The following is a 72089-nucleotide window of genomic DNA, read 5'->3' on the forward strand; positions in this document are numbered from 1 at the left end:
CTTTCATGCCCACTATATACAGACCTTAGGAGAAATCTGATGGCACTGGTAGAAATAGGCGACCCTTCCCAGACCGATAAAACCAGCCTCTTAAAACACTTTATGAATCCACCAAAAGAAAGGTCAAGTCTTGTTGCCCGGACTATATACCACATGTTCAAGCTGAGGCCATAAGAAAATTCTATTATATTCAATCCAATTAAGTGTACGCTGCCAGCAATAACCTAATATACATAAATGTTTAGATGATGTAAATGAAATAATGCCTCTATACAAAATGTACATCATATACATATACCTGTCATATCTATAATTATATACATGTTCATATGTAGATAGTCTGTACCCTGCCCTATGAGGGTGTTCAGTACAATAAAATTCTATTCTATTCTATTCTATTCCTGCATCATCCACATTTTTAGTTCTTCTCAAATAATTAGACTGTATCGTTTATGATGTGTTATACACACACTAAGAACTTATTGCCCAGATTGAAACAGGAAACGCCAAAATATGCTTCTTCGCAGGAGCGTGGCATGCAGCACAGACAGCCTGATGTAGTGTTTATTCAATATTACCGCATTCTTATTTACTGGATGCGTTTGTTAAGACATCAGCAGCAGGGTGGTGAACAACGTAACTGTACCTGGCAGGTACAGCAACATTTCACTTCAAGCCGCTGGCAAGAGAATATTATGTTCATGTTATTGATCTCTTCACAAAGGGGACAGTAAACGAGTGAAGCGTAATATATATAGTCCTCGCCACTTGAAATATAATTACGAAATATTGCGACTATTAATTAACACAGATAACTGCACCTGCTCTAATACTTATAATATGGAACCAAGCCATTTCGGCGATAAGAAATATTACTTACCATTTTTTAAAAAAACCTTGAAAAGTGCGCTTTTCAAGAACTTTCCATTTTATTAGCGATAAACATCATCATTGAGTTTTGACCACGTGGTTACAATCGGGGTATTCCATATCATATGGATATTTCTAGCCTTGGTCCAAGGCTGTAGTGAATGGAAAGTTCACGGGTGTGCGCCAGTCTCTTATAGGGACAACTTAATATTTAGATAATCTAGAAATTATGATTTAAACTAATTGCCTTATATAAAATCAGTTTCTCAATACCTGGTCCAAAATCAAGTCTAGACTTACATCTTGTCTCTGAAATGAACATGTTTAACAGATAAAAACAGTTGTTAAATTAGACTTATGCTGACAACATGGCCGTCGCCTAAAAATAATTTATTCCGAAAAGATCGCCACAGTAACCAGTTATAATACACTTGACACAAAGCACATATTGCTGTTTATATGTTACTGTTGCATATTTACGAGACATTTCGATTTATCAGAATATGCAAAAACTGTCGGAGATAATAAAATAATAGCCCACTCGGAAACACAGTTATCTGTTTCTTCTTGTTAAAAACCCCTTTACGTCTCATGTTGTGTTTGACATCCTTTTTTTATAACCGAGAAAAAACTAAAAAGAAAACCTATCTCGGGCCAATTCATTATACTTGTGATGGCGTCACTTGCGGGCGTTAGCTATTCTGTCATTGAAGATTGAAATGTACAAGAAGCGACCAAAGACAGTACTGCAGAACACGTTTATTAATTGTCTTTGCAAAGCACGTGACACTGATGTGACATAGCCTCCCCCGCTGCCTGTATCTAAACCAGAGTGATTTACAACGTGCCTGTCAAACAGAAATCAGAAATATGACGGAACTCGTTGTTGGGAGTGTTTTCAACAGACTACCGAAAGTTTTAAATGATCATGACTGGCAATTACAGACAATAAGCGTGTGTGTAACAAGAATAATTATTGACAAATGTAGATACTGTCACGCTCGACTGGTGGCTGATGTCGCCTATTGCTCCGTTAGTCTCGTGGCTTGAGACATTTCCTCGTGTCGGTGATCGATTGCTGACACTGACATCCGATTGGTCGCTGTTTAACTCCATACAAACCAATGTTTTTTTTAGTAAAGCTATTGTCATCACTTATAGTCTATACAACTTCCGCATTAAATGTTGGAGAACGTTCATGTGTCATACCACAACTATATTTAGTGCAACCAATCAACGATCCTAACAGAGCATAATTAGTTACTGACTTTCTGAAATGTCCGTTTTTGTCTAACGTTAAATGATGAATGGTGCCGCGTGTTGGCAATAAGGAAGTGTCCCTCGTCATAATGAGCGGTATCTTCAACTATTGATGAATTTGCGCCGTTCTGCAGCCACTGTGTCTGTGGTCTACACGGTTGGTGAGATACTGCCACCTAATCGGCTCACAAAGCTGCTAACTTAATCAGCTTGTAGACGCACTTAAATATGATACTCCGTTCAACTGTCACCTATAATTGTCTCACAAGTTGCCATGCCCGTGATGGTCGAATTAAAGAGGAGTCGATTATACACAATGTCAGTGACTACATTGACGCGTCTCCTTTTTACTTATTTCCGTGGGTAAGTTTGGGAAAGACAGATATATGAATACTGCATGTGATCGTAGGACAGATAATTATAGATTCAAGCTGCTAGATATAAATATATTTAAGGTATCACATATCGCTCAAAATATACATGTATAACCAACTTACAGATGTTCGAACTAAATGTATTGTTGTAATAAGTTATAACATCACACGAAAGTATATTACAGTTTTAAAAAAACAAAACTGCAATGTCTACTTAAACCTGTCGGTCAACAAGTTTACATTGGTGCGCAAGTACTTCCTGAGAAGAAAAGCGTAACTAATGCTGGATTGTTTTTAAACACACTAAAGAAAACCTCAGAACGTACTAATTTAATACGTGAATGTTGAAACTCAGAATGTTAGTCAATGTAAATAATAATCATATTCTATATTTTGGGGGTTTAAATCCCATCCCAGCTGTTCTTATACTCAACAACAAAAGTTCCTGTGACACCAATATTTTAGTGTATTTTTCAAACAAGTAAAGTTTTGTGTTCAATATTGTAGTACATGTATGGAATCAAGTAACAAAAACGCAACTGCTACAGAAAAGCATGCATTTCATGCAAAAGTTGACTTTTATGCAAGCCCCATGCATTTCACTACCCAAGAATGGGTATAAAAACATGTGCGTTAATGGGATTCCATATGCTTTGTTTAGCATCGTGCTGACAACAACCACTCTGAAAAACAACAAAATTACGCAATTATTCAACATTACGAAATGCCACGCCTGTCCGAAAATGAGCGTCTGCGAGCCATTGGTATGCTTGAAGCAGGATCGAGTCAACGTGATGTTGCAAGACAATTTAACGTCCACAGAAAAACCATTTGGTGTTTATGGCAACTTTTGCAACAGACGATTGCAGTCAGAGACCATCCTCGGAGTGGCAGGCCACGCGTAACCAATAATCTGCAAGAGAACTGGATTCGAACAACACACCTACGAAATCGATTCCAGCCAGCAACAGTGACTGCAAGAAGCATCCCTTGCCTTCGACGAATATCTTCACAAACCTTACGTCGTCGCCTCAGATGTGCAGGGATTGTCGCCAGAAGACCCGCAAGACGTCCAATTTTGACAGGAAACCACCGTCAAGCACGTCTACAGTGGTGCAGACAGCGTCTACGCTGGACGGCCATGCAGTGGGGGCAAGTTCTATTCACTGACGAGTCTCGTTTTCACCTCAGTCACAGCGATGGACGGATTCGAGTGTACCGACGTCGAGGTGAACGTTACGTCAATCATTGTGTCATGGAAAAAGATCGGTTCGGGGGCGGCAGCGTTATGGTATGGGGTGGGATTACAGCAAGACAGAGGACCCGTTTGATAGCGGTAGAGAGAAATCTCAATGGACGGCGCTACCGCGACGAGATCATCGACCCTGTTGTTCTACCGTTTTTGCGTCTTCATGGCCCAGGCATTACCTTTCAACATGACTACGCCCGGCCTCATATTGCTCGACTTGTTCAGGATTCTCTTCAACAAAACAACGTGAATGTCAACCACGTGTTCCACAGACACTCCAGGAACTGCTCCAGCAGATATGGACAGATATCCCAAGGGACTTTGTGCGACGCCTGGTCCATTCCATGGGACAAAGATGTGTTGCTTGCATCGCAACCAGAGGTGGACACACACGCTATTGATTTGTAAATTGACATTTTGGCATGTTCATGGGTTTTTTTATGAAATGATTCATTTTCTGAAGTCAGTATGGCAAATTAAACCATTTGAACACTTACAGGAGTCTTTTATCTGTTGCAAACCGAAATTGTTTCAGATTTGGTAAAAAACATAACTTTGCATTAAATCTTATTCAATCTTACATGAACTTTTGTTGTTAAGTATATGGGAAAGGGTAACATTACCATGTGGATTATTTGCTTATGAATTATGGTGTAAACTGCCATCAAAGGATAAGAAATGATTCAAATTAGTCAACGTTATTTTTGTGATAAGATTCAAGGATTGTCCAGACGCACTCCTTCCGCCGTTACCAGAGACTGTCTTGGTTTAATTTCTCTTCAGGCATACATTGGAAGACTATGCTATAGGGACATTAACTTTGTATTTAAAAGACTATGACAGCACAGACTTGTTCAGTATCAACTCGATACAATTAGAAAAAGACGATGAATGTAAAATGTCACCCGTGTTCCACATTCTGTAACAAGTAAACAAGTATGAACTTATGAATGATATAAACACCCATACCACCTCTTCTCATTTCCCCACCAAACATGCATGTGCATGTCTTATCTCCACTGTCACGAAGGAGAGACGGTCACATACTCGTGTATTAGCGCCATGTTTTCACATTCCAGTAACCACGATCAGATCCATTTTCCCCTATGGTTGTTAATGAAACCAGTTAAAATGTCGCATTTTAGAAAAAGAGATTAACGGATCATGTAGTTTCTGTTTCTCACGTTAAACCCAGTTTCACCCCACCTCTCAAAACAACACAATGCGTCAGGATAGGTTTGTGTTTCTGATACTAAATCTTAATGTGAATGTAATAAACAGCTCTTTTGCGTGATAGATGGCGCTGTCAGCCATGTTGACATCGGAAATAACGACGAACACACACCTGTGTAGGCCTACACCAGCCACCGTGTTACTGGGTCAACGGACATACACAAATAGCTTGATATGCCACATGAGTGGAGACCGCTTCTAGATGTGTATGACCGTGTAAATGACAAACAATGAAATAGACAAGGCTGGTCAGCATCTTATCTCAGACAGGACAAATAAAAACTGTTGAACTTTATCCTGGATGCTATTTACCCGGTGTTGATGTTATATTATGTTTTAGAATCAATCACTAGACTCCTTAGCTCACGCTGGACTGATAACCCACACAGCACAGAAGAACTGAAATACTCCGTCTCAACTTAACGTATCTGCCATGCTAAAACAGTCTTTCATTTCGTTGTATATTGTGTACATGGCTGGTTGGAGTGGTTGACGGTTACGTGTTGATGCTGCTGCTGCTGCTGCAAAGTTCTAATGTAGTTAGTAGATAGACAGATAAGTTAAATACGTATATTAACCGTAACAATATAATGTAGACCCTGCCACAAAACTAAGCACACCATTGCATGAACTTCAAATCTCCGAATTGTTAAACAAAATGTTCAGGCATTGCTCTGTACAGCCTCGGGGGTCCGAGGGTCAATTATCCAGTTAACCCTAAACGCCAAATACACGTGTCGCTGTGTTAAGGGCTTAGTTAGCATGAAAGCAACGACTAGTTACTGTGGCCTCTGATTAACCAGCTTAATTCCCTGTAATAAACGTTTTGCACCTCTGATTTGCCCCCACGGTACTGCACGATGTTATCACGTTGTCTGACGAAAGAAGATAATTAACATGGCTAGTTTAACTTTGATCTGAGCGACACAATATGGATACGGGGATGATTTCACCTGATAGTAGGCGCCCCCTGGTGGTGAGGTCCGCCCTGATCACCAGCGGCTGTAATCAGCGCCTCATTAAACTCGGAGATGAACCTTCCTTGCTTCATACTGGAGTTGCCACCAGCTGATGAATATGATAACCAGACATGTCCAACCACTGATGTATTCTTGTTGTACAACACACACAAACTCATCTTCACATCAGGGTCTACTAGCACAAAACGATCTTAGCTCTGTGACTATCGCAAGCCTATGTAACGATAATCTAAGCGCTAAGATCGTTTTGTTCAAGTGGACCCTGGTGTACAACGCCATATACTTCTTGTACACGTTCCTTCAATCCCAGCAGTCTGGTGTCGTGTAGCGCAGTGTATATGTGGGAGCGCACCCCGGCAGGGACGCCCGTCCGGGGGACACCAGGTCCGGGGGACACGGTGATCAAACAATATTCTAGGGGGACAGACTGTACCCATCACCAGATACCATACAATAGACTATTATATGGTCTCTGACATCACAAAACAAAGTGTAAACTGTTGTGGTTGATGAAAGGCGTTTGACTTGCCAGTGTTGATAGATATGTAACGTTTTCAGTACACAACTGGTGTGGAACCGTTCTATGGTCTTCGACACAGGTTACTGTGACTATTCAGTGTATGTTCTCAAACTAGAGACTATATACCAGACTAAAACATTTTGGACAGCAAGCTATTGTTTGTAACTTTGATATATTGGTGGCATGTTCTATATATACATACTCTATAGAGCTGCAGACATGGCAATACAACGTTATGCACATCAAGTAGTGGTTTACAACAAAGGTTTTCAGAGGAGCGACCGAGGAGTGACGTAAAAGAGGAACCCAGGAATGTTGAAAGAACACTGATTAAAATCAGTTTTCCCCATCTGAAAGATGTGATTATTAACTCGTTAGAAGTATATGCCACAAGTTGAAAAAGATATTTAACTCCCTCTGAAATCATTTGAAAAGTCTAGATTGCCCCAGCTCAAGGACAGTCGTCATACTCCTTGGCTCCATTTAGATTTTACATTTGAGTTTTTACAAATATATTTTTAAGTAAAATAACTCGAATGTTTACTAAAGGCGTGATTTTCTACAACGTCATGAGTCCCAGAGAAGGCATATTCCTGAAGTGGGTTCACATATATCGGAGTGTCTCTGGAGTACGACTTGACCTGTTGAAGATGTGAACCCATGCCTCAGCTGTCTCGTGCACGTGCGTCCCCTGGGGCTCACACTTTGATGTTGTCGTCCTATTGTGTCGTCTCTACGGGCAACATTAAATTGTGAGTAACCAACCACCAAAAGGTCTGCTTTATTGAGAAAGTATTTACGCTGTATACTGGGAGATAGTATCATCATTATTTGCTCGGCTGTCACAAGGAGGCACAGAAGTGCTGGCTAAGTGGCTAGTCCAGGACCTAACCTGTAATCTCGGACACTAGGAAGTGGGCGTGGCCCTTGCTCCAAATACCCGACACCCCTTTCCCCCTGACCAAGCAGCGACGACAAGGGGAGATAATACCAGGGTTCAGGTGTGGGGCGGGGCGGATGCTCAGATTTTGTGAAATACGCCGACACATGAATGAGTTGATTCTGAAGCTGATGAAGCTCCTAACAGTAACGGGTATGTTACGCCCATTTGAAGGCACACTTACATTAATCCAGATATGTCAGTCATCAGGCAGAACAAAATGTACTGGAGGACATATTCTCCACTGATTCTGTCCGTCTGTAACTGCACCGTCAAGCACTTCACGTGTTGACTGATGCTGTCCGTCTGTAACTGCACCAGCAAGTTCTATACGAGTTGACTGATTCTGTCCGTCTGTAACTGCACCGTCAAGCACTTCACGTGTTGACTGATTCTGTCCGTCTGTAACTGCACCAGCAAGTTCTATACGAGTTGACTGATTCTGTCCGTCTGTAACTGCACCAGCAAGCTCTATACGCGTTGACTGATTCTCCCCGTCTGTAACTGCACCAGCAGGCTCTAAACGAGTTGACTGATTCTGTCTGTCTGTAACTGCACCAGCAAGCTCTATACGTGTTGACTGATTCTCTCCGTCTGTAACTGCACCAGCAAGCTATATACGTATTGACTGATTCTCCCCGTCTGTAACTGCACCAGCAGGCTCTATACGAGTCGACTGATTCTGTCCGTCTGTAACTACACCAGCAAGCTCTATACGAGTTGACTGATTCTGTCCGTCTGTAACTGTAGCAGCAAGCTCTATACGTGTTGACTGATTCTGTCCGTCTGTAACTGCACCAGCAAGCTCTATACGTGTTGACTGATTCTCTCCGTCTGTAACTGCACCAGCAAGCTATATACGTATTGACTGATTCTCCCCGTCTGTAACTGCACCAGCAGGCTCTATACGAGTTGACTGATTCTGTCCGTCTGTAACTGCACCAGCAAGCTATATACGTATTGACTGATTCTGTCCGTCTGTAACTGCACCAGCAGGCTCTATACGAGTTGACTGATTCTGTCTGTCTGTAACTGCACCAGCAAGCTCTATACGTGTTGACTGATTCTGTCCGTCTGTAACTGCACCAGCAAGCTCTATACGTGTTGACTGATTCTCTCCGTCTGTAACTGCACCAGCAAGCTATATACGTATTGACTGATTCTCCCCGTCTGTAACTGCACCAGCAGGCTCTATACGAGTTGACTGATTCTGTCCGTCCGTAACTGCACCAGCAAGCTCTATACGTGTTGACTGATTCTGTCCGTCTGTAACTGCACCAGCAAGCTCTATACGTGTTGACTGATTCTGTCCGACTGTAACTGCACCAGCAAGCTCTATACGTGTTGACTGATTCTATCCGTCTGTAACTGCACCAGCAAGCAATACTTTACTTGTCACTCGCAGTGGCTTTGGGCATTAACAATGTCAAACCGCGACATGACGAAATACGTTACAATTCCTCTCTGTCTTCTTGAAGAAGTATACGTGCCTACGTTCATACCGCCCTTTAGAATAAAGTAAAAGTCATCATGTCGTCATTTAGCACGTGCCTCTGAACGGGGAATGACATGAATCTCGCGAGAACTTAGTGTGAGAGAATGCGGACTGTACGGATGTTGTACTACCAACATATCTGACATTTGTTTTAGAACACGATTAAGGATTCATCTGCCCATTGTTTTGCATTAAGGTTATTTAATCCTCACATGTGAAACCCGAAACAGCATGTGTGACAGAGATGTGTTGGTATACCAGTTAGAATAAGGACAACCCCAGATGAAACAAGGACAAGCCTTGCGCTGCGAAAGCATGACGTCCACACAGTTCCCACCCAAGGAACACATGGTGTTGACATGACACACGTGGCTGTATGCAGTCTCTACTCTGGAGTGAGTTCACCCACACAACGTGTTTTCACAGACAGACATACACCTTACATACGTTCATTGGTGATGTCTGGATGTGGTGAAATGATTAATTTCAAGATGCATGTTATCTGCAATATGTCTGGTTATTGTTGGAAGAACGGCAACTGCTGCACACTACAGTGTTCCCGGCCTTCTTCAAATCATGCACTTACAACACCACATCCATGGGGCCAGCTCAAGAGTTGTATTGACACAATGCTGATGATGATGATGATGTATGTAGTATGATAAGGCACGACCTACACGTGATTGTACTGATCCAGCTCGTGACCAGGCAGGTTGGAGCCAAGACGGGGATGTTCAACATTCGGACAAACCATCATAAATCATTTATTTACAACATTTTCCATAATTCTGAGAAATTATAGGTAACATCGTCCTAATTATAAAGTAATGACCTGGCATCCCCCAACATTCACGCACGACGGAACACAGTCAGAGGATGCCACCGCCCATGTCAGCTCCCTAACAAAAGAGAGAAGACAGGATTACCAGCGCATGCGCAACACTGCGGCTCGTAATAACAGTGTTGGGGGTCAAGGGTCGCGACACTGTCAAAGACGTGGAACTCGTTAGTGTTTCCTTCAAGAAATCATTATCATTTCTCTTGAGACGTCAGCTTCAAGTGATCCATTGCAAATGGTTGCGCAAGCATGACAAGCGACACGTAAGACGTTGTGTAGTTTGAGAACCACATCAGGGAGAGAAAGAACACACTTATTGAACTATATCCCCGTCACGCGTGTAATGACGGCCCGGCAGTCGGTGACGGCACGAGCTGGGCTGGGATCAGACTCCCACAATAGATGCGTGGCACACTCAGTCACACAGCATTTGTTGCTATGATCTGGAATGCGAGAACAACGCATATTACTATTTGAAACTGACATGAAATGAACTCAAGGAATTGACATCTCGTATTCACGACAAAGGGTGATGGTAATCGGTGAAAATGTATAAATATATTGGAAACCGAAATTGGCCAAAATGTGTACAGGCCTATATGTCATGTGGTGGTAAACAGGGTTTCTGTTTGGTTAAATATATGATGTACTCAGTGACGGTATGTAAAATATATATCATGAAATGTAGGAAGAAACAAACGTTCATTCACAGATATTACTATTTATCTGCGATGTACATTTATCAACCTGCAAGTATGTAATACAATCGATCAGCTCGATTAATAAGAAGAAGACCACCAGTCATATACGGACAGCAAGGTCCAACAATCAAATAGCGAAATACGTGTTTGAAGAAACGTTTACTGTTATCTAGTAAAAACAGGTTGAAACAGACATAATTGTGTGTTTTTTGTTCAGCAAATTAGTTTATATGTAGTCAAGGTTTAGTAAACAGCTTTTAGTAAATGAAACAAAACATAATTGTGTGGTATTTCTCCAGCAAATTAGTATATGTAGTCACGGTATAGTAAAAAGCGTTCAGCATATGAAACAAAACATAATTGCGTGGTTCTTGTTCAGAAAATTAGTATATATGTAGTCAAGGTTTAGTAAAAAGCGTTCAGCACATGAAACCAAACATAAATGCGTGGTTCTTGTTCAGAAAATTAGTATATATGTAGTCAAGGTTTAGTAAACAGCGTTTAGCATATGAAACAAAACAACTGCGTGGTTCTTGTTCAGCAAATTAGTATATGTAGAGTCACGGTAAAGTAAAAAGCGTTCAGCATATGAAACAAAACATACTTGTGTGGTTTTTGTTCAGCAAATTAGTATATGTATTCACGGTATAGTAAAAAGCGTTCAGCATATGAAACAAAACTCATCATAAACAGTTGCCTTCAGTAAGATTTCATTTTTGGGGTTAAAATGAATCTAAATCTTGAAGTACCTGAACGAACCCTGGCTTACATTCTGTAATTTATCATCTCGCTGTCCAAAGTTTGGTTCATAAGACCTGTGGTGAATAACTTGGTTTTACCAATAACTGTCGCAAATACTCGCCACTGTTTTAATCTGACCGTGTAGCATGGAGCACGTGACATCTCTACAAGACGTGTCAACTCTTGATCACAAAACGGAAATATTCATCAAATAACTTAACTATTGAAAACGTTTCAAGAACACCCAGCATTCAAGTAGCATAACTCTTCCGGAACCGTACACACATTTGGCTACTGTTACCGTCATGTGACACCATCGTCCTTGTGTAACGCTCATGCGCGTCTTTTGTCACCATGTCATATTATCCCCACAACTAGTCAAAAGGCAGGTGTGGCAAAGATCATTTGCCAAAGATAACAGGCGTACAAATTGCGTTAAAGGTCCGGACTAAACCGCCATGGGAGGTAGTCATTACGTAACTAGCTCTTCAACTGGTCGTGGGAAAGGTGTGTGGCTTGAGCAATGCCTGCCCCGCTCCATACAGCACCACTGTAGCGAGTCCGACACTGGTTTGTTTGTGTACCTGAGCAAATGATCGCACTCGGGTCTCTACAAATTGAAACCAGTGTGGGTCAGTGCAACACAATGCCGCGCGAGATTGATAATCACGCCTTTGTGTTTGCACGTGGTCGATTGCATTTGGCGCTGTAAACGGATTTCCTCGATTTCAGTTTGAGAAGTACACTCGTGGGAGGGGCAATATTCGTCATGGGTGGGGGAGAAAGGGGTAGGAGGTGCAGGGGTGGGTTGTTGAGTGGGGGTAGTGGTCTGTATCGGTACCCAAGAGGTTGAAAGGAGATGCACATTTGGATGGGGAGTAAAGATGATGTTAGGGGGATAACGCGGCATGTGGTATATGCAGACAGGGAACATATACATCGTTATCGGGTCTCGCTATTAAGGGACATGGACGTGCTTTAGAGTTTGGTAATATAGTAATATGTCAAGGAATACGAGAATATGTTCACTGTGCCGCCTTAATAGAGCTGAAGATTGATATCATTTTCTGCTTTAAGGTCCATTCTTTTCTCAGTTTAGAATTAAGTATACACCATATGAATACCTTGTACATCCAAATATATATATATATATATATATATATATATATATATATATATATATATATATATATATATACAATTTATAGAATATAAACAAATACATGACCATGTATTTGTACCCTACGCTTACTGTACAGAATGCATGTAACATTAATGTATTTCTCCACATCGTATATACACACATCTGGTGTCTCCTTGGGCAAGTCACTTTGTTGGAAATGTACCTCTGTTTATCAGCAGTGAATGGGTACCCGGTAGGATGAGAAGGCAACGTGGTTGTTAACCTTCTAGCGCCTGGCGGACAGCTTTGGATGTATATTCCCCGGGGAGCTGAAAATGATCCTTTGACAGGGTAATAATGTCTGAGCACTTAGAGCATGCTTATGCATGGAGTACAGCGCCATATTATTGGACTAATATTATTTTTTTATGCATTGTTCTATAAGTCCGCCTCCTCCTAAGTACAGAAATAAAACAGTTGATATTGGATAATGGGGTGTGGCATGGTGTTATGGATGCAGGGGAAGCTTCCTCGGCTACAAGATACCCTTCACTTACAACTGAAATATATCATCATTTACATAACGCATTGTTTTGGCTGGTCGTAGAAAGAGAGACAGATCGATGCAGTAGATCGCATTATGAACTCAGTGCGAGGTCTCGTCTTATGCTTCCAAGATGGACAAACAACATGTTTCATCGCATACGTTTCTTAATTATTACGTTCTCAAATTCAGAACTTGTTAAAACGTTTTGCGATTAAGACAGTCTGATAGTATGCATAAACTGTACTAGCAATGACGTATTGTCAGATAGATCAGGATATACACACACTTTGAATAAGTTTTGACGTATTGCCATTAAAGCCGTGATATACACACTCCCCAGCCAGTCATGATGCACTACCAGAGAGACCAAGATATACACACCCTGTAACTCTCCGACCAGGCATGACGTACTACCAGAGAGACCAAGATATACACACCCTGTAACTCTCCGTCCAGGCATGACGTACCACCAGAGAGACCAAGATACACACACCCTGTAACTCTCCATCCAGTCATGACGTACCACCAGAGAGACCAAGATATACACACCAAGGAACTCTCCGTCCAGGCATGACGTACTACCAGAGAGACCAAGATATGCACTCTCTGTAACTCTCCATCCAGTCATGACGTACTACCAGAGAGACCAAGATATACACACCCTGTAACTCTCCGACCAGGCATGACGTACCACCAGTGAGACCAAGATATACACACCCTGTAACACTCCGACCAATCATGACGTACTACCAGAGAGACCAAGATATACACGCCCTGTAACTCTCCATCCAGTCATGACGTACTACCAGAGAGACCAAGATATACACACCCTGTAACTCTCCGACCAGTCATGACGTACTACCAGAGAGACCAAGATATACACACCCTGTAACTCTCCATCCAGTCATGACGTACTACCAGAGAGACCAAGATATACACACCCTGTAACTCTCCGTCCAGTCATGACGTACTACCAGAGAGACCAAGATATACACACCCTCTAACTCTCCATCCAGTCATGACGTACTACCAGAGAGACCAAGATATACACACACTGTAACTCTCGACCAATCATGACGTACTACCAGAGAGGCCAAGATATACACACCCTCTAACTCCCCGGCCAGTCATGACGCACACCCAGAAAGACCAAGATATGCACACCCTGTAACTCTCCGTCCAGTCATGACGCACGAAAACTAGGTTGTTAAGTCAAGTGTAAATTGTTAGCAGGTATATGACATACATTTTATGTGAAAGGCCGTATACTGGTGACATACTCTCTGTGAATGATTAGTGACTGATTCCTACATAGCAACCTTCCCACACCATATGATGCATAACAACTGCCACAATTAATATATGTTGCGCCGGCCATGACTCTGTAAACCAGACATCCAATTCAATTCCAATCTCCCCCCTTCCCCCCTCCCCCCCCCCCCCCCACACACACACACCATTTTTAATCCGTGGAAAAATACGTCCTGCCACGTCTCATCAAACTTGTGCAATTTGGAGCAAATGGTCACACAATTAGCCTGCACGTTATAGCAACAGTTCAGCCTGACCGGACATGCACAACAGACTGACCATTCACTAGGCAGTGACGTAAGGTGTGTCGGGAAACATGTCCTCCGGCTACTGTGCCCGGAACTGCAGTTTACCAACTGGATGAAACCCAACATGGTCACTCAATGAGACTACTGCCGGACATTGTTCATAATATTGATTGGATGTCATCACACAACGTTTAATGAGTTCAGTAACCTTGTTCCACGTGTGTGAATGGGAAAGTGGGCACTCAAAGAAAATTGGATTTGTCATAGGCTTTTCTTAGATTGCAGCTAAAGATAACAGGCCTCGCGGGCCACACTACGCGTGTTTTCAGAGGGAAGTTTGAATGGATACACAGGCAGCCATTCCGTGATAGGCCAAGTTCCGCATAAGCAACATTTACCATGAACACATGAATCTCTGTTGTTCTCGCAGATTTACCGCCAAATACGCCAAACCTTCCAAATACGACCATATCCATACTTACGTAAGCGACGCATCAGTTTTATAGTGTGTTTTTTCACCTTGCACATGCATGCGCAGTTAATATTGCATTGTCCTCTTTTAGTCCCTCAGTGCACACGAAACCTATCTGAGAAGGAATCGTGGGTTTCGTTGTAATTAAACACACCTCAGAAGTGAAATTCCAGGTTAGAATTGGTCTTCATAACTTCTAACGGGATCGAATGGACTGGCTCGCTTATTTGGTTGAAGCATATCATCCTATCATCCTATCCCAATTGCGTAGATCAATGTTCATGAAGTGAATCACTAGATCGTCTGGATCAGATTCAATTATTTACAGTCCGCCGTGAATATTGTACTATTGCAGAGTATGGAGTTAAACAACAAACAAACAACTCAAAAGTCATGAAGCGAAATGCGGACACATAGTAAACGCTGGTTGTAACGGTGTAGAAGGAACGCTAGAGGTGAAGATGTAGATGGAGTGTTGTTTGTGACGGTGTAGACGGAACGCTGGAAGGGACGATGTAGACGGAGTGTTGGTGTGACGGTGTAGAAGGTGCGCTGGAGGTGACGGCGTAGAAGGAACGCTGGAGGTGACGTTGTAGAAGGCTAGAGGTGGCGGCGTAGACGGAGTGTTGGTTGTGACGATGTAGACGGAACGCTGGAGGTGACGGTGTAGAAGGAACGCTGGATGTGACGGCGTAGACGGAGTGTTTGCTGTGACGATGTAGAAGGAACGCTGGAGGTGACGGCGTAGACGGAGTGTTGGTTGTGACGGCGTAGACGGAACGCTAGAGGTGACGGCGTAGACGGAACGCTAGAGGTGACGATGTAGACGGTGTGTTGGTTGTGACGGCGTAGAAGGAACGCTAAAGGTGACGGCGTAGACGGAACGCTAGAGGTAGACGGAATGCTGGTTGTGATGGTGTAGAAGGAACGCTAGGGGTGACGATGTAGACGGTGTGTTTGTTGTGACGGTGTAGAAGGAACGCTAGAGGTGACGGCCTAGAAGGAATGCAAGAGGTGACGTCGTAGAAGGCTAGAGGTGACGATGTAGAGGGAGTGTTGGTTGTGACGGTGTAGAAGGAACGCTAGAGGTGACGACGTAGAAGGAACGCAAGAGGTGACGGCGTAGAAGGAACGCTAGGGCTGACGATGTAGACCGAGTGTTGGTTGTGACGGTGTAGAAGGAACACTAGAGGCGAAGGCGTAGACGGAAAGATGGCACAGTCGTTGAGAAGATAGATGACAGAGTTTCACAAGTCATCAGTCGTGTGTTTGTTTGTTATGCATGACAGACAGTGAAGTATGGCCGCGATAAACGCACCGCGTCGCGTCACCCTTTCCAAACGAAGGACAAACTCAGCACCACTAAAAAAGACCTGGTTTTGTATTTTACATTGGTGATTATTACTAATCACCTAAGTCGTACTTGTCGTTGATAACAGTTTCATACAACATTCAGACAACTATTCTTACAACTATATTCATACAACTATGTCCAAACCCGTCAAGATCAGGATAGAGAAAAGGTCTTCAACAACCCGTGCTTATCGTAAGAGGCGACTAACGGGATCGGGTGGTCCGGCTCGCTGACTTGGTTGATGCATGTCATCGTATCCCAATTATTCATGACGAATCACTTCAATCAGGAGCGAGACGTAGGTTACCTATTGATAACTAACGCCGAATTTCAGGTGCATAGCTGCATACTTTAGCTACCAAGATTCGTTGGTTGTTGGTTTGAAGGGGGCGCGGGTGGCTCAGTCGTCTGAGGCACCGACAGTCGCTGTCAGAGTTGCATCCCTTAATTGAGCACGCCAGAAACCTATGATTGAGGGATCGAATCCCGATTCGCCCCGACTATGTTTCTAGGTTTGTCAGCACCATGTCCGTACTCGTGGGTTTCACCAAAATGGTAAGCGTCTGAGACCTGCATCACTCATTAAGCTGACACTCGTGACTTAACTGGAATACTGTTCAAAGAATACTCACTCACTCGTTGGTTTGAATCCCAGTAAACTTAGATATGGAACTATCAGCACTACAGCGCTGCCATAGGTTTGGGTGGGATATTGATATACTAGCTGTCCATAGTGACTCCAAACCCAGCCGGCACAAAATGGAGGCGACAAAACTTACAAAAATTGTAATCAAAGTAAAACTCGTTGTTGAGGGGATATATTCAATTTGTGAGAGTCTTATGATGGTGTTTGTGTGTGTGTTAGATTGTGTTTCAGTGGTACGGCGACCGAGTCTAAATGGCAAATGACAGTTGATCATGACGGGAATAATTGACGTCAGGAAGGAAATGCGGTGTAGAATGACAGTCGCTTTTCACGCAACCCGGGCTCACCAGAAGGCAACAATGATATCCGAGACACGATCAAAGAGACAAGGGCCACGCGCCATCTTGTTCCAGTAACGTCAATGTTGGGATGTAAGTATGGTCACAAACCACGCTCCCTCGACCTGGGTTTACAGCACGGGAATAATGGATCTGTTTATTTAAGCCGTGGTCAAGCCGGTGATTTTCTTTTATTTTGTTCATCAAAGTCTCCAAGAACGTGACATCGCATCCGTGATGGCGGATATTCACGTGACCTTGGGCAGTGTTGTCTGAGAGAGAGATCGGCGACTGTCATTATCGTATGGCCATTGTTTGATTCACTGTGGTCAGCCTACGAGCAGAAACATTGTATGAGATGTGAATTATGGTGCGACTGTTGACTGTGAATCTGGTCTGGAGGACGGATATTGAGTGAGTGTTGTGAGAGTGTTGGATGTTTGCTTTTCTCATCTATGGCAACACGTGCAAGGTCAACCTACTGACCTAAGGCCGTGACAGCGAACTACAAAAGTGATGAAGATTTTTAAATTGTGTACCATTCAAAAGTAATATTCTACCAAATTAGTTTCATAGGCACAGTAATTTCGCCTTTTCTCAGCATGAATCACAGAATATGCAACAGATCACTATAGTGAAGGAGAGTGGTGTTCATAGCCATCACCGATTTGTAAGCAGAAGGAAAGCAACTTTTTTAAAATTCGCGAAACTTTTTATGGAAGAGCACTTCATAAGGCGAGGCGTTGTTAATGCTGCCAACTTTCACCAAGTCTTTTCATTTAGTCTCCGTGACAGAATGGCCGTTGTGGCGAATGTGAACGACATACTCGCCATGACGGAGCTATTGATGTGAAGGAGGTGTGTGCTCCACAACACGTAGCGATGTTCACGTTCCCCCAGCAGTAATGCTGAATCTTTTAGAAAACGTCCCATTAACACCTAATAATGTATGTATGTACACTGTCGATGGAATTCATGAAACAAGGAATCCTTCTGGTGTCCACAGTACCTGCGTGTCAGAACGCGGGTCTGAATGTAGACGCCAGAGCTCAAACCGAGCATGATAAAACCGTTTGGAAAAGGATGAATGCAGTGTGTGATCACGAGATATACGTCAGATGCACGCAAGTAATAATTAAATTACTCCTGAAACATCCTCCAAAAATAGGATACAGCCCTATAGCATACTGGTAACGTGTGACACTGACCAGCCCTATAGAACACCGATAACGTTACACTGACCAGCCCTATAGATAACTGATAACGTGTTACGCTGACCAGTCCTATAGATAACTGATAACGTGTTACACAGACAAGCCCTATAGAACACCGTTAACGTGATACACAGACCAGCGCTACAACACACCGATAACATGTTACACAGTCCAGCCCTATAGCACACCAATAACGTGTGACACAGTCCAGCCCTATAGCACACCAATAACATGTTACACAGCCCAGCCCTATAGCACACCGATAACGTGTTACACAGTCCAGCCCTATAGCACACCAATAACATGTTACCATGCCCAGCCCTATAGCACACCGATAACGTGTGACACAGTCCAGCCCTATAGCACACCGATAACATGTTACACAGCCCAGCCCTTTAGCACACCAATAACGTGTGACACAGTCCAGCCCTATAGCACACCAATAACATGTTACACAGCCCAGCCCTATAGCACACCGATAACGTGTTACACAGTCCAGCCCTATAGCACACCAATAACATGTTACCATGCCCAGCCCTATAGCACACCGATAACGTGTGACACAGTCCAGCCCTATAGCACACCGATAACATGTTACACAGCCCAGCCCTATAGCACACCAATAACGTGTTACACAGTCCAGCCCTATAGCACACCAATAACATGTTACACAGTCCAGCCCTATACAACACCGATAACGTGTTACACAGTCCAGCCCTATAGCACACCGATAACATGTTACACAGTCCAGCCCTATAGCACACCGATAACATGTTACACAGTCCAGCCCTACAGCCCTACAGCACTCCGATAACATGTTACACAGTCCAGCCCTATAGCACTCCGATAACATGTTACACAGCCCAGCCCTATAGCACACCGATAACATGTTACACAGTCCAGCCCTATAGCACACCGGTAACATGTTACACAGTCCAGCCCTATAGAACACTGATAACGTGTGACACAGACCAGGCCTATAGAACACTGATAACGTGTTACACAGACCAGCCCTATAAAACAATGATAACGTGTTACACAGACTAGCCCTATAGAACACCGATAACGTGGACACAGTCCAGCCCTATAGAACACCGATAAGGTGTGACACACACCAGGCATATAGAACACCGATAACGTGTTACACAGACCAGCCCTATAGAACACTGATAACGTGTTACACTGACCAGCCCTATAGAACACTGATAATGTGTGACACAGACCAGGCCTATAGAACACCGATAACATGTGACACAGACCAGCCCTATAGAACACTGATAACGTGTTACACAGACCAGCCCTATAGAACACTGATAACGTGTTACACTGACCAGGCCTATAGAACACTGATAATGTGTGACACAGGCCAGGCCTATAGAACACCGATAACGTGTGACACAGACCAGCCCTATAGAACACTGATAACGTGTGACACAGTCCAGCCCTGTAAAACACCGATAACGTGTTACACAGACCAGCCCTATAGAACACTGATAACGTGTGACACAGTCCAGCCCTATAGAACACCGATAACGTGTGACACAGACCAGGCCTATAAAACAATGATAACGTGTTACACAGACCAGCCCTATAAAACAATGATAACGTGTTACACAGACCAGCCCTATAAAACAATGATAACGTGTTACACTGACCAGCCACATAGAACCGTACTACGTTGGACATAGATCTCCTGCTGCAAGCGACAAACGTGTATTACGTGAGGCCGTACCCCGTGACCTCCTACACCACAGCCCGTCGCCTACATGCGCGTGCACTGCGTTAGGCCCGTCGAGCACTTGAGCAAAGCGTGCGGTTTACCCTCCACTTCAAAGCTCCTGGGGAGGTCACATGGCCCCCGTGGTTCTCACGCCACAACACACAGCAGGGTCACGTTGGGATCTTTAATAACTCATAACTGAGTGTTACATCTCAGTAGGTCAAGTGTGGACATACATAGGGCAGCAATACCATAGGCAACACCGACATGGGGAGTACAGATATGGGCAACACCGACATGGGGAGTACAGATATAGGCAACACCGACATGGGGAGTACAGATATAGGCAACACCGACATGGGGAGTACAGATATGGGCAACACCAACATGGGGAGTACAGATATAGGCAACACCGACATGGGGAGTACAGATATGGGCAACACCGACATGGGGAGTACAGATATAGGCAACACCGACATGGGGAGTACAGATATGGGCAACACCGACATGGCGAGTACAGATATAGGCAACACCGACATGGGGAGTACAGATATGGGCAACACCGTCATGGGGAGTACAGATATGGGCAACACCGACATGGGGAGTACAGATATGGGCAACAACGACATGGGGAGTACAGATATGGGCAACAACGACATTGGGAGTACAGATATGGGCAACACCGTCATGGCGAGTACAGATATGGGCAACACCAACATGGGGAATACAGATATGGGCAACACCGTCGTGGCGAGTACAGATATGGGCAACACCGTCATGGGGAGTACAGATATGGGCAACACCAACATGGGGAGTACATATATGGGCAACACCGTCATGGGGAGTACAGATATGGGCAACACCGTCATGGGGAGTACAGATATGGGCAACACCAACATGGGGAGTACAGATATGGGCAACACCAAAATGGGGAGTACAGATATGGGCAACACCGTCATGGGGAGTACAGACATGGGCAACACCGATATGGGGAGTACAGATATGGGCAACACCAACATGGGGAGTACAGATATGGGCAACACCGACATGGGGAGTACAGACATGGAAAACACGGACATGGGGAGTACAGATATGGGCAACACCGACATAGGGAACATCTACATTGGGAGTACAGACATGGGGAACAGCGACTTAAGGAACACCGACATGGGGAAGCAGATATGGGGAACACCGACAAGGGGAGTACAGACATGGGGAAAACCGACATGGGGTGTACAGACATGGGGAACACCGACATGGGGAACATCGACATTGGGAGTACAGACATCAGGAACACCGGCATTGGGAGTACAGTCATGAGGAACACCGGCATTGGGAGTACAGACATGGGGAACACTGGCATTGGGAGTACAGTCGTGGGGAACACCGACATTGGGAGTATAGTCATGAGGAACACCGGTATTGGGAGTACAGACATGGGGAACACCGGCATTGGGAGTACAGACATGAGGAACACCGGCATTGGGAGTACAGTCATGGGGAACACCGGCATTGGGAGTACAGACATGGGGAACACCGGCATTGGGAGTACAGACATGGGGAACACCGGCATGGAGAGTACAGACACGGGGAACGCCGACATTGGGAGTACAGACATGAGGAACACCGACATCGGGAGCATCGCTCAGTGCAAAGTGTTCGTCACAGAAGGACACCTTCAGATCGGCACGAGTTTTCTGGAGCTAAATCGTCTTTGCCTTCTGGGTTGGTCGTGAAATAGTTAATTAATTGGCTCAAGATTTGGCGAAGTGTTTCTTTCACCACTTAACACGTTCCTTGAATCGCGTTCGTGAATCCTGTGTTTATGTCAAAACATATTTCGGCACAATCGCCTACATCGCCTGCAGTATGTGATGTATATAGCACCTCACAGATACACACTGCAATATGTGATGTATATAACACCAAACAGATACAGACTGCAATATGTGATATATATAGCACCTCACAGATACACAATGCAATATGTGATGTATATAACACCAAACAGATACAGACTGCAATATGTGATATATATAGCACCTCACAGATACACAATGCAATATGTAATGTATATAACACCTCACAGATACACTGCAATAAGTGATTATTAAGCACCTCACAGACACACTACAATATGTGATGTATATAGCACCTCACAGACACACTGCAATATGTGATGTATATAGCAGCTCACAGTCACACTGCAATATGTTATGTATATAGCACCTCACAGACACACTGCAATATGTGATCTATATAACACCCCACAGATACACTGCAATTAGTGATGTATTAAGCACCTCACAGACGGTGTCTTCCCATTCTGCCTACAGTATAATAATGAAATGATACGGTCTAATGCTCAGAAAGTGATGGATGAGTGAACATGACTGTTACCTGTTTCACCTGTGATAGGCGATAAACTGGTCCATACTGTGACAACGAAACAGTGTAGGCGCAATGGGAAACACTTGTGTGATAAATAAAACCTTAACACGTAATGAAAGTCACGGATACATTATATCTATAATATAACACAGAAGAAACATACATAACAATAGTTTTGGCAATACTTTCACATTGAATCAATTAACCACAAGTTATTGTCCAAATTTGATAAGGTGACCAGTGGCATGTGGGAACTGCATGGGTGTCTTTCTTCCGGAGTCGTGATGTTTCTTCAGTTTTATCAACCTGCTGTCCAATTCCCGGTACACACGTTTTCGGATTTGGGGAAGGGCTCCGATATCCACGTATCCATGCTTTTAAAAGCGATACGATTAAAATAAAGGAAGTGATAAACATTGCCACATTTTACTCAGTCTAATGTCAGTTGCATTGATCTGTAGTTCATACAGTCCTATGTATTAACATCTCTGCTCAGCTTAAAGAACTGGCTTTTTGAACAGTAATACGTCTACTCAGTTTTATCCCTTACTAACATTTTATATAACAGTACAAGCCTGACTTGATTTGTCAACACATATTAAAAAAATAAGTCAAACAATATTGGTTCAGTCCATTCAGATACAATAGGGGGATGAACCTGGGTTCCCATTGTGCCTACATTATTTTCTAAGGCAAATTGGGATGCTGTCAAAATGGAATGTAGGCACAATGGGATTGTCGTAAACGAGTTGCGTAGGCAGTACTTGTGTTACGTTTACTACGACGTTTTACATCAGATTTTCACATGAATCGCTTACTAGTAAATTGAGTAAAATAAATCCCTGAACGTAAAACTGAACATCTATTTGTGTTGTGGTACAGGACTGACGTAGGTCTTAAACGAGTACAGCAGTCGCGTGTGCGTTTTTAGTACATGCTTATATTATGGGAATAACAAGACGCATAGAGCCCCGAACAAGGACACACATGCCTCTCCAGATTTCAGTTTTTCTCACCAAAAGGTTATCTCATTACTTCAATTTGAACATCGTCATACGTAACGTAATAAAACACAACATATAGATTATTTCCAAGCTTTTAGGGACCATGCGAATATTTGAAAATGTTAAAATGGTTTCGATTATTTTTTTCTTCGTTACCACATGATTTGTACAACGTAATGGCGCATGACAAGGATACCAACGTTTACATATTGTAGCATCTACGAGCTCACCGAGGACTCCACTATAGACAGTGGTGGCGTGGTGAACGACCTTCACACGCTGGAGATCAGTGTCGTTACGGCGCGCTCGGAGTACGAGTTGTTGATAACAAGTATATAAATGACCGTTTTAATTTTTAAGATGAAGTTTTTGAGTTTAACGTTACGCTTCCAGTATGACGTTCAAAACATGTGACTTCAACCACTGCTTGAACTATGAGCATTGCAGGAGGAAACATCTGACTTCAGCCACTGCTTGAACTATGAGCATTGCAGGAGGAAACATGTGACTTCAACCACTGCTTGAACTATGAGCATTGCAGGAGGAAACATCTGACTTCAGCCACTGCTTGAACTATGAGCATTGCAGGAGGAAACATGTGACTTCAACCACTGCTTGAACTATGAGCATTGCAGGATGAAACATGTGACTTCAACCACTGCTTGAACTATGAGCATTGCAGGAGGAAACATGTGACTTCAGCCACTGCTTGAACTATGAGCATTGCAGGAGGAAACATGTGACTTCAACCACTGCTTGAACTATGAGCATTGCAGGAGGAAACATGTGACTTCAACCACTGCTTGAACTATGAACATTGCAGGAGGAAACATGTGACTTCAACCACTGCTTGAACTATGAGCATTGCAGGATGAAACATCTGACTTCAACCATTGCTTGAACTATGAGCATTGCAGGAGGAAACATGTGACTTCAGCCACTGCTTGAACTATGAGCATTGCAGGAGGAAACATGTGACTTCAACCACTGCTTGAACTATGAGCATTGCAGGAGGAAACATGTGACTTCAACCACTGCTTGAACTATGAACATTGCAGGAGGAAACATGTGACTTCAGCCACTGCTTGAACTATGAGCATTGCAGGAGGAAACATGTGACTTCAACCATTGCTTGAACTATGAGCATTGCAGGATGAAACATGAAAACCTTGAGTGAGATTGGTTTAACGCCGCTTTTAGCGATATTACGGCTTCACACATTGTACCCATGTGTTGGGTCCAGCCCAGCCTGGCTGCCCTACCGACCCTGAAAAAACGTGAACATTTTGCCGAATAACTGTAATATTTATGAAACATTTCATTCGTAGTAACATGACAGTTGACAAAGTTAAATGTCAATATATGTATGATCGATACAACTGCGATTTAACACATTTTCTATGAAATTAAACACACACGTTACTGGGATCTCGAAGTGTGCTTTCAGGGAACTGTGGGAAGTAAGATAAATTTTCTTCCATAGGCAGGCAATCTACCATTGCTGGAGTAGTGGGGCGGAACTAATTTATGTAATGGATATTGATATATATATATATTGTTGTGTGCATGTGCATTTGAACCGCCATCGTCGTTTAAGTATATCAGCTGTATCGCGGTGACTCGTATGTTTGCTAGTAAGGACATAGCGTGTCATCTTCATCTCTGTACTGCATAACGGATGTGTATAGTTGTCGATCGGGTGGTTTTGCTCGGTGACTTTGTTGATTGGGTGTCATCGCACATTGACGGCGCTGGGTGTTGTTCACATTATCATCCACTGGTTGGCCTCGATTATGTTCAGGCAGCCGTGATAGAGCTGGGATTATTGCTGACTGCGCCGCAAAACAAGCAGAACAAAAATAGATATTTTATTGACACTGACTTTAGACACAGTGCCATCAACAGGGGGCACACGTATATTGATTGTAGAATCTGCTCCCCGCTGGACAGGGCGTGCCCCCTGCTGCGGTCGGCGGCTGTATTGGTGAGGGTTGAAGGCTGCATCATGGAGCCGCATGAGAATCTGCATTGCCGTCTCTGACCAAGTGTTCAAGTATATTGCGAGGGGAGTGATCAATAAAATATCGTCAACATATCCAGCATTGCCTTATGCTGTTGATATATTACAGACATATTTATTTCGTATGTGTGGCCATGAGGCCAATAGTACAACGACATTTTGGTGTAGGACAATTAGTCGTGTATATTGTAAGTGAATAGATGTGCACATTTGAGTTGTATTAATATTCAATGTATCATCTTTCTTTAAAAGAAATCTTGCAAATAAAAACTGCAAGTCAGAGAAGAATGTGGCTATTTTTGCTGTTCATTAACCTACTCATTTCCTTTGTGTTGGATACGTGTAATAATAGTGGATATATTACATTCATATTTAAAACTTGTGTTGTATCTTGTACAGGAAAACACAGCTAACGGTCACTGAGTAATATTTTGCACTGCAACTTCTATCCTATTCCAATATATCAATCAGAAATGCAAAGAATATATTGTCATAGTCAACACATACGATTTAGTTCGAGGTATTTTGGTGGGACCTCCTCACAGCAGCATGTCTACAATAATTCAGAAAGCGCTGGTGTTGTGAGACTGAGAATGTAGAAAGGGGGGTAACTCTGTCAGCTCTACTTACTTCATCTGGTCGGCGGAACCACTGAACACGAACTGCATTAGGACGTGGTGGCGAGGGTGCCTGTTTCTCCGCGTGGTGCTTATCTAGACAACAACAGCTATCACAGAAGTAGGCGTAAAAGTTATATGGACGCCCTGCACCATGTGAACCACTTCCAATAAACCCGTCCCAAGACCATCGCCCGTAGGAGACTCCAGAAGCCCTGGAAACTCTCAGGCACCAAGCTGCCGAACACGGTCGCCATTCAAGGACTCTCCGAGACCCGTGAGGATTCGTGTTAGTATAGGTCTTCAGCAAGCCGTGCGTGTTATAAGAGGCGACTATGCTTGCCGTAAGAGGCGACTAACGGGATCGGGTGGTCAGGCTCGGTGACTTGTTGATGCATGTCGATTATTTACAGACCGCCGTAGATGGACATTTGCTGAGTGCGGCGTTAAACAACAAACCAACCAATCTAACAGCGGACATCGATACTCATCATGCTCACGATTCCAGCCATATGACGGCGGTTTGTAATTAATCGAGTCTGGACCAGACAATGTAGTGATTGATATCCTGAGCATCGATCCACGCAATTCGGACACGATGACATGCATCAATCAAGTCATCGAGTCTGACCACCCGATCCCGTTAGCCCCCCTAACGACAAGCATAGTCGCCTTTTTACGGTAAGCATCGGTTGCTGAAGACCTATTCCACCCCGGAACTTCACGGGTACCCATGAACTAATGCGACGAACGCTGTCACCAACCACGGAGTAGCGCATACTTGTCATGATGTTGCTGTCAGCTTCTTCAGCAAACCTGTCCGTAACCACCCGAGACTGTCGTCAGCGCCATTGCCGCTTCCTACAATAGAAATGTACTGTGTTTAGAAAGTATCATAGCATTATAAAAATTCGATAGAAGTACAAACAATCATTTATGTAAGGTTTGGGTTAGGTTGCGCTAGCCCAGGCTAATTTTTTTAAAAAGCAGGGATGAAGGGCGGAAATGTTTCCAAGAAATTTATTAACACGTTCGACGTATCTCTCCCCGTGTCTGGAGACCTAGCCTTGTTCCAAAGTTATACTGAAAGAAACGTCCATGGATGTGTATTAATTCTATCCTCCTAATAGGCAAGTCTAGGTATTGGGACTCCAGTCTCTTATAGGACTATTTGTTCTTATTAAAATATACATTATCTAGAACTTATGATTTAAACCAATAATTATTGCGTTAGAGACTTGTGCAAGTAAGTGGAGACCCCCTACATCAGGCAGGGAATCGGGTCGACAAGGCTCGGTGGTGCCCCGAATCTCAGGGAAATGCCTTTGATTAACACCACGTGTTCCCCTCATAAAGACAGGCTGTTTTTTCAACATATGAGAGGGGCAGAGATCAAAGATAATTAATTAACCAGAACATGTAATTAGGTTAATTTGCAAGCCGGGGGTACAGATGCGTGTCCTAACTCTGAACGATGCTATCTGGAGGTATGTATTTTTCACAGAGGCTAATGTCCACAAGAACCTGCTTGATAAAAACACAGCCTTCAAAGAAACTAGTAAATTAATTATTCTAGTCAGAGCATGTAGGAAAGTTTGTTATGTGTTGCTGACAGATTTTGTTGATCGAATGTCACTGCTTCCATGTCGACAATTTAAACATGTTGCGATGTGTATATTATACTGAACTATGGATGGAAGCATATTTATGCAACAGCCGCTGACGGCGCCATTAAAGTGCTTAGCCTTTCATCATCAAAAGCGCAGTTAAACTTTTGAACTTATTTTGAATATAAGCAACAACATTCGGACCAGCACGACCGTCCCCCTTTATCACTCAAGACCGCTAGTCACGGACGCCCTCGGTGTAATCACATTACGCAATCATTGCACGTGCTCTCAGCGTCCACAGCGTGATATTCGTCACGTGACACCTTGGGGGATGACCACCGGTCAGTTGTCACACATCATTACAGCAAGACGTGCTGAGATCAAAGAGAATCGTGGGCTAAGATAGGCTGAGGACCTCGTCCTCTGCAGTGCCGTATTACGTGATTCCATAAACTTCCTGGGAATCCGTCCCACTGTTCACGCTGTGTTGACAAGCCTGGGCCTTGAGGAATATTGGCGGTTCTTCTCTGCTCGATACTGTGTCGGCGTCGGTAGCAGTGCGCCTCTCCCCCTATTCCCCCATCCCCACCCACGACCACGTGGGTCTACGCCTAGATGAAAGACAATGCCCGATAAGCACCTGTTCAGGACTGTAACCCCGTAATTGGTAGCAAGGATGCTTATCAACATTAAGATGATAATAGAATTTTGTGGTGAATGCAAAATTTGTAAAATAGATTCATGCAGTGGCACGGAACCTTAGGTCAACGAGCAATGTACACGGTTCGCGTGTGCTTCTAAGTTACTCACCTGGTCACATCATTACCATGTAAAGTTTGTAGTTTTACGACGCAATCAAAACATATTCCCGCTGTATGTGGTTTGTAGATAAATAGTAGTGCGAGAAGGCCCCACAAGTGTCGTCCATGGACTCCCGGTGACACTACACAGTACTGGGGGTCTCCCGGTGATACCATACAGTAGTGGGAGTCTCCCGGTGACACTATACAGTACTGGGGGTCTCCCGGTGACACTATACAGTACTGGGGGTCTCCCAGTGATACCATACAGTAGTGGGAGTGTCCCGGTGACCCTATACAGAAGTGGGGATCTCCTGGTGACACTATACAGTAGTGGGAGTCTCCCGGTGATACCATACAGTAGTGGGAGTCTCCCGGTGACACTATACAGTTGTGGGAGTCTCCCGGTGACACTATACAGTAGTGGGAGTCTCCCGGTGACACTATACAGTACTGGGAGTCTCCCGGTGACACTATACAGTACTGGGAGTCTCCCGGTGACACTATACAGTAGTGGGAGACTCCCGGTGACACTATACAGTACTGAGAGTATCCCGGTGACACTATACAGTACTGGGAGTCTCCCGGTGACACAATACAGCACTGGGAGTCTCTCGGTGACACTATACAGTAGTGGGAGTCTCCCGGTGATACTATACAGTAGTGGGAGTCTCACTGTGACACTATACATTAGTGGGAGTCTCCCGGTGACACTATACAGTAGTGGGAGTCTCACTGTGACACTATACAGCACTGGGAGTCTCCCGGTGACACTATACAGTAGTGGGAGTCTCCCGGTGACACTATACAGTACTAGGAGTGTCCCAGGGACACTATACATTAGTGGGAGTCTTCCGGTGACGCTATACAGTACTGGGAGTCTCCCGGTGACACTATACAGTACTGGGAGTCCCTCGGTGACACTATACAGTACTGGGAGTCTCCCGGTGACACTATACAGTAGTGGGAGTCTCCCGGTGATACAATACAGAGTGGGAGTCTCCCGGTGACACTATACAGTTGTGGGAGTCTCCCGGTGACACTATACAGTACTGGGAGTGTCCCGGTGACACTATACAGTAGTGGGAGTCTCCCGGTGACACTATACAGTACTGGGAGTCTCCCGGTGACACTATACAGTAGTGGGAGTCTCTCGGTGACACTATACAGTTGTGGGAGTCTCCCGGTGATACCATACTGTAGTGGGAGTCTCCCGGTGACACTATACAGCACTGGGAGACTCCCGGTGACACTATACAGTAGTGGGAGTCTCCCGGTGATACTATACAGTAGTGGGAGTCTCCCGGTGACACTACACAGTAGTAGGAGTCTCCCAGTGACACTATCCAGTAGTGGGAGTCTTCCGGTGACACTATACAGCACTGGGAGTCTCCCGGTGACACTATACAGTAGTGGGAGACTCCCGGTGACACTATACAGTAGTGGGAGTCTCCCGGTGATACTATACAGTATTGGGAGTCTCCCGGTGACGCTATACAGCACTGGGAGTCTCCCGATGACACTATACAGTAGTGGGAGTCTCCCGGTGACACTATACAGTAGTGGGAGTCTCCCAGTGACACTATCCAGTAGTGGGAGTCTTCCGGTGACACTATACAGCACTGGGAGTCTCCCGGTGACACTATACATTAGTGGGAGTCTCCCAGTGACACCAGCACCTCGTTTATCAGTGTCAGAGTTTAACATACAATACCTAACTCGCCCGTAGCGGAAACAATAATCATTGAGAACGCCTCCTGTATTGCTATTATTGTGGAAATAATGCTGCCTCTGTGTTTGTCTGTATATTCACGGGTGTCTACATAAATTGCAGATTATTTAAAACGGGGTTTAAGGTTTTCGTAAAAGGATTATTCGGGTGGAGTCCATCACGGGAAATATTAAACTCGCAAAGGGATGTGCGGCGTAAAGTAATGAGAGGATTAGAGAGTCCTCCTCCTCGTCTTCATGTCGTTTGTTGACGTCTCTTCCGTAGCATTCCCACAAAGAAGACCGTATCGTAATTACGCTATTTCTGAACCATGAGCTTATCAACTGACTCTGCTGGTAATCCGCATACCCAGGCCCAAAGTTTGAAACATCTCCGACGTTTGCTCAAATAGCTGAGGGCAAAGTTTATTTTCTTGTCTCGCGCCTTAGCTTATCTGCTATATCTCAATAACTTCACTCAGCCAATTAAGGATTTGATTTCTCAGTTGTCTAGTATTTTGGCCCTCTTTTGTTCATGGGTCAAGGATCACAAGCATACCCAGAGGGAAAGTTTATCTGTCCCTCATCTGATGCCTGAAGTCAGGTACATCACACACTAGGCCAGTATCCTTCGCAGTCTTCGCGCAGTCATGAAAAGAACGGTCAACAGTTTATGATGTCTGACAATCAGTGCAATCACTCGACTCAAAACCTTATGTTCACCTTGGTTAAATTCCAACCGCAATTACCGAAAACAACACGTGCCCCGAAAAACTTTCAAAATACTGACTAACCCAGAGAGCATGTACCTGACGATTCCTAAAACAAGTGAACCCTTCACATGGCGACTCCCATATCACCTGGTTTATCCACTCAGCTGATAACATTTGTCAGTATACACATAGGGCAGCAAATAGTCTGTCTGATTTTAAGAATTGTCAGTCTAAGCAGCAATATCTACTAGCAATCTATTAGCAATATTACCTAGGTGTAAATACAGTCTATTAGCATTATTACCTAGGTGTAAATACAGTCCATTAGCGATAATACCTGGGTCTAAATACATGTCTATTAGCAATATTATCTTGGTGTAAATACAGTCTATTAGCGATAATACCTGGGTCTAAATACACATTTATTAGCAATATTACCTTGGTGAAAATACAGTCCATTAGCAATATTACCTAGGTGTAAATGCATGTCTATTAGCGATAATACCTGAGTCTAATAGCTTCAATTCATAGATCTAAATATACACGTATCATCATCCATTCGTATATCTAAATACACATCTATAGCACCAATTCATAGGTCTGAAGTCACTTATATTAGCATCAATTCAAAGATCTAAATACACGTCTTTTAGAAACAGGTCATAGATCTAAGCATACTGCAGCTAGCAACCCTAAGTACCTAAGTACACATACAAAGTTCACGATAAGCAATAAGAAGGTGGAAGAACATGAAGACATGAGAGACAATACAGAAGCTGTTATCAGTCTTAGGTTCACGTCTTATTAAACATTGTTAATATTATATCAAGAGATATTGATAAAGACATTATACTTGTGTAGTGCTGAGCACATCGTGCAACTGCTGTGGAACTAGATAGTGTGCAGGCTGTAGAGTAGGTTAGGGGACTCATGGTCCATATACAGACACAGGTGCTCCCATCAAACATCAAAGTATTCGCCAGTTACGATTTATATCATAAATGGTTTATGTCGCTTTTAATATTGCAGTAAATGTGCAGTGGGTATATAAAACACTTAAAACAAGACATGGAATCTGCTCTGTACATCAAAGTTCCCGACGTAGTTATGAGGCATGTACAAAGCAGAGCTCTTTGTGTTTGTCCTCCAGTATGTACGTGTTATAAAACAGGAACACTTGCCACCGCATATCAAACACACCGACGTGCTTGCAGAGCGGCCATTACACAACCAGTGTCGGCTCTGTCGATGTACATTTGTATATAGATGCGACCACAACACACTCATGGAACTGTCTGGCTGATGCAGAGGTTGCTGTATTTATATACAGTTATAGATGTGTTCCAGATAAACATGAACATGCCCTGCCATTAGAACACCCATCACCAAAGTGTGCCTGGCAATGTTTTGAATCACCTTTTCGTTTGTACAATAAATTAAATTTTCTTTTCTACTCAGACAAGCATATTGCCGTTATGTTTACGACTCCAGAATGAGTGCACGGCTAGTTCTATATTTACTGTTCTCTTTCCCTTCATTGCTCCAGGCTGAGTGACGTAATAGATAAACATTGTGACGTCATCCCAGCTGGGACCTCCGGCAAAGATGAAAGCATGGCCGCCGACATTTCCGTCCCTAATCCTTTAATCGTTTGTTATATTTCAACAGTCAGTGATGCGAATAACACAGTGCATAAATATTGACAATAGACGCGTTTGAAATGCAATCGACGAGTGCTGATTTGCCCAGGATTACGCAGAAAGCAGTCATCACTGACAGCAATTTGATTTTATTTGACAGGTATCAAAGCGCCCCACTGCGGCAAACATTGAGCTTTCTGATAAGAGGGTGGTTGTTTATATTGGTGGCTAAGTGGTCGCTATCATGCGATAAAGCCTTCAGCTGATCGCCACTGTCTGCAGGAACCTGCTGTATGCTGTAGAAGGCAGATGTGTGCCCGAACGCAAAGTTGTCTCATGTGCCCGAACACAAACTTGTCTCACGTACTTGAACACAAAGTTGTCTGATATACTTGAACACAAAGTTGTCTGATGTACTTGAACACAAAGTTGTCTCATGTCCCCGAACACAAAGTTGTCTGATGTACTTGCACACAAAGATGTCTGATGTACTTGAACACAAAGGTGTCTGATGTCCCCGAACACAAAGGTGTCTGATGTACTTGAACACAAAGTTGTCTGATGTACTTAAACACAAAGTTGTCTGATGTACTTGAACACAAAGTTGTCTCATGTACTTGAACACAAAGTTGTCTGATGTCCCCGAACACAAAGGTGTCTGATGTACTTGAACACAAAGTTGTCTGATGTACTTGAACACAAAGTTGTCTGATGTACTTGAACACAAAGGTGTCTGATGTTCTTGAACACAAAGTTACATGAACGTAACCTCCAGTCACTCATTTGTGACAACAATGACAGATGGGTTTACACATAGATGGACGTTATATATATAACCTTCTGCTTCTGATTTTCTATTATAACATACAACCATCTTTTCTCGATAAGAACGATAGAGTGAGTGAGTGAGTGATAATGAAATACGTAAATCAACTGTATTACAAACTTAACATTAAGCTAAGAGAACAGAACCCAAGACATCTTCTCGGAGCGAACAAAAAAGGACATGTTTTGCAGTTTGTTTGTTATTTAACGCCGCACTCAGCAATATTCCAGCTGTATGAGGGTGGGCTGTAAATAATCGAGTCTGACTTGGGTGAGCTGCTAAAATGTCCCTGTCAAGATGTTGACAATATGAGCGACTAATTTGAAAATTAGGATTCAAAACGAGTGTTGCACTTCATTACCCGACAAACTATAGTTGACACCCACACGTACGGGTCTGGGTATACACACACCACCAGAACGAGTCTAGGATTCGAACACACGACCGCATGTTGCAGCCCGGAGTAGAGAACACGACTAGAATCACGAATCACGAATTTTTATTATACAAACACGCCCACTTGGGCCCTGTTACGAAAATAATACATTTCTTTGGTGCAGAGACGAGAACATGGTATATATACATATCATACATGCCTGCAACCATGACGGAACTGAAAATACAGGCGACAGAACCCTATCCATATGTAATGATGTCTACAAGTTGTAAAGTTATTGGCAACGTTCAACAGGGTACATATGGAAGATAAAGGGATCTGATTGGGATTTTGCACCGCCGATAATGGCAGACACATAATTATCCAATATCTCTTGAGCTGGTATTAGCTGAAACATGTGAAATATAGTCCTGGCATCAAAACTTGACAATTCTTGTAGGTGGTTCCTGATTTGTGTGATACTATTCAGGGAACAGCACGTTTCAGTGCCCTATCAGGCTGTCCGTCGGCTTGGTTGTAGAACTGTCTGTACGATAACAATGAAGTTGGACACTGATTGTCCGTGTCCACCCTGTGATGTCACTGTACTGTGAGGCGTATGTCTCTGTCATGGTTCCTGGAAGCTATCCTGTCCTTCACACATGCCCGGCGCATGCTGCATGGAATCGTGTCACATTTCTCTTCTCCTCTCTACGGAACGGAGGAAGATATACTGCTGTGAGCACCACAGAAAGACCTTCAAGTGGTTATCATTACTCCTATAGAATAAAGCTCGATCGGAATGAATATATTAAATTATATTCGTTTACAAAGGAAAAGAAAATATATATACTCTCACTATTTTCAGCAAATGTTAGACGAAATTAGATTGCAGTATGCAAATCGATGACATTTTAACCAGTGGTATCGCTTCTTTGGCCACCAAGAAACACATTCAAACAAACAATAATTGACACAGGTAGTTCTTAGTAATTGATCAAAAATATATTTTGATTTATTTTCAGTAAAGTTGTAAACAAACGTGTAAACATTAATAATTGTTGCTTTGACATGATCTGTAGTGTGCCGACAACAAATATGGTTGTACTTTCTATTTTTGACGCAACTCGACCCTGGCATCTCTCTTCCTCTTCCTTCTTCCACGCCAGATACAGCTGCCAGCGGGTTTGAATCCCATCTTCAGTATAAAAACGATTCTTTATTTGTCCTTATAAGACGGACCTAATGGGTTTTACCACAGTGGTACACGCACACGAGCTTGGTCCTTCTCGGCTCTCTTTTCGAAACTATGCTGACACGCCGTGATAAATTGGAAATATTGTTCAAAACGGCGTTGACCCAAACGGAATAAATCAGTCACATTTATAATTTTTAAATATTGTAAATACGGTATGTAATGCTGCAACTCCATTGTAAAAAAACACATAATTTATAAGAGATCCATTGCAGAATGACAGTATTTCAATGGGAACAATTTATAAGGATGATAATTTGAAGACTTTTTTAATGACGGATATTTTGTTATGAAGGAGACCAGAGAAATCTAGACTTCGCAAAATATTAGTTTTCTGTGAGCTTGTTCAGATAGATAAACTAGCATTTGTGTCAGGGTCTGCTTGGGAGAGTAGGGCCATAATTAGGTCCACTAAATAGTATTTGTATGAAACTGTTCTATTCGCTCGAGGAAAATTGACTTGCAGGATAAAGACTACAGGTTAAATATATCTAACCACAATGGAACGCACAGGCCAGAGCAGCGAATGCTATTGGTTTTGCGTGATTGGTATTAATATCGGCAGATTACAAGTCTGATCACGCCACTTCAAAGATGTCTTCTACATTGAGGCTGTCTCACCCCGTGCACATGCTGCATCGGTCATCTACCCCCTCCTTGTCATAAAACTTATTGCCTTTCCGCCGATTTAACCGAATGTGAGAGTGGCGTAACATACTGTAACAAGCGTACCACCAGAGGAGTTGAAGGTGCCCTCGCCACAATGGCATGGCGTAAACCTTTAATCTATGTGACACCTCATCTTGTCCTCGCGCACCACCGGAAACACTGGACATAACAGTGTCCTCGCGACTATTAATGAGAACTGAACTGATTTTGAATGGCACCACGTGCTTCCAAATTATTTTTTGTTTGTACGTGTCCGTCTTTATTCCCCAGTTGTAAACTTAACGCTGATTTCGAATGGAACGAAAAGTTGAAGTGATAATGAAACTGTAGGGGACCTACTGAAAGTAATACGGTAGCAACTGCCTCTTCAGGATTACATTTGTAGAAATGTCCGTTTTTCTAAAATTGAATTCTACACTCCTGCAGGGGCAGTTAGATCGACAAAGGGGCGGGTCGAGTCTTTGATCTAAAGTGATTGTCACATTTGACGGGTACCTGTTGGCGGAGTGACAGCCGTCTTGTTCCGTCTGATCAAACCGTTGGCTTTTGTCGTATTTGATCGTGATTTGATAGATGAAGAGACTGTTAAAGCCACATTTGTTTATTTACATTTGAAATTAAAATCCGGAGGCGGCTTTTAAATCCAGATTTGGTTCCAACAGAGTCATAAATCTTCCCGACTGCTGCTGTTGGTTTAACCTTGCCATGATTTAAACTCTAACCGGACAAAGGCCCAAAACGGTGACGTTTTGCGTAATTTCCGTAAATGGAAACACGATACAGCCACAGCAATAAACCATCCCAAACATGTCTTGTATAATATATCTGCGGCCAGTTACATCCTGAGGATCTCCAGTGGTGATTGATGGGAATCGGGCTGCAGTACTCCACCGAGAGATGCCCCTAATACAGGGCGCCCTTCCTTCCCTAGTCCTGCACCATGACTGTGGAATTTATATTTTATAAGAAGAAAAATATAATCTAGAAATGCATACAAAGGCAAGTCTAGTCAGCTCAAGCTAGCTCTATTCCACATCAGCATAGGGGATTTTTTTAATTTTTAGAGTCAAGAAGAATATTGTGTAATAGAAGATTTCATAGACTAATGTTAGTCTATTCCCTCCCTCCAAACCCCCTACCACCACCCTCACCCCCCATACCGAATGTTGGCGTGCTATTCCCATCTTTCGTTTCATACATAATTTTGACGCTGGCTGTATGTTAATATGAGATAAGTTTTCAAACACTGCACCAAGAAAGGTATGCTGTAATCCAGTTCGACTCATTGTGGGTTATAATTTGAAAATTAAATGAATGATTGCACAAACAAAATACTGACGTCAACAAAGCTGAAACTTCTAATAAAACTGAAGGTAATTCTCGAAAACACAAGGCTCATATTTTGTTTTCTTTTGAGCATAAAGTCATAACTGTTTGTACAGACTTCTGGTCATGTATGTGCAAAAAAATGATCCTATCTTATCGGCTGAGGCGCCGCGATTCGCTCTTAGAGTTGCGTCCCTTTGGCATTCTTGAAACTCATGATCGTGGGTCCCAGATTCGCCGCGAGATAACTAAAATATTGTTCAAACAGGCGTAAAACTAACATACCGTGAAGCGAACTACTGTTTAACGTCGCATGGGCAATAATACAGTTACCTAGCGAAATAAAAATATTAGCTGTGAGTTTGTTTATAGATTAACATTTAGTCCATCAAATATATATAATATAAGATCAAACAAATCTAATGTTATAAAGGAATGCTAATGTACTTCAGAAGTTCCCAAATACTAAATACTAAATACTAAATACTAAATATTTCCTAGAGCTGAAAGTGGATGAGTACTGGCTGCTCAAACAATTGTTTAAGCGGATGATTAATTGGGGGTGAATGTTTTATCAAATTCAGCTCTGGGGTCAGTAAGCTGCACTTATTGTTTCTGTACACGAATACGGTGAAGGAACCGCTGCGAGGCTTGTACAAGTAATGTGTCAGGAATGTGCTACACACGACCACACCTTTACGCCTTTGTACATCAGTTATCTCTGTCAGTTGTGGAGAAACTGTATAATATTGCCCTGTCTTATGCTGGTCATTCTAGATCGCACAGAACTACCGGACATCGGGCCCGAAGGCAGCCTCTAATTAGCGGTGCGTTTGCTGGAAGGATAGGGTAGATTTCAAAGAGACTGACCGCTGTTCTGACGAGCACTTTAACTACCACTCCCAATGGTCAGCTCAATAAGAAACGGACCACACGCCCACATCCATCGTGGAGAACACATGAGTCCACTTACATGGTCATCAGGGGATTTGATCAAACAAATGACCCCTTGCTTATGGTTGATACGCCATGATTCCTGCCTCCACCCGCCCAGTATCGTGGTCTACTGTATAAGATGAATGGAGATGCCTCTTGCTTCTGTCCAAATGGAGAAGTCTCGTTATCCTGTGCCCGGCAGCTAGGCACACGAGGGTGCAGTAGGGGGCAGAACGCCGCACCCTGTGTCTGCTGTACATGACGTAATTATCTCCCCTTTGTCGCGCTACAGAGGGCAAGAAGTGTTCCCCCAAACCAACCTTTGGTTATGACAGGGACAGAATGTGTTCCCTAAATAAACTCGGGGTTCATGACAGGGAGACATAACTATTCCACTTACAAACATTTTGCTCATGTCAGAGACCTAAGTGTTCCCCAAATAAAACTCGGGTCCCCTAACCAACCCTTGATTTATGACAGAGAGACAGGGGTATACCGGAAACAAATTGGCAACGTGACGTAATCTTTGGATTTTCCATTTTTATTCCAAACTCATTCCGCATTGGGCATGTTATAGGTGTTATAGATCGAATACACCGGTTGTCACAATAATACACAACCTGACGCCTGACATATTTCACATCGCACACCCTCACACCAAAGGAATTTGTCAACTACATCTATGATTCATCAACGGCTACAGTGTAGGACTATTAATTCGAAATGGTACATTCTTCACAAGCACATGAGGGGAACACATCCGGGTCCATACAACATGTTCATGTACAGGGGCCGATGTCCTCTCAGTAAAAGCAAATAATGATTGAAACAGAAAGGTACTCTGGATACAAACTTGTGACGTAATTATCTGAGATGACGATAGCATGACACAGCCTGCCAAGCCCAAACTCCCGTATGTTAGGGTAGATTCCTACTGGGGCAGTTCAAGCAGCCACTGCTAATCATATTTCACTTTTCACAATCAAGGTGGTCAAGCAATGAAGGCCAGTTCTGTTGAACAGATGTTCGCTATATTTCAAAAACACGTTTTATCTCAAACCACACAAACGAGAGAATTTGTCAATATGTGCAATTTACCCGAAGAAGTCACTGTTGACACTTGCTTCTCTTTTGATCTTTATAGGCGTGACAGGAAAGTTACTGGCATCCCGAGGCGCATGGACACACTTTTGGCCAATATAACTCTGTCCCATGGGACCTAATTTCATGGTGTCAGGGATCCCTGTGATTTAAGCAAATAAACACTGTATGGTGGTCCCTCTCCGCACGTCTCCCCGTGGTACTATCAGAACCCCTTACATCAACTAACGTCGGAAATGGCCACTACAACAGGTGGACGCAGCTAATCAGGGCGAGTGATCACCGCCTTGGGGGTCGGGGCAGGGCGCGGGGGAGGGAATTGTATTGACACTTGATCACTTCCTTCTGGGGTTATTTCAAGGGGTTACATTTTCACATGTTGGTTTTTAAGTTGCTCTGCGAGTAGCTACACATTTTATTACGGAAATGTAAAAGAACATATGTCAAGATAGAGTAGATCTAAACAGCGCAGGGCATCACTATTTATGCATGTTTACATGCTTACACGTGTAGCTGCGTATTCCAGCAACTATCATCAGAGACCATATAATATTATATGGTCTCTGCTATCATGCATGTTTATATGTGTAAGTCTGTATTCCAGCAGACCGCCTCCGTGGTCAAGTGATAGAATGGAAGGTCCGGGGTTCGATCCCCGCCCGCGCCGGTACCAAATGACGTTAAAAGATGGTACCTGTTGTTGCCCTGTCTGGCGCTCGGCATTAAGGACTGGTCGGCTCGGAGTCCGTATACTGTGTCAGATTGGGGTATTCATGATATTCTCCGGCATGGTATCTCAGTGGGCTTGCACTATAAACCGGCATCACTCCGGACTAGTACAAGCAGCCACACACACACACACACACACACACACGTGTAAGCACGTCGCTTTTAAGTGCTATAATCTTGGACGCGACGTTAAACCATTTCACCTCACATATATTCCAGCAACTATCATGCATGTTATCATGTTTATTCCTGGGGCTCGTTTCACAATAATTGGGTGTTTTTGGCAAGGCTGATGTGATGTGATGGGGCTGTTCTCAGTGGTATAAAACATTCAGCTATTATATCAGTTGTACTAGGATATACGTGTGTTACTTCTCGATCTAGGACGTCTGTTTAACATAACACTTGTACTTGTTCAACCAATCTACTCAGGAACTGCTCGGTGTCACACACGTGTTTGATTGGTTCAAGTCACTTGTCTATTCCGACGTACGTCGGTAAATATTGACAACAATAGCACAAGGATATCCTTGGTCGGTCGTCGCGTCGCTTAACCGACATCTGTAGCTGTGGAACTGCATCTACAGCCTACATAATTACTCTATCAGATCCAAGGCGCACTGGTGCAAGATACAGTCGGGAAACTGACAATGTGACAGTCACTGGGGATCGCCTCTGTATTCACTGTTGGACATGTTTAGATATTTGAAATATTAACTGTATTTAACAATAAAACTATTATTCCCACATTTATATCAGAAAGTCGTATCGATAGTGGGCACCGTGATATGTTTGTGAGTTATCACTGATACTGCATCTATAATTTCAAACAATAAATACCCCTCCATAATCAACCGTCGACAATTTTATGTATAAAAAAGAATATCATCACATATATCATATTGATTATTTTGTTTGTGTCTACAGGAATGTAAATTATGTATGTCTGTATATATGTTTATATGGATCATAATGTCTTGTCTTTTAAAATTGCATCTGTCCCGTAATGGAACGATTCTGCAATAAATATTATTTTATCTTACTGTACACAGATGTGCATGACGACACTTTACACTGGAAGACTTGCAACAAGCCTGATCTGTTAGAGCGTACAGAATTTCTGAACTGGATTCAATAATCTAACCCTACAATGAACCTCTTACAAGAAGACATGTGTCAAAGATAATTCGCTCGATTGTATTTGCATACAAAGTAACCAACACTGTATGCAGTACAATGGATGATACACGTGTCAGGAATTAGAGTCTTTTATTCACGAGTCTTTTTTCGTCCGGATGACACAATATTTCGTCCTCCACTAAAACTAATAAGTTGATCCGCAGGCTTAACGTCATAGTTTCCCTGTCTCGGGAAGGAAAAGCGTTGTTGCCGTACAATGGACACTGGTCATTCCCACGGCCACCACGGCACATGGACACCAGGAGCGGCCATTACCCAGTGTTTATGCCTGTTTTATGTGCAGAGCATGTCGCGAGTAGACGGGACTTATCATTGCGGAAAGGAGACTACTGTCGTAAACGTGGCAAAGGCACATGAATGGTCACTGTATTGTCCAGATGCACGATGACTTCAGCTTACTGGACATGACAATCTTAAGTCTGAAGTAGCTTGTCCGTGTTAATGGAGGACTGATGTCTGTCCAGATCAATGAACGCAATGTAATTAGAAGTTTGATCCTCTGATTATCTGGTCATGAAGTGAGATTAAGATGGACGAAGGCGAGACGGGCACTTCCTGACATAGCTCCATCGGTTTATGGGGGACATCCTTACACCTGACAAACCTTTCTACCTGTCGCTAGTGTTTAACAGTGTTGATTACGACACAATTACAATCTTCATCAATCGTGACGTGTCTGCCTGGTGTGTGTTACACTCGTTTGGGGTAATGGAGCAGGGGAGGGGTTCGCCCTCCGGAGTATGAAAAGTACCACTAAATGTCAAAGAATAGATGAAATAAACACGAGCTGACTTGATGGCAGCCTTTGGCATTTTTGTTGCCGTAGTTTGAGTCGGCTGAAACAATTGAAGGGTTCAGACATTGTAAATATACACCATTCAGAGCTGATTTATTTTGTGTAATTAAATCATATTCAAGCACAGGGCCAGTGAATTCAACATTAAAGCAATATCAAATGACAAAATGTGTGAAATAGGTGTTTGTTTTCAACAGAGCGACCCCTGGTCAGTGGATGTGTCCGTCTCTGGAGGTGGGATGTATCTGTTTATGTCGCCCCATGGTGAATTCCAGTACAGCATCCCGTGTTCGGGGGTTTCACCAGTGTGGTAAACGTCTGAGGCCTGCGTCACATCGGGCTTTCCTCCAACATAAGGCGTGATATAACTGGAATACTGTTCAAAGCGACTTTAAACTCATTCACTCCAGTGCAGTTTAGTCATTTTCAGTGTTTTGTTATGTTTGTTTGTTTGATGTTTGACGCCGCACTCAACAATATTCGAGCCCTTTGACGGCTGTCTGTAAATTATCGAGTCTGGACCAGACAATCCAGTGACTGACATCATGAACATTGATCTACGCATTTGGGATACGATGACATGCATTAACCAAGTCGGCGAGTCTGACCACCTGATCCCGTTAGTCGCCTCTTGAGACAAGCATGGGTTGCTAAAAACTAATCCTAACCCGGATTGTCAAGGGTCGCAGTCATTCTCAATATTTATAGCACACCAAAGTGACACGCTACCATCTCCCTGTTGACGTGACAACATTGAGAATCGATACAAAAAGATATCCGCAATATGAAAGTCTATTGAGAACAAAATTGTCCTCCATTTTGAACGTTCTGTAAATGTTCTCATGGAGATATGTGAGACGTGTACTTCTCTCTCCACATTGTTGGACAGGATGTCGTGAAGATAGGTTACTACGTTTAGATTGTTTGTTTGTTTGTTTATTTGTTTGTTTGTCAGCGAGCCTGACCACCCGATCCCGTTAGTTACCTTTTACTACAAACATAGTCGCCTTTTACGGCAAGCGCTGATTGCTGAAGACCTATTCTCGTACCCGGATGTTCACAGGTCGTCCGTGAAGGGAAATGCATCTACATCTCAGTGGTAGAGTGCTGCAAGGTCCAGGGAGTTGTGTGGTGGCCAGATGGATCCCAGGTCAGCAATGTTGCTTTCATGTCGTGCACCACCCCGTGATGTATACATCGTAGTAGACACGAGACTGACGGTGAGACATTTCACCCCAGTCGTTTTGTCTTTCTAAGTTAAGTATCATGCATATCTTTGTATTCACGCACTCAGTTAGCACATACGGGCATTCACACCCCCACCTCGGGTAATTAGCCTGTGAAAGTCGACTAACCGTGAATGTCTGCGACCAGGAATTGATGACTGATATATGCAGAGACGTGGTTGGACACACGAGCGGTCACAGATACACAGCCGCACGTGTAGCAGGCAGCTGAATGTGTAGACGTCGTGTAGACACTGTGTGCAGGTGGTGGAGACGTGATGAAGGCGTGGTGTAGACATACTGTTAAGATGTTTTAGATATGACCAACACATTGTGTAAACAGGGTGTAGACATGGTGTAAACATGGTGTTAATCTGGTGTAGACATTGTCTTGACATGATGTTAATATGATGATAATATGGTGTAGACATGGTGTTAAAATAATGTAGACTTAGTGTAGACGTAGTATTTACATGGTGTGGACATTGTGTTCATATGGTGTAGACATGGTGTTAATATTGTGTATATATGGTGTAGTCATGGTGTTAAGAAGGTGTTAATATGGTGTAGACATAGCAGGCGTAATTAGAAGGTCTTAAAGCACCCAGTACAAGTACGTTTCATCAGTTTGTCGGTTATAATCGGATATGTACCGACTCCACGGCGTTCATAGTATCACGCTGGTCTCCGTGTTTGCACGTCACGGGACTCGCCCAGTCTGCTAATCGCGGAATGGAACTTTCTTTCTAAATTAATTAAATGAACGTGTTGGCCATCCATGTTTCTATATCACCTTGACACCTAACGACTGAATAGATATAAATACACGTGTTTGACAATCAATGTTTCAAAAGCATCTTGATATCTAACGATTGAATAGAAAAACTCGTGTTTGATCATCAAAGTTTCTATATCATCTTGTTAGTGAACGACTAAATATATTTAAACACGTTGTCTGTAGAAATGTTTTTGGAAAGGGCGTTGTAAGTTGGACAACTTTTGCCTATTCATCTTGACCTTGTAATGTCAATAAAATATGTTTAAAACAAAACAATTTAAATACACGTTTTTGAACATAAGGTTGCTCTATCATCTTGATGTCTAACGACTGAATAGACACTGATACAACACGTCCTTGTTTGCTCGAGGTGCTGCAGCTACTCGTCAACTGAATCAAGGAAACTAGGCCACTAAGTTTTGAATTTTCTTTGTCATGAGAAAGTTGGCTTGATACAAAACAACAACAAAGGGTGCATGATCCGGGGGGCAGGTAATGTTATGTTAAAGTATTTTTTTAAGTGTTTAAGAAATCAAATTGTCTGAATGAATCATGGTCTTTACACAAGAATTCAAGATCTTTGGTTGAATTGTTGAAACACAATGTACCCAGAATATTGTATACCTCTAGTTAAATTGTAATTAATTTAATGCTTTGATCTTGTACTTTATAAAGCCTTTCTTGCATCTCTTTGTTTTACATATGATGTCATGAGGCAGTTAATTTGGCCTTGAAATTACCTGTACTCGTCAAGGGTAAACAGTTGTCTCGGCCCGAATAACTTATGGCGATGCAGGACCTCGATAAAACATTGGTCAATATTTTTTTGGGGGGGGGTAAAATATTCATCCTTCACCAAATTTCCTAAACGTGTGTAGTTCACTTATATTGTCCTTTAGTCCGGCTTCTGTGCGTCTTCGTCTGTCATTGTGTGTTATTGCACAACAGCAAACCATCGTTGTTGTCGTATTTATCAACAACACCTGTGGAAGTAAATATGTATATGCATCATTTTGAATATCTTGACCAATGAGAACACCGAACTTAAACGTGACATCTAACGATGAGCTGCAGAAAATCTCGTAAACACGTCTAAGGGACGCAACTGCTGGTGTCATGCTACAATAACGGCGGGAATACTATCTGCTGTGTTCTTAGTCACGTGTCAGCGTGTGTCTCGCTCCAATTCTCACACAATACCGTGTGACGTTACACCAAAGAGAGACCCCAGAAAGGTGAAGGGTCAATAATTGTCGCACAAGTTTAACACGGAAACAACCGAGCCTGTAAAACCAATTATTTGTGAGAATCTAGTTGTCCTCCAAGTCAGGAGTGTCCCTCGTCACGAGGACTACCATCTCATTGGAGCATGGACTGCAGCATGGACATTTTATTTACGAAATACCTTGTCATGTACACAAAAGCTTCTTCTTATGTTTATTTGTTTGTTTCATTGATTAAGGATCTGTTTATTGAGAATACGTTAATATAAGCAAATATCTGAGAACGAACAAATCAGAGAGGATTTCAGTTATTTTTGTGGATGTATTTTTTAAATGAATTACTTAAATTAAAAACCTGTTTAAAAAACATCCAAAAAAAACTGTTAACTTTCAACATTGGAAATACAATTCAGGTACTTTAAAATTATTGTATTTGTCTATTACCACTTATCATGACTACATTGATGTCACATGGCAAGTATTGTAATAAAAGAGGAAAAAATGATTACTTTGTATGTGAGCGTGACTAACACGAATACTAAGACAATGCATTGGAGTGCATATTTTTCTCAATTTCGCAACAATATTAAACATTATTTACTAACTGAAGCACCAAACGACGCTAAATCGTTCAGTATGTAGTTCGATTAACTTTGGTCCTTACGATACAAAATCCGTTGAATCTTGCGGAGTAACACGCCCGACAAGGGAGGTAATCGTAGCAGGCCGTGAATATTCAAAATTACGGCATAATGGACAGGTGCGATAGGCAAGAGGCGAGCTTATGGGGGCAGAGTGTCACCTCGGCACGTGCGCCGGTTTCCGCTTTAAAAGCCGGAAATTGACAAGGAGAATAGACAGATTTAAAGTTTATCGTGAAGAAATCTAGACTTTATCCGGGATGGATTTCTGACTGCACAAAGAGTTAATGTAACAGATGAGAGTTTTCTAATATAGATATTTCTAATAATAATAAAAAGAGGTGAGATACACTGGTGTACAGCAGCACAAATGCATATATATAGAAACACAATGACGTGACACGGTTTGTTCTCCATCTTATCTTCTTGTGGAAGATAATGTTATAAGATAAAAATTTTGCATGAAGATAAAATGGAAACGTGTAGGAGAACAAATCGTGTCGGGTCATTGTTTCGTGAATATCTGATGTGTTCATTGTCATAATCTGCATAGATTAGTATTTGTTGGTGTTACTTGGTTGAAACAAAGACTACATGTTATAGCTGAGACAATTTCCACATAATTTACATTAAGCATGCTGATGTTGATAAAGTCAGCAACTATTACAGATAATACATTCAGAAAGGCGGGCCGTGCACAGTGACACCCTGCTTATCGGCACAATCTTCACGTAGGAGATTTGGGAACATTTCGAGATTAGTGATAATTGTTTTGTGCCTAATGTTCAGCTCGTATTTCCTTAAATGATTTATTCAGTTAAACTTATTGTAATACCTGCCAAAGGACGGTACAATTACGTATCAGGGAACAAGAATATCCCGCGGAATCCCCAACTGTGAAATGGAATTTGTGCGTGATGAATTTTGAGTTTTGTTCAACTGTAAAGCGAGGGGTACACGTCCTGCCTGCACCCAGCGGAATCAGAGGTGGTAGAACCTCCATCTCCCTACACAGTAATATGTCACTGCTGACAGTGCACAGGTCGATGTCCACCATACTTGAATCAACCTGGGACGTGTAGACTGGGATGCTTGTCTCCACACGCATAGTGGAAGGTAGACACCACCATGGCTATTTTCACCGGAAAGAAACTGAATTGTTAATTAAACATCTCATGGCACCGAACGCCTTTCTCTTCTATCAGACCCGTGAAGATCCGGGGTAGAATAGTTCTTCAGCAACCCATGCTTGCCGTTAAAGGCAACTAACGAGATCGGGTGGTCAGGCTCGCTGACTTGGTTGATGCATGTCGTCGATCCCAATTAAGTGGATCGATGTTCATGTTGTAAATCACTGGATTGTCTGGTCCAGACTCGATTATTTACAGACCTCCGTCATATAGCTGGGCTGCGGCGTAAAACAACAAACAAAACCAAATCTCTTCTGTCATTGCGAGATGCGAACTCGTCGACTTAGAAAGAAAGTCTATGGACTTATCAATTTAATATTTACTGACAACATGACACGTAGTTGATCAGTTATTGTACATCCTGCTTTATCCAATTACCTGTGCGCAACGTGATATCTATTGCCTGTTCCTGCTGCTTATCGCATGACACCCAGCTTGATAACGGCGTAAGAATCTATATCGACACGTCCACGTCGCAAATGCAATAATCTAGAAGTTGATAGCCTTAAGGTGTCCGTGTTCTTATGAATAGGTATATATTTGTATATATTCAAAATGACATTCTGTTCATTGGTAGCTTGGAGGCTAACTGATAGACAAATATACTTTATCAGGGATATGCTTGTCCATATGCTTGTGTAAGTGCGAGTGTGTGTGAGTGCGTTTGTGAGTGTGTGTGTGCGCGCGTGTGTGCATGCGAGTGAGCGTGTGTGTGTGCGTATGTATTTGTGTTAGTGCGTGCGTGTGTGAGTGAGTGTGTGTGTGTGCATGGGAGTGCGTGTGTGTGTGAGATAGTGCGCGTGTATGTGTGGGTACGCGTATATGTGTGTGACTGCGCGTGTGTGTGTGAGTGCGTGTGCATGTGTGTGTCAGTGCGTGTTTATGTGTGTTAGTAAGTTCGTGTGCGTATGTGTGTGCGTGTCTTTGTGCGTGCGTGTGTGTGTGTGTGAGTGAGTGTTTGAGTGCGTGTCCGTGTGCGCGTATAATTGTCAACCTGAGTAAGATGCACAATTGTTGAATGTCCAGCAGTGCCACGTGGCTGGACTGGTAAATTACAAGTAAGCACTAGAACAATGTAATCTGTAACCGGCAGTATATGTCAGATATTGACCATATGACAAATACACTTCTCCTAAACGATTTGCCCGTTGTCCCGCTGGGCGGGATTCGAGCAAGGTCACGTATGGACTGCTGAATCCAAACAAACTATATGGCTTTTTTTTTGATGATTTTTCTTGATAAATTATAAAAGTAAGGCAATCATGTTAATTTGTGCGGATCAGGGCTGGTCAGGGCTCGCCGACAGTGTTGCATGACCCTTCAACGTTGTCCCTTCATTGTTTAATAATAAAAATGATAATAATAATTATGATAATAATAATAATAATAATAATTGTTTCCAATATGTAACCCCTTTCACTGGTGTACGGAAGCCCATTTCACAGGCATATTAAAGTATTTTTCGCAGGCACATTGAAATAACATATCACTGGTATATTGAAACCTATTTCACTGGTATACGTCGAGACCCATTTCACTGGTATATTGAAATATCTTATAGTGGCATATTGATGAACTTTTCACATGCATTTTGAATTACATATCACTGGTATATTGAAACCCTTTTCTCTGGTATATTGAAACCCTTGTGTCTCGTATAATGAAATCCTTTTCTATGGTATATTGAAATGCATTCGAAAAACAAATATGGGTAGACAAAATTTGGTGGAAATTGCTAGCTATTAATAAATGTTTTGAATACATACTTCAGTTTATAGTTTATCATCATATTTTTAAAATTGACTGATTGGGAACATGTTTGATATGTTGCAGAGCACACTCTCACAGCCCTCTCATATGTGAGATTCTATAGTCTGTCATACAGACCCTGAAACAAATATATCCATTACAGCCCATGCAAGTCTGTCATATTTGGCAAGTCTAACTAACTGCAGTTTCAGGAAAATGAAGAGAGTTTCTGGGTTCCTTTTTATTATATTTTATCAAGATAATTTAACAACTGTTTTTCTTCTGTAAAATGTCCCTTTCGGAGACTAGATGTGAGTCTAGAGAGATGCTAGCTACTTGTGTTTATGTGAGTGTTGTACTGGGGTGGTGTTGGAGGTACATTTGTTGTCCCAAATCTCAGACTTCCATATAACAATATAATTTAACCAGCGAGACAACTCACTCGCAATTAAAGTACTATTTTTTCAAACAGAGTGGAAGTGAATCCTTACAATACAAGTACAATGTCTCCCACATGGTCACGGGGGAAACTGTCCAGCCGTGAAACTTGAAGAAAGTTATCGCCAACTTGTTGCACAAAGAAGCCTCTTCACAATAGCTTATTTGGGGGACTAGTACAAAGTGGGTGATTACCAGAAGACGGCACGCGACCACTGACAAAGAGATAGAAAGAGGAGGCGAAAAACTAACAAACAAACAAAGCCGAAAATTCAAACCAACGGCGCGCAAAAGTTTGAAAGAAGTTAGCAAGAAAGGATTCAAATCTTAGGAATCTGCCGTCGCATCCCACCTGTCGTCCTCTGTCGGGCAGGGTGGGGGATGGGGTTGATGGCGGGGATTGGGTGGGGTGACTGCGTTTGTGATGGGTCAGTGATCCTAATACGGAGAGGCAAGATCCCCCTTTGTCCCACATGGAATCAGTTGTCAACTTACCGCACCGCAAACTTGGTTTCACAAATATCAAAAAGTTCACAAAGTTTTCGAAACATTTCCACTAAGCATGAGTGAGGGAGGATCATGTATCGTAAACAAACTCTTGACTATCCATGAAATATAAACTGTATGTGAGCCGGCCTCAGCACCGTGTCCACACAGCACAAGTACACAAGTACACAACTGTCACATCGCCGGCTCACACGCTTCTCCAGCTTCTCTCAAACTACAAACATTTCAGTGAAAACACAGGAATTTACTCATTCATAAAACATAAGCGTTATTCAAAGCAGTTAAAACAACGTTAATTTTAACAAGAAATTACAATTAGAACCAGCGGGAAAGATTGCTATTTTCAATTGCATAGATAGCATTTAGACTGACATAAAGTCTATGAAATCTTTTATTACGAAATACATTTCTCTCTTCTAAAATTAAAGCAAATATTTTCCCGATGCTGATTTGCTTTTATATATGTCTAGATTGGAGTTGTTTTCACAGTCCTGGTGCTGGAGCAAGATACGTGCTTGTAGTCAAGGCCTCCGTCCCACACGCCAGAAGTTAGAAACATGTATATGTACATTTGTATACATATCTGTGTCAATTTGAAAGCAACATTTTTTTCGGAAGTAGAATATGATAAATATACAGCGAATGTTTCGATTGAAAACAAATCTGACGATGCTAGTCTCACAAGACATTACATAGATAATTATCAAGGATATATCTTTTCCCCCAATCAAAATGGGATCCACACACAAGAATGTGATGTTCAATCTCGAACTTTAAACGTTGTACAGTGAATTGTTTCATAGGCATTGCATAGAAATTGACTTATGACAAAGTAGACACACTTCTTTAATTACTGTAAAGGCGACGTTTCCGTATATATCCTTGTACCGTTGTCCAGCACGGCTGAATGATAGACATGCTACAGAATGTATACAGGAGGAGGAATTGTCGGAACGAAATTGGACATGGACATAATCTCTTGGGAATGTACTTCGCTTTGTTTTACGAAAATGATATACATCGTCCGACTATTTGTCGAAGTATATTTGTTAAAAGATTACTTTGTGTATGCGCGAACTCACGTTTTATGGCATAGCACCACACCCAGTTCAGATAATTATAACTATGCAAGTTCTAATTGAAAAGTTTACAATAAAGACTTCTTTAACACAAGAAAACATACTAGATAGAGATGACCCTTGAACCGCTGTCTTTATTTCCGGGCTGTAAGGTATTAAAAGTATATCAATAATATGTCATTTGTCAGGAGTACAAGATCAATAAGTTAATGGCGCGCATAAGTTAACCTAGTACAAGAAGAATAATAGATTCAAATTTGAAGATGACCCCCCGTGGAGGCCAGCTGTCTTAAAAAGTAGTGAAAATATCCGTAATTCGGCCTGAACTCAGCCAATAGGATCTGTCTCTGAGCAGTCGTGTGCCCTCGTCGTTCAGTGTGAATGAAATCTCGGCCGTCTTGTGAATGAGTTCTCTCCCCCGCATGCGCCGGACGGGAAAAACTCAATGAAAACACCTGCCGATAAATAATCAATATTTGGAATTTGATGATTGTGAATGGAGTGGGATGTTAGATGAATGAAATGTGAATGAACGATGTGGTCATCATTGTCGCTACATTTATGAATGAAATTCACAAATCGATTTAATTTGTTTGACGGAAATTAATGTATTCATTGTTCTATTTCGATCTGGGGTTCACACTGAAATACACAATGTCATTTCATTCATAATTCGATGCCTCAGACTGTCTGGGGGGAAGGTTTGAACCGTGTTCTTGATGGTGTTTAACAAATATGTGTTTAAACCTCGTTCTGGGTAGATCCTCGTCATGTCTATGGCCAAATTTTGTTCTTTTTCCCTTTAGGGATTTTCTCACAAAGTAAAGACAACCTTGGTCTCTTCGCGTAATTCAGTTTCAGTATTTGAATTTTTCGGCGGCAACATTTTGGTGATAAAGACTTCTAAAATTCAAATTTGAAATGTGTGTACACCTGCGTGCCAGTGTACGTGTTGCCACTATCTACCTTGCCGCGGCTCCAGCTACACCTCCTCGCAGGCTGTATTTATATACCTACAAACAAAGACATTCTCTGTCGTCGCGGTCTCGCATGCAACCCTCCCGGAGCCGGCGATGTTCTGCGCCGGGCTTATATTCCGGCCTTCAGGCTGAGGAGGGTTAAAGTCGATGCGACATTGATGAGTGATGGTGTAAACGTTCTTTTCACAAGTATAAATATGGGGTAAGCAGTTAACCCTAGTTTACGGATCACGGCGTGTATACATGATGCCAGGGTGATGTTCGGCTTGAGGAAAAACACATAAATGTCAGCGGGAAATAAAGTTAGACAGGGAAAACGACACTCAGAAACTTGAAGGTGTCAGTTTAGATAGATATTTTTTCTTGAAATACAACATGGGTATTGAGGACGTTTATTAAAACTGCTCTCATGTCATCGACTCATACATCAGGCAGTGAAGAATATAACACTATGACATCGAAATTGTTCATTCTCCTTTCTGTGGTGTGCTTTGGTGGAGTTGGGTAGGGTGCAGTGGGGTTGGGCAGGGTGGTGGCGTGGCATGGCGTGGGGAGGAGGGGATACTCCCTGGAGTTGTTACCCCGACATGTATGCAGAACCCGACGACGTGCAGCCGTGTTTGGGTGAGGCACGTGACCCTCCGGCGCAGCCACCTGTTGGACATGGCGGGAAAGTGGTCGGTGTGCGTTCATGTGCCCAGCAGATGATGTGAGGTGTTTCTCTCCAATGTGTGCTAATCTGTAACTGCTCCCTGGGCATGTGTTAGTTCTGTTTGAGTCAGCCTGTATCTAAGGGACAGATTTCGTTTGAAAAATAAAAGGATTTCAGTTAGAGCTTCAAAATATACTTCTATTATGTTTGGTAGAACTGAACTCAAATTATTGTTGTCCTCAGCATTTGTGGATCAGATTACTTTGTTAAAAAACAGCAACACAACACTAAACGTCAGTACATTAATACACACTTAACACTGTGTACCAGTGGTGGTCTACGGGTACTGGTTCCCGAACAACATATGTTGGTTGCAAGAGGTGACCGAATGGATCGGGTGGTCTGGCTCGGCGACTCGGTTGGGTGCGTCTGGTCATACCCCGACAGCCTGGAACGTTGGTCAAAATATCAGTCACTGGATTGAGCCGTTATATAGACGGAGTATTGCTGAGTGCGGCGTAAAATAACAATCGCACACATTCACAAAAATATACGTCAGTATATGAACAGGCAAAGAAAGATGACGCCATTTCAAATTGATTACATTATACAAGATATGTCACCTAAATATACCAGTGATCTCAATGATACCAATGACGTCAAGTTTCTGAGACAAACACAACAGTGGACGTCAGTATATGGAGAGACAAACAACAGTGGACGTCAGTATATAGAGAGACAAACAACAGTGGACGTCAGTATATGGAGAGACAAACAACAGTGGACGTCAGTATATAGAGAGACAAACAACAGTGGACGTCAGTATATGGAGAGACAAACAACAGTGGACGTCAGTATATATAAAGACAAACAACAGTGGACGTCAGCATATAGAGAGACAAACAACAGTGGACATCAGTATATAGAGAAACAAACAGAACAATGGAGAGACAAACAACAGTGGACGTCAGTATATAGAGAGACAAACAACAGTGGACGTCAGCATATGGATAGACAAACAACAGTGGACGTCAGTATATATAGTGACAAACAGCAGTGGACGTCAGCATATAGAGAGACAAACAACAGTTGACGTCAGTATATGGAGAGACAAACAACAGTGGACGTCAGTATATAGAGAGACAAACAACAGTGGACGTCAGTATATAGACAGACAAACAATAGTGGACGTCAGTATATAGAGAGACAAACAGAACAATGGAGAGACAAACAACAGTGGACGTCAGTATATGGAGAGACAAACAACAGTGGACGTCAGCATATGGAGAGACAAACAACAGTGGACGTCAGTTTATAGAGAGACAAACAACAGTGGACGTCAGCATATAGAGAGACAAACAACAGTGGACATCAGTATATAGACAGACAAACAACAGTGGACGTCAGTTTATAGAGAGACAAACAACAGTGGACATCAGTATATAGAGAGACAAACAACAGTGGACATCAGTATATATAGAGACAAACAACAGTGGACGTCAGTATATGGAGAGACAAACAGAACAATGGAGAGACAAACAACAGTGGACGTCAGTATATAGAGAGACAAACAACAGTGGACATCAGTATATAGAGAGACAAACAACAGTGGACGTCAGCATATGGAGAGACAAACAGAACAATGGAGAGACAAACAACAGTGGACGTCAGTATATAGAGAGACAAACAACAGTGGACATCAGTATATAGAGAGACAAACAACAGTGGACGTCAGCATATGGAGAGACAAACAACAGTGGACGTCAGTTTATAGAGAGACAAACAACAGTGGACGTCAGCATATAGAGAGACAAACAACAGTGGACATCAGTATATAGACAGACAAACAACAGTGGACGTCAGTTTATAGAGAGACAAACAACAGTAGACGTCAGTATATAGAGAGACAAACAACAGTGGACGTAAGTATATAGAGAGACAAACAACAGTGGACCTCAGTATATAGAGAGACAAACAACAGTGGACGTCAGTATATAGAGAGACAAACAACAGTGGACATCAGTATATAGAGAGACAAACAGAACAATGGAGAGACAATTAACAGTGGACGTCAGTATATAGAGAGACAAACAACAGTGGACATCAGTATATAGACAGACAAACAACAGTGGACGTCAGTATATAGAGAGACAAACAACAGTGGACATCAGTATATAGAGAGACAAACAACAGTGGACATCAGTATATAGAGAGACAAACAACAGTGGACATCAGTATATAGAGAGACAAACAACAGTGGACGTCAGTATATGGAAAGACAAACAACAGTGGACGTCAGTATATATAGAGGCAAACAACAGTGGACATCAGTATATATAGAGACAAACAACAGTGGACGTCAGTATATGGAGAGACAAACAGAACAATGGAGAGACAAACAACAGTGGACGTCAGTATATAGAGAGACAAACAACAGTGGACATCAGTATATAGAGAGACAAACAACAGTGGACGTCAGCATATGGAGAGACAAACAGAACAATGGAGAGACAAACAACAGTGGACATCAGTATATAGAGAGACAAACATAGGACGTCCTAGCTACCCCGGCTTCCAAATACGCGCCCACAAGAAGTTCTGAGAGTCGGTACATGTTTTGTCTAACAAGACTTCCAAGGGCTCGCGTTCAAGCGCGTGACACGATTCCGATATAGGTTATCAATATAATACAGCGAGTTCACCATGAATATGTTACCAACACAGCTCTATATATGTTTGTCTCCACGGGATCGCTCTATCTGCCGTCAATCGGCTGTGCGTGAGTCAAGCCGTGCCCTTCCTCGGAACCATGTTTTCTTTTCATATTTGCCAGAGCACGTGTCCGCTATTACAGTTGTTATGTCTCCGATAATATTTGGGAAAATCCACACTATAGTAATTTGTTTAAAGGCGTTGTCTGCAATTGCAAATAATATTCATATCTCACACCCATATCACATGATTTATTTTGTCGGTGAGAGTAAAAACCTATTTTGTTTGTACGACAAAAGGAAACTGTCAACTGATAATGTCTTTTCTCTGTGCGGCATTTAGTTATATCCAAAACATTATACATGCCGGTTGGCACAGCATGCACTAAGTACCAGTCAGAACAACAAACAAAGTTACCAGACATCGGAAGTTGCACTTGCTGGTTATTTCATGGACCGTGGTGGACCAGGTGGCCAAACTGCATAGGTTAAGAAGTAAGTAAGCCTTCGGGAAATCGTGGAAACAATGGTCAGGTATGTTCTTAGGAATCCACACATGCATGTAGTAAATATAAAACAGACCTAGCAGTATAGATAGAGCAAATTTGTATCCACATAAATGATTTAAGAGGATTTTCGGGGGATACGTCTGTAATAAACTGTCGGGAAAAAGAAAACATACTCTTTACAATTGCATTTGACCAACAAATAATAAACATGATCAAAACGTTACTAGGCTGAAAACTTAAGGTCTAAAACACAACTATGATTCCCGTGTCAAACACATCACACCTAATAACCGTGTCTCGTTTGTTTTGATTGTCACCATCTCCGAACATGATGTTTTTGTCTGGCAGTATAGTTGAACAAGGGCAAGTAGGAACACATACTACAAACATGGTTCAAGATTCATCTTTCGTCACAGACTTGCTCATATAGATTGTCTGTGCAATGATCGGTGGTAAGATCGGTCTTTTCACTCATTTTGGCCATTCCTATCTACTTTGTAATGCCAGGCGTCTAACTTGATGCAAATGTAAGGTAAGGAAATAACAGCACTTTTCAGCCATGTTAACGTGTCTGATCACTTTCCTACCACAACTGAGTGAGTGAGTATGGTTTTAAGTCGCTTTTAGCAATAATGCCGCAATATCACGGCTCGGAAACACTACAAATGGGCTTCACACATTGTACCAATGTGGGAAGTCGAAGCTGGGTCTTCGGCGTGACGAGCAAACGCTTTAACCACTAGGCTACCCCACCGCCCCTCCTACCACTATTTCAAAGTTTTTTTATATAACCATATTTCGCAACACATCGCCTTGTATACTGTTTAGAGTGATCTGTACACAAGACAAGCGGCGTGAATGGTCGTGACGGTGACGTGGTCAACGCCTTCAACGCTACTCAGTTCACGACAGTACTCCATCATTTCACTGACAGCATGTCGTCACCAGACATGTCCAAGCGAACCTATGCCTACAGCAGTGCAGGTTTATTACAGAGGACCTCATGCCTCGAACGAACCTGCGTATAATCCACACATACATGATCCTGTGATTCAAGAATTAATCATGCATTCTGATCAAGAAATTGACGTCTGCTTTCTTCAGAATACCCCCGGGGGGGAAATACAGCAGTAAAACAACGATAGATGGAAGACATTGTATCGTAAACTGGTGGCGTCAATGTCGTTAATATAACCAGGAGATCGACTTGTACGTTGTGTCAACCCACCAACCACGTAAACATGGATCGCAACTTGCAATTTGAGTTGAAACATTTTATTTCCCTTTCGGTGACTCCTAATGACCCTCACTCACTTTTATGCTAGCGATCTGGGTGGGTTCGCATAGTCTCGTTCACATGATGTTAGTAAATTAGCTTTATTGGAAACCTTTTCATCCTTCAGAAAACGGTTATTTATAACTTTATCTGCTTTGTTTGTTATAAAAGAGCTCAAAAGAATTCTTGGATTAACAACACGCCCTCTAAAACAGCACTGCGGTGCGTTCATTAACTAACTGAATGTAAGGACCATTTACTTTACACGAGGAAGTGTGTACATTGCGCAGCAACACTGTCACGAGGGCTGGGGCGAAAGTTGTAATAACACGTGACCCGATGACCTTTCACTGTCACACTTGTAGTAAGTCCGAGAGCCGTACACATGCATCATACGCCAACCCCAACACTCTCGCCACAAGGTAGTCTGTCGCGCTGACCCTAGAGAAAAAAATATAAAATCAGTCCAACTCAAGGCTAGGTTGCCTCAGCCTGAAATGAAGGATTATTCTGGGCTCCATTTTTAATTTTGAAGATTTATATATTTTTAAAAGATAACTTTATTCCTGGGGCTAAATGGCAGACTGGCCGGGGGAAGGGGGGGGGGGGGGGGGGGGGGGTTGCGGGTGCATGGGATCTCCACAGATATGATAATGTATGGTATTATAATTCGTTCGTCCATGTCCGCCTGTCAATCACCCACATCACATAGTTTAGTAGAGCTGTCCACGCGTCATGCCCTATTTCCAACTTTAGTCTGTCGGTGATTGTCAACATCTTTCCACATCTACCGGAAGCATATACGTCAAACGACAACATATATGGTCAATGTCGGAAATGACTTAACAGTTGTGCGAGAGACAATAGCCCTGGTATGAGGCGCGACATTGATGCTACACAGGACACGCAGCGCTGAGAGAAGTGTATGTGACTCAATAATACTGTTTGTTTCATCTTGTTTATGGACCCATGACCATGCGAACATGACCCGTTCGAACTGGAATGACTATCATTATTTACTGCAATTGAGTGGTGTTTGTGTGAGATGATGGTTGAATGGTGTTTGTGTGAGATTATGGTTGAGTGGTGTTTGTGTGAGATGATGGTTGAATGGTGTTTGTGTAAGTTGGTGGTTGAATGGTGTTTGTGTGAGCTGATGGTTGAATGGTTTTTGTGTAAGTTGGTGGTTGAATGGTGTTTGTGTGAGCTGATGGTTGAGTGGTGTTTGTGTGAGATGATGGTTGAATGGTGTTTGTGTGAGATGATGGTTGAGTGGTGTTTGTGTAAGTTGGTGGTTGAATGGTGTTTGTGTGAGATTATGGTTGAGTGGTGTTTGTGTGAGATGATGGTTGAATGGTGTTTGTGTGAGATGATGGTTGAGTGGTGTTTGTGTGAGCTGATGGTTGAGTGGTGTTTGTGTAAGTCGGAGATTGAATGGTGTTTGTGTGAGCTGATGGTTGAATGGTGTTTGTGTAAGTAGGTGGTTGAATGGTGTTTGTGTGAGCTGATGGAGTCAATCGGGATAGCTGTATAATTAACAGTCACTTGCTACTGGTACATTTTATAAATAATTGCATGAAACTGTGATAAATTGTATTTGAAAGGAAACGGAAAAGGTCACAGGGTGTGCCTATGCATAACTATTATGACAAGATAACAGATGCACGTGTCTGTGTCGTCGACTGAGCAGCAGTCGAGGTATACATGAACACCATATATACTGTGTAGTTCTATAACATCCAGATTTCTAACGAAAGTTTCCCTGGTATCAGAGCACTGCTTTCCGCCCCCTCTGGGGCAGGGTAAACCTTGGGGTGCCCTCGGGGCACAACTTGGACATACCCTGTACGACAGTCTCACTTATTTGTATTTCTTACTGGTGTGAGGAGCTGCGTCACGTGAACGATGGACGGATGAGCGAGACAAGACACCGAGTCTAGCAGGGACACGTGACTTCCTAACTCGGGTGTGAACATGGCCACTTACCGTGTTTTACAATTGAATACTACTGTTTCTATAAGAGCAATCAATAATACCCGTCTTCTTTTGTTCTACGACCATGTGCTTATTGTACACCTGCATGGCCCGTAACCATAGAGGCCTCGCCGAAGCCCCTCCATACCACCTACATCATGCCACTGGCTGTTCCCAGTGATCCGCTCCGGATCATGCTTGAGCCGGAATATAACTATATGCGTCAAAGATGCGTGATAAGTGCGCAATGATATGTGTCAAGAGCGAGCAAGAGGGTGATTATTTAACTATGTGTGATATCTAATAAGTAATGAGCGCTGAGGGAGGCGGCAGCTGTTATAACGTCGAGCGACGAAGCGATACCTCGAACGCCGATCTTGAGGTCATTATTTACTTTACACCATAAGGTCAAGCCTTTCACATGTATTTGTAATGTGTGTTGACTGGCTCTTGATGTGAAAATAACTATTTACATTGGAAGAAAGGAATATTTCGTGGAAATGATGTATTGCATATTTCGAGGGACATGCATACCCTTTTCACGAACACCTGGTGTCATAACTGATTTTAATGATCTTTTCATATAATATTTCATCGCTATTTTGCCTTACGCCCAACGGTATGTTTCTGCCATATGATCGAGATCGCGGGTGCTAATAGCGTACATGCAAACACAGGTCTTCAGCACCCACTAACGGGATCGGGTGGTCAGGCTCGCTGACTTGCTTGATGTCATCGTATCCAAAATAATGTCAATCACTGGATTGTCTGGTCCATACTCGGTTATTGACAGACTTTATATAGCTGGAATATTGTGGAATATTGAGTGTGGCATTAAACAACAAACACATACAAACCTCAATACGGAAGAGGCAGTCATATTGCCGACATTGCCGTATTATGTAACATATCAGTGCATATCTAGCCTATTGTAGGGCCCGCAGTCGACTGAGTGAGGCAGCGGTGGATTTAAATGAAAACTTTAGATACGTGAAGTGAAACGGAAGCTCAGAAAGATGATATACATGTAGTATAGCGGGAAGCACGGTAGCTGGTATGTTCCAGCGTGGTAATAACGGTGTCCTCAACGTCACAAAGTCCAAGTCGGTCAGTACCATGTGCTGTAGCATACACTGAACACACCAAAAGACACAGCTCTCAGCGAGGTGACATGTCATCCTGGGGTACAATCCAGTGGCACCTGGGAGGACCCGAGGAGCTGCTTCCTATGTACCCCACCAAATGAACTGCAGATTGTGCACTACCTATTTATTTTCAGATCATAATTCATAATAATACATGACATTCTGCGATGGTATGAACGAATTGTGTGTGTATATTCGTCTTAATCAATATATCCCCATCAGATACATGTACATGTGCTTTATTCTTATACTAAATGTCCCCGCTATACTTCAAGAGGAGACTTAGTGACAACGGTACCCGTATTGCACCTTCCCAAGCTTCGCGTGGTCAGTGTTAGGCATATGTCAGTGTTCTCAAACACCGACAAACATTGTTGGAACACATGTGCGCAAGATGGCCAACATCCAACAGTTGCACGCGGCATTATATGACACCACGTATGACACTCAGAACGTGTCACGTGCTGCGTGGGGGCGGTCGGGTAGCCTAGTGGTTAAAGCGTTCGCTCGTCACGCCGAAGACCCGGGTTCGATTCCCGACATGGGTACAATGTGTGAACCCGTTTCTGGTGTCCCCCGCCGTGATATTGCTGGAATATTGCTAAAAGCGGCGTGCAACCATACTCACTCACTCACGTGCATGTGTGCTGTATTGCTGAAAATCTGCAGCTCGAACCTCCAAAAGATGAGTTGTTTACTCCTTTAATATTTAGGATAAATGTTTGTGTGTGTAGAGAGTGGACTTAAAAGTAATTTTGTGCTACATATCAGATACATAATATTACTAAAGCAATACACAGACATGTTTACGTTCTTTTATAAAGACAATATTTACACAAATCAATAATACTGAGAAAGAGTTTTGACCGATAGCAGGTCGGAGATAGTTCAAGGGAGAGACATGATTATGCTGTATTGCATCGTCTGTCACTCACACTGTAACATGGAAATGTTTCACCACAATTGGTGGCGGTTATGTAGCACAGTCGGTGTAAAGAGACTTTGAGAATTGGAAACATACTATAGGTAGGTTATCTGATAACCACCGAACCACGTGGTTATCGGGATACGTGAACCTCGACCAACAAGAGATGGCCATTCCGTGTGGCGGGCACTGTGGTAACTCCATAACTTCAATACGGGATACATTTCACGAATGGCACGAAACCATATATCATGGTAACATTCACTTCGCCGATATAATCTTACCCGCGTCGTTTATTTTGTTCAATGTATTCCGCTGTACACGGTATAGTTGTAGTTTGCTTTGTTTGTATGTTTGTGTGTTTGTTGTTTAACGCCGCACTCAGCAATAGTCCAGCTATATGACGGCGGTTTGTAATCGAGTCTGATCAGACAATTCAGTGATTGACATCATGAGCATCGCACCATGAATTGCGATACGATGACATGCATCAACCATATCAGCCAGCCTAACCCAGCTACTCGAACGCATATAAACAGAACAGCCGAATATAAGAACGAAATCATACCAAAACAAAAACAGACATTCGATGAATACTAAACTCACAATAGTTATGTGTATCCTACTCACACAAGGAGTCCCAGACAGGGACAGGTCAGTCGAAATTACTGAGGCAGAAGGCGACCGCTTAAACACTTAGAGCAACAGCACGTGCGTGTGACACAGTGTGTCTGCTTGGACCAGATACCATGCCGCAGTTTAACATGGACGCCCCACTCAGACACAGTACGCTGACTCCGAGCCTACCCGTCCTTGTTTTATCCCTTTAATGTTGAGCGCCAGGCAGGGCAACAACAAGTTATGAAATGATGACATATTGAGACATACAATTGGTGTAATTCGAAGCATTGATCAATAATCTCTTCTACTCCTTGTTAAACTACGTAATGCAAGTCCATTGTATTATTCTGACTTCGACAGTGGGATACAAGGTATCGTTAGTCAGTAGGACACTCGATCACCTATTTTTGACGCGTTACGGCTTGTCCCCAAATATGATTTGTCCGACGAAATTAACGAATACATAGTCAATTCACACTTTATGAAAAAGATGGTAGTCAAGCCTGCAAAGGAAAGCATAAACCTTCAAGAAAAAATGTTCTTTAACAATGCTCTTTGGGTAAGATTATCTCGAACTTCACGTGCAGTGTCAGCGTGTCGTCGGCAAACGTTACGTCCCGCTGAAAATCAACGTAACGCCAACCCGCGAAATTACAAGTGGATTTATATTTAACGAAGAAGTAAGAAATCTGTGGTGTACCGGTGCCTCCAGAGACAGGGGATGTCTTTGCCCATAAAAGTTGACCTTTTGTGTGTTAATTGCAGGGAAAGTAATCCGGTGGAGAACAAAAGCCGGATTCACTCAGTGGATTATCAACGAGGAGTCATAAAACTTAACGCTTGAACGGAGGAGTCATTCCTTTTGTTTAATTGTGGGGATAACAAGCAGCGTTGTAAATATTAGATGTGTGATGTGATAGCAGGTCACGACTCCAGACCGAATGTCTGGGCTTATTAAAACGGTTGCATATACAACAGCAAAGAAAAGTTCTTCTAACGGTAGTCTCATTCGTTGAAAGGCACGGCCAGTGATGGTGTTGGAGTATATTGTATATTTGACACAAATGGTGGAATGAGTTTGTAATGAACACCGAAATAAGTTGAACAAATATTGTGTTCGATCCTATTCTCTTGTAGGTTTTGCATTTGTTTAATGATCAATCAGTTCTTCATTTTTAAGCAGAATGCAGGGAGATTTTTTTAGATCTTTTTTTTTTCTCAGTAGGTATTGTTTTAATAATAACATACACATACCGTGTATTTATTTCCTTTATAGTTTAAGGACTCTCTCTTTTGTTCAACTTCATGAATGTTGTTCACTCGGGCACAGATGAAAGGGACATCCTATGCGGATACAAATAAATGCGATTAAGTGTTTAGCAGAAATGGAATCTGTCCGCGAATCACATATATAGTGATGAGGAAGTACGCCAACAGCTGAGCCGGCCTATATGTTCATGTTATAAGGGTAGGCGTTATATCTACACATAATTATATTGAAATCATTGTATTTATACTACTCGTAGGTATTAATTAATGAAGCACGTGTCTCACCACGTTCAGGTTTGTTTGTGGCAGTGGAACACGTTTGCTATTGATTTCTCACCCGCCATGCGTGGCGATATCTCACGTGATATAGCTGATCTCATCCCTTACCTTCACTTGTGTGAACAGCAACATAAATATTTTAAGTCAAAAGCCATAACTGTGGTTATCGACAAAAAGAATTAATCAATATAAAAATCGACCTAGATCCGCGCGATTGTGTTCGTTTTGGATAAGCTGAGTGTTTGCCGGCTCTCTCCCCCACCCCCCCCCCCCCCCCCCCCCCCGCGAAACATTCCATAATGCATAAAGTTGTCAATACTGTTTTCATGTGCCGCTCCCTCCCACACTTCGCCCCCTCCCTTGCAACGCTCTATCCGCGAACCCGGGAGCCACCTTGGACCCAACAGGTTGCTTAGCCGTAATCTCCCGTTCTCGTGCCATGCTGCTTTTCATCGCTGTAGAGACATTTTCCCACGGCCAAACACAAAGCGATCTCGCATTCCGATGAACGACGGTGTATGCGAGCCGTATCGCAGTCGCGGGCCAGCACACAAACGCATTGTGTTCAAGTATGCCTTATCGCAACCAGTGTTTACATAACAATTCGACCATTAAGGGAGAGAGACGAGGGGCGTGGTTTTCCCACACTGCTTCCAAACCACAACATAATCCGCCTGGCACGTGCGACTGTTTAGTTGACGTCCGGTGTGTCGCTTGATTGACGGCTGTAATGAACATCCACGTGAACATCTGGCTCTTAGCCAATCAGCGCACGACGGTCACAAGCCTTGCGGCTCGTCTCGTGCGGTCGTTCGCGAGCTTGCTGCTGATTGGCTGGAGCTCACCCGGTTCAGAGCGTGGGAAAGGGCTGAATCGTGTCTTCACATCAACTGCGGGCATGTGTCATGGGGTATAAATACGGAAATTCCTCCACAGGTTGTTATTTCTCGGCGACATTCCGTCATAGCACACTCACTTCGATTTTGTTCCCGAATCATTACCCCATATCACACGATGGCTGATACTGTCGTATCTTCTCAGAGGAAGGACCCTTCTATCAGAAAGGTGAGTTGTCAATATTCGTTCTTCTTTTCTTTCATCCATGTTGACACCTGTTGAATGTGAGTTCACTGTTTAAACGATGAGGTTTTCCACAGACTTAGAAATTTGAACAGGATTAATGATTGACAACATGAAGAAAGAAATCTATCGATTCCAAACTGTTTTTCTTCATTGTTTTCAAACTTCATTGAATCTTGGCGAGCCAGTTTCATCTTGTTTGTTCTGCGTGTCATTTGTTTATGTTTCCACTTTAACTTACAATGTGTCATTTGTATTACAGAGCAACAAACCATTGATGGAAAAGAAACGAAGAGCTAGAATCAATAATTGTCTGGGGCAGCTGAAGACACTGACACTACAAGCACTTAAAAAAGATGTAAGTATCAATGATGATGATATCTATCTCTCCACACACACACACACCACCCCACCCACCCACCCACCCCCCCACACACATATATATATACATATATATATATATATGTGTGTGTATGATACATGTTAACTATTTAAACTGCATATTGTTCTTAAACTGTAAACATGAAATCGTTAATTATTTTGAACTATTTTTTTTTTTAAATATCAGTACATGTACTTATTGTCTCTTTTCACATTTTCAGAGCTCGCAATTTTCCAAGTTGGAGAAAGCTGACATTTTGGAATTGACTGTTAAACATCTGCGAAACTTACAACGTCAACAGATTTCGGCTTCCATGGCAACAGATACCTCAGTGATGGGCAAATACAGAGCTGGCTTCAATGAATGCGCAAACGAAGTGATGCGTTATTTGAGTTCCAGTCACGACATCAACGGTGATGTACGAAGTCAGTTGATCAACCACCTCGCCAACTGTCTCCAAGCAGTCAACAGTGTCCAGACACCAGACGCGATACACCAAAGATGTCTCCAGCCAATCAGTGTCCAGATCCCATCTTCCGGGCAGGCATCACACAACACACCTCCGTCCATGTCGGCAGCAGCAGCATCTCACCCACAGACACCTGTTACATCCACACAGATCATCCCGTCTCCAACATCCACCCCATCCTCCAGCCCCGTCCAGCAACTGTCTGGGGCCTTTCATATTATGCCAGGGAACATGTGCAACGGAAGCGCTGTGGCTGTGTATCTAGGCAACCAGAACTCGCACTCTGTGCCTGTGTACTCTCTCCACGTTCCACAGACAGACAGCGGTGTGACCACATTCGTGCCTTCTCCGACTGGGTCCTCCCAATCACTCAACTCACCAACACAACTTTTCTACAGTGAACGAAAACACAGTGACTCTCGTTTCACCCCTTACTCAACAAGTCCCGTCTGTTCCCCCTCGCCATCGAAACTGAAGGAGGAGTGTGTGTGGCGACCATGGTAGATTGCCTACTGTGGTCAGGTTATCACAAAGTGCCTACAAACTCTTGGATTTACACCATTGACTATTCAGTGCCATGACATCTCATTCCAATCTTCTGGACTTTCCACTTTTGTTGAAGCATGACTGTGCTGGTCCCTGCGAGTTTTGACTGCAGGCGACGCCATGGCCCTCTCCCGACGGCCACGTTATTTCATGCTATTGTTCAGTGAACATTAATAGCTTGGTGCATATGACAGTATTTTTTACACTTACTGTTTTGTTATTAAAACTGAAAACTAAATTATGTGGTCTTGTTGTCATGTTAAATGTGTGATCCATCGCTATGTCACGTCTATGGATGTCACTACATACATGCAGGGCCCATCGCTATGTCACGTCTGTAGGTATCACAACATACATGCAGGGTCCATCGCTATGTCACGTCTGTGGGTATCACTACATACATGCAGGGTCCATCGCTATGTCACGTCTATGGATGTCACTACATACATACAGGGTCCTCTCATACTGCCACACCCTTGTTCAATCATTGCATTCGTAACGCCAATAAGAGGCGTGTCCTTGGTTAACGCTAACGCTTAAATGTGACATTACGTCACGACATCTAGAAACGTGTGTGCATACCCTCACCGTGACCAGGAAGTCACGTCCGAACCGCCATGTCCAGGGTGTTGCCTTTCAACATGCACCAGCACCCACACTCGTACACTCGGTGACGAAAGTAGGACTACGATAGTACCAGGCGAGTTGAACAATACCAGTAAGTAGGTGATCTTCCGATTTGGTCGTAACAAACCAGCACGATTCAGCCCGTTCCGATACGTCTACTACCATACATACAGATATACATACAGACATGTCATGTGTGTGGTGGATCGGAAGAGGGGGGGGGGGCGCAGTTGTTGTGACGTGCATATCGGCAGGGAGTGCGATCGGGTTGCCGACATTGTATTCAAATCCGGATGTTCTATCGAATTGATAATCATTAACTGCACTAGAGCGACTGTCGACATGTTAGCGACTCGTTCCGCTGCTGCTCAGACGGTCGAAACGGTGTTTGGGGTTCGCCCAGTGCTCGCTGTTCAATATTGTACGGCGCTTCAGACAAATATTTCGTTGAGTGCACAATACATTATACACATTTGACCTAGCAAATGTGAAACCGATGTAGGTGACAAGGAAAGGCTCAAGAAATACATAATTAAGTTTATTGGTATGTTTTTGAAATGTCTGTCTTGCTCATTTCAAAACTAGTTCACAAAATAACAATAATCTCATCACCACGGGACACAAAACTACACGACAAACCGCTTGGCGTATGTACAGGCCACCTTCACAGAGCCGGAAAATATCGGCGTAACACAACAGTCTATAAAATCAGATTTGTATCTCGCCGACCATATACATAAAAACAGTCATGCAGACTTTCCGAATTCTGGTACCCTTGACAAAAAAAACACCCAATGCACACAGTCTGACCTGTGCAACTGACAGACTGCCAGTAGACTGCAGGCGCCAATATCCCATCATACAGGTGTGTAGGACCCCCAGAGGGTAGAGGGGCAGTCCCGTTATTGCAGTTGATCCGCTGCCGTTCAATAGCACACCCTTGTTTGTCGCTCTCACCTCTTGCTCCAAGGCTGTACTGAATGACAAAGTCCATGGGTGTATAGTAAATCATTCCTTATAATAAGCAACTCTAGAAAAACGGACAGTGAAGGCGCAAGTCTCTGATCAGCAAAACTTGTTCTTATTATTTATATAATTTAGAAATTAAGATTTGAAGAGTAACTATTGCATTAGAGCCTTGTGCAAGTACATAGCGTAACCTGCTGTTACGTACAACGTATGTAGCATCACGGCCAGTGTCTTGGTGAATGGACTCTGGCGCATTATAAATGGACTTATTATGATTAATTATTATTATCGTTATTAATAATAGCATGGTCAGCAATGATCACGGGGTATATTGGCAGCTGATAGTTGATGTTCTCCGCAAGTCCTTCATCCTTATGTAGACTCCGCCTCCAGTGTGACCCACAGAGTGGCTGCCCCTGCCTCGCAATCCACCCTCTGCGTATGGTTAATGACACAATTCAAATTTACGAAGTGTCTATGTTTCACTAGTTGATCGATTACTCAAGGTGTTTCGACAAAATGAAGCAAGTGCGCCACACAACCGATATAGCCGATTCCAACAAGACAGCTTGGATTGACAGCCAGATAAAATGGGAACTGTTCAGTCACACGTTACGTGAACTGTCAAAGTGATTATAGTAGCTCTTCGATTAATTTAGCTTCGGTCGAATTGCCTCACAGAGTTTATTCGCGTATCTCGCGTTACAGTGTTACAGATTAATTATATACAAATTCAATACATAAGTAACTATGTAACGCCAAACCTTAGGGCTTATGAGACACGATGAAAACATGTGATACATTAATACATATTGATACATATACGTAGTACACCAAGATTGCTGACTGACAGTCGACGGCACGCAAGGCCCCCCCTGGAAACACAGCCCTGCTTGCTGCGACCACATGCTGAACAATGTGACTCCACACCACACAGACATGTTGGCAACTGGTCCTGACGAGCACGCTAAAATCGACAAACACACGTTCCCATCAAAGCCACTGGGTTCCGATGTGGTTTCAAAATGTACCAGGCAAATCGGGATAAGGCTGCCCCAGTCATCGTCCCCCAGCCTGAGGGTTGTCGCGTGTGGCCCGACCATGTCATATGCTGCAAGGGAAATATACACGGAAATTGTCATCAAGTGCAATTTACAACTCATGGTATATAGAGTGTACAATTTTAGCGAACACATGTAATTAATGTCAATTTATTATCGAGATGAGTTATAATAACATGAGTGACATGTGATGGGCGGGAGTGAAAATACATGGAGTTAGGAAGCTGTAAGCCATCACGTGACTTACTTTCTTTATATTTAATTAACGAGCCCTTCATATTGCCTCTATTCAAGGTTCGCTTCTCTGTGCGCAACGGGCGACGGTCGTCACATGTAAGGCAAGCAACAGGGCGCTGACGATCCTCAACTCAGGAATGTTCCCCTCGCTTTCCCACGACCTGTGTTTGTGCTGTGATTCACAGGACCGTCACCTCTGACCCCAACTCGTGTCGAAAACGTGGCCGCGGCGTCAGACCCTTGATGGTCATTGAAATTCGGCAGCTGGGTGAAATACGAGCTGGGTTGGAGTGTGGGAGCGAGGGGAATCTCTCCTCGCTCCTGTGACGGAATTTAAAGGGATTTAGCTGCCTGTCGCACGGTAATAATTTAAGACCGTGAAACTGTCCACGTCCTGGTCCCGAAACATCATCTGATCTGTGCCCTCGTAAGGGGAAGTTGTGGGTGGGACATCGACACTCGGTGATTCTCGGTGACGGTCGTTAGGAATACCTAATAACTGGGAGGGTAACCTTCCGTCAGGCAACAATCGAGAGAGAGAGAGAGAGAGAGAGAGAGAGAGAGAGAGAGAGAGAGAGAGAGAGAGAGGGGGGAGGTAACCTACAGTCGGGAGAGAGGTGGTGATGGGAAGAGGAACACTTCTACCCCACCCTATAATCCCCTCTCAACCGAGTGTCAGGCAACCCTCCCGTACACTCCTCTCCCCCTACCGTCAGGCAACCCTCCCGTACACTCCTCTCCCCCTACTGTCAGGCAACCCTCCCGTACACTCCTCTCCCCCTACTGCCAGGCAACCCTCCCGTACACTCCTCTCCCCCTACTGTCAAGCAACCCTCCCGTACACTCCTCTCCCCCTACTGCCAGGCAACCCTCCCGTACACTCCTCTCCCCCTACTGCCAGGCAACCCTCCCGTACACTCCTCTCCCCCTACTGTCAGGCAACCCTCCCGTACACTCCTCTCCACCTTCTGTCAGGCAACCCTCCCGTACACTCCTCTCCACCTTCTGTCAGGCAACCCTCCCGTACACTCCTCTCCACCTTCTGTCAGACAACCCTCCCGTACACTCCTCTCCCCTACTGTCAGGCAACCCTCCCGTACACACCTGGTTCAATCTTGAAGTCCCGCCTTCATATCGATTCATCACCCTCAACGACTCCTTAACCTGACGACTCCTTACCATAGCCACACGCCATTCCCCACCTAATCCTCAACGGCTCCTATCCCTCAACCCGACCTAATCCTCAACGGCTCCCATCCATAAACCCAACCTAATCATCAACGGCTCCTATCCCTCAACCCCACCTAATCCTCAATGACTCCTCACCCTCAACCCCACATAATCATCAACGGCTCACCATCCCTCAACCCCACCTAATCCTCAACGGCTCCAATCTCTCAACCCGATCTAATCCTCAACGGCTCCTATCCATCAACCCCACCTAATCCTCAAAGGCTCCTATCCCTCATCCCCACCCTATCCTCAACGGCTCCTATCCCTCAACCCCACCTAATCCTCAACGATTCATATCCCTCAACCCCACCTAATCCTCAACGGCTCCTATTCATCAACCCCACCTAATCCTCAAAGGCTCCTATCCATCAACCCCACCTACTCCTCAACGGCTCCTATCCATCAACCCCACCTAATCCTCAACGGCTCCTATCCCCCAACCCCACCTAATCCTCAACGATTCATATCCCTCAACCCCACCTAATCCTCAACGATTCATATCCCTCAACCCCACCTAATCCTCAACGGTTCCTATCCCTCAACCCCACCTAACCTTAACGGCTCCTATCCCTCAACCCCACCTAATCCCCAACGGCTCCTATCCCTCAACCCCACTTAATCCTCAACGGCTCCCATCCTTCAACCCCACCTATTCCTCAACGGCTCCTATCCCTCAACCCCACTTAATCCTCAACAGCTCATATCCCTCAACCCCACCTAATCCTCAATGGACCGCCTCCGTGGTCTAGTGGTAGAGCGTCCGCCCGGAGAGCGGAAGGTCCGGGGTTCGATCCCCGACCGCATCATACCAAAATACGTTAAAAAATGGTACTTGTTGTTACCCTGTCTGGCGCTCGGCATTAAGGGGTTTAAACATGGACTGGTCGGCTCGGAGTCAGTATACTGTGTCTGAGTGGGGTATTCATGTTAAATTGCGGCATGGTATCTCAGTGAGCTAGCACTATAAATCGGCATCAGTCCGGACTAGTACAAACAGCCACACAAACACACACACACGTACATGCACGTCGCTATATAAGTGCAATAATCTTGGACACGACGTTAAACCCCATTTCACCTCATCTAATCCTCAATGGCGACCCATCAACTATTACTCCTCGCCCCAGACGCAGGTTACGTCTTCACACGACAGCTGCTCATGTCGTGGGAAAGTGAAATCGACAACTGACAGCAATTAGGCGATGCTTGTATGTTCATTACAAGAAAATACACGCGTCGAGAACTTAAGTCATGACGTCAACGCTGGATAATGCACTACATTAGTTTAAACATATGTTATTGACAAAGTCAACAGGTTTGGACAAAAGTGATTCATTGCTGGGACGTCTCCTTACATACAATTATATGATTACAGTATATGCATTTGGTGTTAAGGAAAAATGTCATTTGTTTGGCTTGTTTGTTGTTTAACGCGGAGCTCAGCAATATTCCAGCTGTATGCATAAGACAGCGGTCTGTAAGTAATCGGATCTGGACCAGAGAATCCAGTGATTGAAATCATGAGCGTTGATCTACGCATCTGAGATATGATGACATTCATCAACTTAGTCAGCGAGCCCGACCACCCGATCCCGTTAGTTGCCTCTCATGACAAGCATAGTCGCCTTTTAAGACAAGCATGGGTTGTATAGTTTTATAGTTTTATCCCGGATCTTCACGGGATGTATATTGAAGTATGGTGTGAAGACATCTAAATTGTGCATTGCCTCATCACAAACCTATTTCTCAATTCAGAATATCTTTCAATTAAGTTGTACTCCATCCACTTACTATGCTATTTCTAATCAATTCAGCTCTCACATATCCGTATATTAAACATTCATATGGAACACCTTTTCGCAAGGACACAACATCTTCATGCAAACGTAAGACGCAAATGAAGTGGGAACAAGTCAGCATTAACTTGACCACCTGACTGCAGGCCACCACTATACGGGATGTTCACAGATCTTTCAAATTATACAAAGCAATAGAAACCCTGTTTTCGGTAAAGCTAGTCATATAGTCTGATATCCGTGAATTTCCCTGCAGTTAATGTTGTATGTGTTCACGTTTTGTAATGCAGCTGAAACAAATGACGTGCTAAGTGTTTCCCCCAAGCTAATGGATCAGAAAAATGTGAATTGTTGTGTTTGTGGTACTTTGGTGAAACAAACAGAAGGTCACGTCTCTGTAAGATGAGATGGATATTGATTGTTTGCGATGATATACATTGTTGTGTTGTGATTTAACTTATAATCCTTTGTCCTAGAGCCTGACTGGCACCGCCATTGCACCGTATATGAAGATCTGTTTAGAAGCTAACCATCCAACACTGCAAGACCCACCACTGACTATACGAAGGCTATATGGCAGCGCCCTGCAAATAACCGAATGTTGGCAAAGCAAACAGGTGGTTG

General features: G+C 43.2%; 3 protein-coding genes across 3 annotated transcripts; 2 read left to right on the top strand and 1 right to left on the bottom strand.

Moving 5' to 3' along the window:
* The first annotated feature begins 20441 nt into the window (after positions 1-20441).
* Positions 20442-21494, top strand: LOC139471046 (uncharacterized PPE family protein PPE16-like). Its single transcript, XM_071253347.1, has one exon. It carries the CDS (start codon positions 20442-20444, stop codon positions 21492-21494), a length of 1053 nt encoding a protein of 350 aa, XP_071109448.1.
* A 5554-nt stretch (positions 21495-27048) lies between these two features.
* LOC139471048 (glutamine-rich protein 2-like) lies at positions 27049-46869 on the bottom strand. The gene is made up of 4 exons (XM_071253348.1): positions 46728-46869; positions 29635-30258; positions 28732-29269; positions 27049-27067 (listed from the first exon to the last, which is right to left on the bottom strand). Exons 1-4 carry the CDS (start codon positions 46867-46869, stop codon positions 27049-27051), a joined length of 1323 nt encoding a protein of 440 aa, XP_071109449.1.
* A 17114-nt stretch (positions 46870-63983) lies between these two features.
* LOC139470814 (transcription factor HES-1-A-like) lies at positions 63984-65765 on the top strand. Its single transcript, XM_071253109.1, has 3 exons — positions 63984-64130; positions 64408-64503; positions 64748-65765. Exons 1-3 carry the CDS (start codon positions 64080-64082, stop codon positions 65498-65500), a joined length of 900 nt encoding a protein of 299 aa, XP_071109210.1. The 5' UTR covers positions 63984-64079; the 3' UTR covers positions 65501-65765.
* The last annotated feature ends 6324 nt before the right edge of the window (positions 65766-72089 follow it).

The sequence above is a fragment of the Haliotis cracherodii genome, unplaced genomic scaffold (genome assembly GCF_022045235.1).
Source record: "Haliotis cracherodii isolate W230 unplaced genomic scaffold, xgHalCrac1.p SCAF_21, whole genome shotgun sequence".
NCBI classification, from domain to species: Eukaryota; Metazoa; Mollusca; class Gastropoda; order Lepetellida; family Haliotidae; genus Haliotis; species Haliotis cracherodii.

Excerpts from the sequence above, each read along its gene's own strand:
- LOC139471046 (XM_071253347.1), top strand. The coding sequence starts at position 20,442 with ATGGGGAGTACAGATATGGGCAACACCGACATGGGGAGTACAGATATA.
- LOC139470814 (XM_071253109.1), top strand. The coding sequence starts at position 64,080 with ATGGCTGATACTGTCGTATCTTCTCAGAGGAAGGACCCTTCTATCAGA. Across the intron at positions 64,131-64,407 it reads AGGACCCTTCTATCAGAAAG|AGCAACAAACCATTGATGGA; the intron begins GTGAGTTGTCAA and ends TTTGTATTACAG. Across the intron at positions 64,504-64,747 it reads TACAAGCACTTAAAAAAGAT|AGCTCGCAATTTTCCAAGTT; the intron begins GTAAGTATCAAT and ends TCACATTTTCAG.
- LOC139471048 (XM_071253348.1), bottom strand. The coding sequence starts at position 46,869 with ATGCGTGTGGAGACAAGCATCCCAGTCTACACGTCCCAGGTTGATTCA. Across the intron at positions 30,259-46,727 it reads TCTGATTCCGCTGGGTGCAG|TGTCACCGGGAGACTCCCAG; the intron begins GCAGGACGTGTA and ends ACTAATGTATAG. Across the intron at positions 29,270-29,634 it reads ACCGGGAGACTCCCACAACT|TATCACCGGGAGACTCCCAC; the intron begins GTATAGTGTCAC and ends ACTACTGTATAG.